Source organism: Malania oleifera, chromosome 6 (genome assembly GCF_029873635.1).
Source record: "Malania oleifera isolate guangnan ecotype guangnan chromosome 6, ASM2987363v1, whole genome shotgun sequence".
Classification (NCBI taxonomy): Eukaryota; Viridiplantae; Streptophyta; class Magnoliopsida; order Santalales; family Ximeniaceae; genus Malania; species Malania oleifera.
The window spans coordinates 77,406,250-77,478,338 of NC_080422.1; the positions used below are offsets into that span (position 1 = coordinate 77,406,250).

The window sequence follows — 72,089 nt, forward strand, 5'->3', positions numbered from 1 at the left end:
TTAAATTAATTATTTAATTAATTAATAGGAATTATTAATTAAATAATATAATATAATATAATAATATATCAATATAATATAATATAATATAATATTATAATATATATATATATATTCCAAGAAATCTCGTGAGAACCCCCCTTCTAAAGACATTTAACCCCCCTTAACGTCTCTCTCTCACCGTCTCTCTTATCTCTCTCTCTCTCTCTCCTTGATTTTATTGGCGAAAACTGCGCCGATTGAAGAACGAAAAATATCCCTAGGTTCCATTTTCGGCCACCAATGTTTTAATCAAGGAGATTTCGTGGTTTGGGCTTCGTAGGCAGCACTCATGGGATAAGGTAAGGGGAATAAATTATGTCAGCCTTTTTTTAGATTTTGAACCAATTAAACTTGAGTATATGATACGTATATGTCATATATGATTTTTATGAACGATTCGGGCGTAAGAAATGATATTTTTGAATATTAAACATATTTGTGAAAAACGAGACGAGTAGGTTGGGCGTCTTCACTTTTCGAAAATTGCGTGTTTTAAATTAAATAAAATTTCGAAGGTGATCGAACTGGATTTTAGAAAAACGTATTTTTCGTTCCCATATTATTTAATTATGATTTAATGTAAAACTTGTGGCATGAGATAAATTAATAATAGGTTTTTTTTAAATGGATCTGTTGAACTGTTACAGTATCATACTGCGAGTATTTGCTGCTATGTTGATTTATGGATATATATATATATATATCAGGATACTGTGAAATTATGAAACGACCGATTTGATATGGGTATGTGAATATGACAGTTTAATTCCATTAATTCTAGAATGATCGGTTTGATATGGATATGTGAATATGACGGTTTAACTCCATTAATTATGAAATGACAGGTTTGATATTAATATGTGAATATGATAGTTTAATTCCGTTTTATAGTAAGTTAGACTTTGCATCAAATTGGGAAATATGAAGTGATTAAATATAAATCTGTGTAGAAGGCCTGTGTGGCTTATAAATCGGGGTAGAAGGCCTATATGGTATTTGTACTGATACTGATGGGGAGGTATGCTCAGTACAAAAAATTTGTGTGTATATAGAAGTGCTATAGAAGTGTGAATTAAATTATCTATGATATGTTGTAAAACCTATGTTAGTAAATTTACTATGAACTGCTTTATATTATCTGAGATATGTCATAAAACCTATGTTAGTAGATTTATCTAAACTGCATCATATTACTTATACCGATGACAAATTTATTTAGGGACAATATAATAAATGTATATAAATGATTGTACAATAAAGCTCATCTGCCACACATTGATAATAACGTATTCTGTCTTAATGAGAGGCGTCTCACCCCATCAAAATATCAACTTTTCAAGGCCTTCAGGGAGTCGAGCCTAGGAGCTCCAAGGCAGGACTTAGACGATCTCGCCGAGGGTGAATGTGGGCAGGATACTATTTTGTTTAGGTTAGATGTTTTTGGACATTCTGGGGTGGACACATATTTATTTTGGGACTTGTTGATGCCAAGGTTGGGTTAGCTCTCTGGAAGTTATGGTTGTAGAAAAATATTTTTCTTTCGTTGTTTATTAATTAAAGTATGGACAGTGATATTTTGGACTCCACTAGGTCCTTGATAATTTTACAAATGATTTTTAAGGGCATGTATTTTTGAATGATGTGGATATGATATGAGATTTTATGTATTTTATGTATATATTTTTGGGGTGTTACAATTGTGGTATCAGAGCTTAGGTTGCTAGGTTCTAGAGACTATAATAGAACATACTACCAGAGTATAGGAATGAGTTAAGGAAATGGGTATTGCATTTTGGGAATTTGGAGGGTTATTAGTTTATTGTGTAGAGAAAGTTTAAGTATTTTAGAATAAGAGTGCAATGAATTTTATGATTTTAGTGAATTGATGGTACATGCCGTGTTCTGGCAGTAGGGTTCTAAAAAAAGTATTTATTTTCCAATTATCAGGATGGATCACCGAGATAAAAACGTGGACCCTGGAGGGGATAATGACTTAGCAGCTTCTGGCAAGGATGACATCAATACCTCCACATTACTGCAAGGTTTAGCCCAACAGGTTAGGGCAAAGATTAGGCGAGACTCCAGAGGTCAGGATGGGCCACCCGCAGACCAGGGCTACTCTATCGAGTAGTTTATCCAGATGAATCCCTCAATGTTTGCGGGAGGAGTTGACTCGATCACTGCAGAGGATAGGGTGCAGGAGATGGAGGAGATATTGACTGTCTTACACTGCATAGAGGAATAGAGAGTATAGTACACCACTTTTAAGTTAGTCGGAGAGGCTAAGTGATGGTGGCGAGTCGTAAAGCTGGTCAAGGAACAAAGGCCAGAACCTGTAGCTCTAACCTTGGGCCATTTTAAAGAAATCTTCTTCGACAGATACTTCCCTATTTCCATCAAGGAAGCAAAGGTGGAGGAAATCATGAATCTGACTCAGAGACACTTGACCATACAATCATACATAGCCAAGTTCATGGAGTTGTCTCACTTTGCCCCCTATATTGTCCTAGATGAGCCAAAGAAAGCGCGTAAATTCGAGAAAGGTCTGAGACAAGGGATCTACAAGCAGATAATGGCATTCCACGTTTAGGTTTTCCCATAACTGGTGGATAAAGCCACGGTTGTGGAGACTAGTCTGTAGGGGAGTTCGGGGATGGAAAATTGGAGGAAGAGGCCGACGCCTCCGAGTTTTCAAGTCGGTCCAAGTCAGGGTTTGTGGAGGAAGAACAATAACAGTGTGGGCTAGAGACTAGCAGTGGGGAATCGAGTGGGACCAGGTGATCTGTCACGCCCTCCATGCCCCAAGTGTAAGAGAAGGCATAAGAGAAGATGCCGAAAGGAAACGAGGACCTGTTATCGGTGCGGTAGACCCAACCACCTTGCACGGGAATGTCGGGCACCACCGATCAATGCTACCCCCATCAGCCAATTTTGGGGAGATAGTCAGGCATCTCGAGGCAGATAGCAGAGGAACACCACCCCGACACGAGTCTATTTTTTGATGCTGGGAGAGGCAGAAAAGGCAAATGACGTGGTGACAGGTAATATTTCATTTCTGTAAAATAAAGTTGTTGTTTTGTTTGATTCAGGGGTGATACATTCCTTCATAACATGGGAGTTTATCAGAGTATGTGGGATGAAAACTCAGCCTCTAGATGTTAATCTATCAGTGGCCACACCAACAGGGACCGTGGTAGTGTGTAGAGGGACCCTTAAAGGTTATCTAATCAATATACATGGGAGAACATTGTTGGCCGATCTAGTGGTTTTTGACATGCACACTTTTGATATAATTCTGGGGGTGGGCTTGCTAGCATTTAGCTATGCCTGTATTGATTGTTATAAGAAAGAAGTAGTGTTCAGACCTCCTGGGTAACTGGAGTACAAATTTGTGGTGATGTACGTGCGTGTTTCGCGACCAATTCTATCAGCGATACAGGCTAAGAGGCTACTCCTGAATGGATGTCAGGGGTACCTAGCTTGTGTAAAGGAAGTGCTAGATAGAGAATTAAGAATTAAGGATATCTCGATGGTAAGGAAATTTCCTGATGTGTTTTTGGAGGATTTTTCGGGGTTACCTCTCGAACGTGAGGTGAAGTTTTCTATCGACCCATCTCTGGGGACGACGCCGATTTCTAGGGCTCCGTATAGAATGGCTCTAGTAGAGTTGAAAGAATTTAAAGAGCAATAACAGGAGTTATTTGACAAGGGGTTTATCAGGCCAAGTGTATCACCGTGGGGCACACCAGTGTTGTTCGTTAAAAAAAAGGACGGTTCGATGAAGATGTGCATTGACTACCAAAAAATAAATAAAGTAACGGTTAAGAACCAGTTTCCACATCCTCGTATAGACGATTTGTTTGGACAACTTCAGGGAATTCGAGTATTCTTTAAGATTGATCTTCAATCTAAGTACCATCAGGTGAGACTTAAGGCAAAGGATGTACCTAAAACTGCGTTTCGAACTCGGTATGGCCATTAAGAATTTGTGGTTAAGCCCTTTGGATTGACTATTTCCCCTACTACATTTACGGACCTCATGAATAGAGTATTTCATAAATATTTGGATTCGTTCATAGTGGTGTTTATTGATGATATTCTGGTATATTTAAAGAGTCATGAGGAGCACGAGGATCATTTGAGGATGGTACTCCAAGTGTTAAAAGAAAGGAGGTTGTATGCTAAATTCAAGAAGTGTGAGTTTTGGTTAGAACAAGTTGCATTCCTTGGACACAAGATATCTAGGGGTGGTATTTCTGTGGACCAGAGTAAGATAAAGGCAACGATGGATAGGGCAACACCGAAGAATGTCCATGAGGTTAGGAGTTTCTTGGGATTGGCAGGATATTACCACCGATTTGTAGAGGGTTTTTCCAAGTTTTCAAACCCTCTGACAAAGTTTACCAGGAAGAATATAAGATATGAGTGGATAGAAGAATACGAGCAAATTTTTTAGGAATTAAAGCAACGACTCATCATTGCGCCAGTATTGACCATTCTTTCAGGAGAAGGGGGTTTTGTTATTTATAGTAATGTGTCCAAGAAAGGGATTGGGTGCGTGCTAATGCAATGAGGGAAAGTAATTGCATATGCTTCTCAGTAACTCAAGGAGTACGAGCATAACTACGTGATGCACAATCTGGAGTTAGCAGCGGTGGTTTTTGTGTTAAAAATTTGGAGGCATTATTTATATTGTGAAATATTCACAGACCAAAAAAGCCTGAAATACTTCTTCACCCAATAGGAATTGAATACGAGACAAAGGAGATGACTTGAATTAATTAAAGACTACGATTGCACCATCAATTACCACCTAGGGAAAGCTAATGTGGTAGCTGATGCTTTGAGTCGGAAGGTAGGGAATGTGTCAAAATCGGCAATAGTAGCTCAACATCAAATCAGAATGGATCTGGAAAGATTTGGTGTGGAGATAGTGGAAGGAAATCACCAGGCAATCATTGCTAGTTTGGTAATCCAACCAACCCTACTGGAGCAGATTAAAACGGCACAGATGGCAGATGAGGAACTAGTGAAAATTAAGGGTAAGGTACAGAGAGGATTGGAAACATATTTTAATATCTCATATGATGGGATTCCTAGATTTCATTCTAGGCTTTGTGTACCATATGACGCTGGGATAAAAAAGGCAACTCTGGAAGAGACTCATCACTCTTTCTATACAGTGCATCCAGGAAGCACTAAGATGTATCAGGATTTGCATGAGTCTTTTTGGTGGAATAATATGAAGAGGGAGATTGTCTGATTCGTGGACTAGTGCCTTATGTATCAGCGGGTGAAAATTGAACACCAGAGACCAACAAGGCCATTGCAGCCACTCCACATTCCTGAGTGGAAGTGGGAGCATCTCTCCATGGATTTTGTTACACGGTTACCCCTAGTACTACACGGGCAAAATGCCATTTCGGTAGTTGTCGATCGTCTGATGAAGACTACACATTTCACTCCAATTAGAGTCAATTATTCTGTGAATAGGTTGACAGAGTTGTATGTGTAGGAGATAGTTATACTCCATGGCATACTAGTGTCCATTGTGTTAGATTGAGACCCAACGGTTCACCTCCTAGTTTTGGAAAATCCTACAGAGTGCCTTGAGATCTCAGCTAATATTTAGTACGCCATTTCACCCCTAGATTGATGGACAGTCAGAAAGAATGATCCAGATATTGGAGGGCATGTTGCGGGTGTGTCTGCTGGATTTTGGTGGTAGTTGGATTTAGTATTTGCCGTTAGTTGACTTCGCTTATAACAATAGCTACCAAGCTAGCATTGGCATGGCACCATATGAAGGGTTGTGTGAGCGAAAATTCCAATCTCCACTGTATTGGGATGAGGTTGGCGAATGGTAGATTTTGGGGCTAGAATTAATTCAATAAACATTGAGAAAATCAAGCTGATTCGGGACTGAATCAAGGCAGCTAAGAATCGGAAAAAGAGTTATACTAATACTCGTTGGCGGGAGCTAGAGTTTGATGTGGGGGCTATGATTTTCCTGAGGATTGCTCCGATGAAGGGAGTTATGAGATTTCGGAAGAGAGGTAAATTGAGCCTTAAATATATTGGGTCATTTGAGATTCAGGAAAGGATTGGTCCAGTTGCCTACAGGGTAGTTTTACCCCCAACATTATCTAGGATCCATGATATATTTCACGTATCTATGTTGAGAAAATACGTCTCAGATCCTTTGTATATGATAAGCTACGAGTCATTGGAGGTGAGTGATACCTTATTATATGAAGAGGTGCTGATTCGGATCCTAAACTAGAAAGAGCAGGAACTACACACAAAAAAAATCTCATTGGTGAAAGTACTTTAGCGTAATCATGCAGTTGAAGAAGTTTTACGAGAACTAGAGGAGGAAATACGCCAGAGGTACCCACACCTTTTTCTGTGAGGCCTAACACTAATCAAATAATTGTGACGGTTCAAGTGAATATTTAGTTAGTGTAGGTTGTATAGTTAATTTATATAGTTGTAACCTTTTTGTTTTTGGTTTAAATCTTGGCTGGTTTTGAGAGAGTTTTGATTTAGCTATTTGTAATCTCTTAGAGCCGTTAATGTACTCACAGTATTTCTCCGTCATAAGTAAGGATAATTAATAAATTTGGGATGGGGACCCAATGTGGGTGGCGCCGACTCTTTCTAAAGTCAGGTAAGTATTTCAATAAATTCCAAAGTTGGACTGAATGTTGGTTAGCAAATTTCGAGGACGAAATTTTTATAAGAAGGGGAGAATGTAGTCATCCAAAAAATAAATAAATAAAATTAAATTAAATTAATAATTAATTAATATGAATTATTAATTATATAATATAATATAATATAATATATATGTTCCTAAAGCTTGAAATCTCCTGAGAACTCCCCCTTCCCGAGACATTTAACCCCCCTTAACATCTCTCTCTCTCACCATCTCTCTTGTCTCTCTCTCTCCTCAATTTTCTCCGTGAAACCTGCGTCGATTGAAGAATGAAAAATTTACCTGAGTTCTATTTTTGGCCACCAATGTCTTTTGTGGAGATTTCATGGTTTGGACGTCGTAGGCACCACTCCAGAGATAAGGTAAGGGGAATAGATTATATTAGTCTTTTTCTAGATTTTGAACCGATTAAACTTGAGTATATGACGTGTATATGTCGTATATGATTTTTCTAAATGATTTGGGCGTAAGAAATGGTAGTTTGAGAATATTAAGCTTATTTGGAAAAAACCAAGAGAGTAGGTTGGGCGTATTCACTGATTACACGTCAAAGTTGCATATTTAGGCGTTTAAAATTGTATATTAGAGATTATATTTTTAATAAAATGTCTAAGTATGTTCAATATTTTAGCATTGTGCCAATTTTGTAATATTTAATCTTATTTCAAATAATTTATGGATTTTTGTATTTTATTATTGCAGAAAAAATTTTGAAAATTAAATCCGATATTACAATGTACGCGGATCGTGAGCATGAAGAACCGTCGTGTACGTGAGCATTAAATGAAATTACATGTCAAAGATAATTTTCAGAAGCCGGACTATGTTTGTGGAGAGCCATGTATGTGAGGCAGAGTCTAAATGAAAGACGTGAGCTGGGCCTGCTATAAGCTGGGTCTTGTTGAGCTAGCTTGGAGGCTTTTGGGGGCATTAAATTGAATAGGGGTTCTTAATTCTCACAAGGGTTGTGTATGTGCTGGGGCTACAGTCATACCTGGCCAAGTTCATGGAGTTGTCTCGCTTTGCCCCCTACATTGTCCTAGAAGATCCAAAGAAAGTGTGTAAGTTCGAGAAAGGTCTAAGACAAGGGATCTACGAGCAGATAGTGGCATTCCAAGTTTAGGTTTTCCCATAACTGGTGGATAAAGCCACGATTATGGAGACCAGTTTGTAGGGGAGTGCGAGGATGGAGGAAGAGGCCCATGCCTCCGGGTTTTCAAGCCGGTCCAAGTCAGGGTCTGTGGAGGAAGAACAATAACAGTGTGGGCCAAAGACTAGCGATGGGGAATCAAGTGGAAGCAGGTGATCTGTCACGCCCTCCATGCCCCAAGTGTAAGAGGAGGCATGAGGGAAGATGCCGAAAGGAAACGAGGACCTGATATCGGTGCGGTAGACCCAGCCGGGCACCACCGATCAATGCTACCCCCATTAGCCAGTTTCGGAGAGATCGTTAGGCATCCCAAGGCGGACAACAGAGGAACACCGCCCCCACACGGGTCTATTTTTTTTATGTTGGGAGAGGCAGAAAAAGCAAATGACATGGTGACAGGTAATATTTCATTTCTGTAAAATAAAGTTGTTGTTTTGTTTGATTCAGGGGTGACACATTCCTTCATAGCACGGAAGTTTATCAAAGTATGTGGGATGAAAACTCGGCCTCTATATGTTGATCTATTGGTGGCCACACCAACGAGGACCATGGTAGTGTGTAGAGGAACCCTTAAAGGTTATCCAATCAGTATACATAGGAGAACACCGCCGGTCGATCTAGTGGTTTTCGACATGCACACATTTGATATAATTCTGGGGGTGGGCTTGCTAGCATCTAGCTATGCCTGTATTGATTGTTATAAGAAAAAAGTAGTGTTCAGACCTCCTGGGGAACTAGAGTACAAATTCGTGGGGATGTATATGCGTGTTTCGCAACCAATTCTATCAGCGATACAAGCTAAGAGGCCACTCCTGAATGGATGTCAGGGGCACCTAGCTTGTGTAAAGGAAGTGCCAGATAGAGAATTAAGAATTGAGGATATCTCGATAGTAAGGAAATTTCCTAATCTGTTTCTGGAGGATTTTTCGGGGTTACCTCCCGAACGTGAGGTGAAGTTTTCTATCGACCCATCTCTAGGGACGACGCCGATTTCTAAGGCTCCGTACAGAATGGCTCTAGTAGAGTTGAAAGAATTTAAAAAGCAGTTACAGGAGTTGTTTGACAAGGGTTTTATCAGGCCAAGTGTATCACCGTGGGGCAAACCGGTGTTGTTCGTTAAAAAAAAGGATGGTTCGATGAGGATGTGCATTGACTACTAGAAAATAAATAAAGTAACAGTTAAGAACCAGTTTCCACATCCTCATATAGACGATCTGTTTGAACAACTTCAAGGAATATGAGTAGTCTTTAAGATTGATCTTCAATCTAGGTACCACCAGGTGAGACTTAAGGCAAAGGATGTACCTAAAACTGCGTTTCGAACTCGGTATGGCCATTAAGAATTTGTGGTTAGGCCCTTTGGATTGACTATTTCCCCTGCTACATTTATGGACCTCATGAACAGATTATTTCATGAATATTTGGATTGGTTTATAGTAGTGTTTATTGATGATATTCTGGTATATTCAAAAAGTCATGAGGAGCACGAGGATCATTTGAGGATGGTACTCCAGGTGTTAAAAGAAAGGAGGTTGTATGCTAAGTTCAAGAAGTGTGAGTTTTGGTTAGAGCAAGTTGCATTCCTCGGACACATGATATCTAGGGGTGGTATTTCTATGGACCATAGTAAGATAAAGGCAGCGGTGGATAGGGCAAGACCGAAGAATGTCCATGAGGTCAGCAGTTTCTTGGAATTGGCAGGATATTACCACCAATTTGTAAAGGGTTTTTCCAAGTCGTCAGGCCCTCTGACAAAGTTTACTAGGAAGAATATAAGATATGAGTGGATAGAAGAATACGAGCAAATTTTTCAAGAATTAAAGTAGCGACTCATCATTGCGCTGGTATTGACCATTCTTTTAGGAGAAAGGAGTTTTTTTATTTATAGTGATGCGTCCAAGAAAGGGCTTGGGTGCGTGTTAATGCAATGAGGGAAAGTAATTGCATATGCTTCTCGACAACTCAAGGAGTACAAGCATAACTACGTGATGCACGATCTGGAGTTCGCAGCGGTGGTTTTTGCATTAAAAATTTGGAGGCATTATTTATATAGGGAAAGATGTGAAATATTCATAGACCACAAAAGCCTGAAATACTTCTTCACCCAATAGGAATTGAATACGAGACAAAGGAGATGACTTGAATTAATTAAAGACTATGACTGCACCATCAATTACCACCTAGGGAAAGCTAATGTGGTAGCTAATGTTTTGAGTTGGAAGGTAGGGAATGTGTCAAACTTGGAAATAGTAGCTTAACATCAAATCAGAATGGATCTGGAAAGATTTGGTGTGGAGATAGTGGAAGGAAATCATCAACCAATCATTGCTAGTTTGGTAATCCAACCGACCCTACTGGAGCAGATTAAAACGGCACAGATGGCAGATAAGGAACTAATGAAAATTAAGGGTAAGGTACAAAGAGGATTGGAAACATATTTTAATATCTCATATGATGGGATTCTAAGATTTCATTCCAGGCTTTGTGTACCAAATGATGCTAGGATAAAAAAAGGCAACTTTAGAAGAGGCTCATCGCTCTTTCTATACAGTGCATCCCGGAAGCACTAAGATGTATCGGGATTTGCATGAGTCTTTTTGGTGGAATAATATGAAGAGGGAGATTGTCTGATTCGTGGAACAGTGCCTTACGTATCAACGGGTGAAAACTGAACACCAGAGACCAACAGGGCCATTGCAGCCACTCCACATTCCTGAGTGGAAGTGGGACCATCTCTCCATGGATTTTGTTACACGGTTACCCTTAGTACTGCACGGGAAAAATGTCATTTCGGTAGTTGTCGATCATCTGACGAAGACTGCACATTTCATTCCAATTAGAGTCAGTTATTCTGTGAATAGGTTGACAGAGTTATATGTGTAGGAGATAGTTATACTCCATAGCGTACTAGTGTCCATTGTGTTAGATCAAGACCCAACGGTTCACCTCCCAGTTTTGGAAAATCCTACAGTGTGCCTTGGGATCTCAGCTAACATTTAGTACGCCATTTCACCCCTAGATTGATGGACAGTCAGAAAGAATGATCCAGATATTAGAGGGCATGTTGCGAGTGTGTCTGCTGGATCTTAGCGGTAGTTGGATTTAGTATTTGCAGTTAGTCGAGTTCGCTTATAATAATAGCTACCAGGCTAGCATTGTCATGACACCATATGAAGCGTTGTGTGCGTGAAAATGTCAATCTCCACTGTATTGGGACAAGGTTGGCGAATGGTAGATTTTGGGGTTAGAATTGATTCAACAAACATCTGAGAAAATAAAGCTGATTCGAGATAGAATCAAGGCAGCTTAGAGTTGGCAAAAGAGTTATGCTGATACTCGCTGACGGGAGTTAGAGTTTGATGTGGGGGCTATGATTTTCTTGAGGATTGCTCCGATAAAGGGAGTCATGAGATTTGGGAAGAAAGGTAAATTGAGCCTTAAGTATATTGGGTCATTTGAGATTCATGAGAGGATTGGTCCAGTTGCCTACTGGGTAGCTTTACCCCCAGCATTATCTAGAATCAATGATGTATTTCACATATCTATGCTGAGAAAATACGTCTCAGATCCTTCGTATGTGATAAGCTACGAGTCATTGGAGGTGAGTGATACCTTATCATATGAAGAGGTGCCGGTTCGGATCCTAAACCAGAAAGAGCAGGAACTATGCACCAAGAAAACCTCATTGGTGAAAGTACTCTAGCGTAATCATGTAGTTGAAGAAGTTTTACGCGAACTAGAGGAGGAAATACGCTAGAGGTACCCACACCTTTTTCAGTGAGGCCTAACACTAATCAAATAATTGTGACGGTTCAAGTGAACATTTAGTTAGTGTAGGTTGTATAGTTAATTTATTCAATTGTAACCTTTTTGTTTTTCGTTTAAATCTTGGGTGGTTTTGGGAGAGTTTTGATTTAGCTATTTGTAATCTCTCAGATCCGTTAATGTACCCACGATATTCTTCCACTATAAGTGAAAAAATTAATAAATTTGGGATGGGGCCCCTACGTGGGTGGCCGTCGGCTCTTTCTAAAGTTAGGTAAGTATTTCAGTAAATTCCAAAGTTGGATTGAATGTTGGTTAGCAAATTTCGAGAACGATATTTTTCTAAAGAGGTGAGAATGTTGTCACCCAAAAAATAAATAAATTAAATTAAATTTAAAATTAATTAATATGAATTATTAATTATATAATATAATATAATATATATGTTCCTAAAGCTTGAAATCTCCTGAGAACCCCCCCTTCCCGAGACATTTAACCCCCCCTTAACGTCTCTCTCTCTCACCATCTCTCTCGTCCCTCTCTCTCCTCAATTTTCTCCACGAAACCTGCATCGATTGAAGAATGGAAAATTTACGTGAGTTCTATTTTCGGCCACCAGTGTCTTTTGTGGAGATTTCATGGTTTGGACGTCGTAGGCACCACTCCAAAGATAAGGTCAAGGGAATAGATTATGTCAGTCTTTTTTTAGATTTTGAACCGATTAAACTTGAGTATATGACGTGTATATGCCGTATATGATTTTTCTGAATGATTCGGGCGTAAGAAATGGTAGTTTTTGAATATTAAACTTATTTGGAACAAAACAAGAGAGTAGGTTGGGCGTATTCACTGATTACACGTCAAAGTTGCATATTTATGTATTTAAAATTATATATTAGAAATTATATTTTTAATAAAATGTCTAAGTATGTTCAATATTTTAGCATTGTGCCAATTTTGAAATATTTAATCTTATTTCAAATAATTTATGGATTCTTATATTTTATTATTGCAGAAAAAATTTTAAAAATTAAATCCGATATTACAATATATGCAAAAGAACTCTCATGTACGTGAGCATTAAATGAAATTACGCGTCAAAGATAATTTTCGGAAGCGGGACTATGTTTGTGGAGAGCCATGTATGTGAGGCAGAGTCTAAATGAAAGACGTGAGCTGGGCCTGCTGTAAGCTGGGTCTTGTTGAGCTGGCCTGGAGGCTTTTGGGGGCATTAAATTGAATAGGGGTTCTTAATTCTCACAAGGGTTGTGTATGTGCTGGGGCTACGTTTGTAGGCTGGTGTTGACCATCCATGTTGCTGGGCTATGGGCGTGGACCAGCTGAGGTCACATGCGAGTGAGGGCGCTGGTATGTCGTGTGTCCCCGTGCGTGTGGAGTGAAGTTGGGTCGCGAGAATGCAAAAATTAAAAATAAAAAATAAAAAAAAATAAATAATAAATAAAAACTGGGCTTGACAAGACGTATGCATGCAGCCCATGCATGAACAAAGGTTTTCAAGAGGCTTTCTTTTAGGTTTTTAAAATTGAGGGTTTTGGGGGATCCCAGCGGCAGCTTCTTGGAGGGGAGTCGAATTGAAGAAGCTGCTTGGAGCAGCTTTGGAAGAAAAAGAACTCCTACTCTACGGCCATAATTCTCTCTCTCTCTCTCTCTCTCTCTCAAGAAAATACTTGTTTAATTAAAATTGTTACCTTTGTTTTATTTAAAAGTCTCCATTGTAATTTTTAATTTTTAATTGGGTTATTATTATTAAAGTTAGTTTGTCTTTTTTTTTATTCAAAGTCATTGTTGGAATTCCAAGTTGGTTGGGTTATTTTGGATTATTAAGTGTAGTTTGTTTTCTTCTTATTTTACTTAAAGTCTTTGGTTGAATTTAAATATTTCGTTGGGTTATTTTTCTCATCAAGTTTAGTTTATTTATTTATAATTATTGTTGGAATTAATTTTGATTTGGATTAATATTCATTGTTAAGTTTGGTGTGTTCTCTTTAGAATCTTTCCTTAGGATTTAAATATTTGTTGGGTTAATTTTAACTTTTTTAGTTGGTGTTTAATTGATGATTTGTGGTTGAATGCTTCACTTACGTAATAAAGTTTTCATTTTTAGGTTTTTATCTGAAATTTCAAACTTAGGTTTTATTTCCTGCCTGAATGGTTAGACATAGGATTATTTTCCGCACTTAATTTTGCTACCATCTATTTTATTGTGCTAATTTCCCATCTCTTGTCGTTAATTTTTTGCGTTGTGGGTTTATAGTTTAGTTTTTATGTCCTTTCAATTACATCACAAATATCTCAAAAATTCCAAAACAGAATCTGAGTCATATTCAGTAAACTCTTTTTTTTCTTAATTTCTTTTGGATTTGCACAAAATTTGGAATTAAAATGCATTCTATGAAAGACGATCTGACCCTTGGGTTAGTTATTACATGACTGAATTCCTATGCTTTGGATAGCTTCTGAACTGCTCATTTTTAGAGTGAATCAATTTTTTTGTGCTATTGCCATGGAATGCCAAATTTAGTTTCAAACTAGTGTTTTTCCCTTTTATTTTTCTTTTCTTCATGAAAAAAAAAGGTTTTTAAAAAAAAATATATATATATTGCGGCACCTGACGCACTACCACACCTTCTTAGATTGCTTTACCATGTGACGCACTAAATTTCACGATTGCCTGGGGTGTTGTTAATGATACCCCAATTCCATATGGTAGATTCTAAGAGTCTATATTAACATTTGACAGACTTTGAGTTGGCCTGCACCACCTTTATTGGAACTTATGAGTATATCAAGCTCCGCTTATTTCCTTTTTTTTTTTGAAGGACAAGGCGAAAATCTAGTTTAACTCGTTAAGGCCTAACTCTATTAATAGTTAAACAGATATGCAGTGTGAGTTCTTACACAAATTCTTTTCTTTTTAGAGAACCCAGTACCTGTAGGAGCATATCCAACTCTATTAATAGTTAAACAAATATGCAGTGTGAGTTTTTACACAAATTCTTTTCTTTTTAGAGAACCCAGTACCTGCAGGAGCATATCAGTCAATTTATGCAAAAGGGTAACGAGACCTTTCAAGCTTGTTGGGAAAGGTTCAAGGATCTGATAAAAATCTGTCCACATCATGGGTTCAAATCCTAAAGGTTAGCCAACTATTTCTATACTTGTACTACTTTTGAATGTAAATAGTTTGTCCAAAATATGTTCAATGGAGAATTCTTGAGAAAGGAACCAGATCAGCCACTGTCAGTCCTTGACTACCTAGCTAAAAATGCCAAACATTGGAATACACAATATGATTGGGCACCAATGGCAGTACAACCTCTCGGTGCAATCGGTGGTGGAGGTAAATATTAGGTCAAAGAGGAGAATGATCTCCAGGCTCTTGTTGCTACACTGGAAAGGAGGGTAGAAGAATTAGAAAATGAGATTAGTTATAATCAAATACAATCAGAAAATTCGGTTAACAAAGCTCCAAATCAACCATTCTCGAACACCTACAATCCGGAATGGAAGAATTGCCCGAATTTCTCATAGGGGAATGATCAATTTGATCCATCTTTTTCACAGTTTCAGCAGCCTCCTTAGTCTTATGCACCACCTTCGCAGCCAACATATTGTCCAGTTGCTCCTCCGCCTCAGTATCAACCACAACGGATCTATCAGAGCTATGCACTTCTAGGATTTCAATCTAATGAAGCTACTGTTCCATCGACGACGTCTTTTGAGGATACCATGGCATAAATGGCTAATATATTTCATGAATTTATGCATATTAATACTCGGGCCATAAATAAATTGTAGGGCACCATTAATGAGTTGAGCACGCAATAGAGTACCCTAAAACAAGGGGAATTTCCGACACAACCTCAATATGATCCTCAGGTATACAAAAACATCAACAAGTACATTTTGTCTTAGGGGATCCTCTTGAGATAGAGAAGGTCGTTAGTACTCTGAGAAGTGAAGAAGAAGTTCCTTGACCTGAGATACCCATCGACAAACAAACAGTTGCCCTGACACCTAAAGTTGCAACTGAGACAGATGAAGCTAAAGAAAAGTTAGAGGAAGCGAGCCCAGAATTGAAGGAGCCTTCATCCCATCCAGATACTCAAGTGCAAGTAACAACCATGGAACCGTCATTACCTCTTGTAGTACATGTCAAGGATTGCAATGTTGAAGCAAATCTATGGAATAGTAAGGTAATTGGTGCACCAGATGAAGAAGTTGAGCAGAATGGTGAGAGTTCAACTTTTAAGGAAGCAGGTAAAAATTTTAATGTTGATGCTTCTGAAGAACTAAAGGTAAATGTTCTGATAAATTTTCCTCAAAAACCAGTTCTTAAAGAAGTAGATTTCCTGGAAAGCATATTGAATAAATATCTTTTCTTGTTAAAACAAGAAAGTCAATCTGCACATGTATTGTCTGGTATTTTGAAGAGCATTAATTCATTTGAAGTTAACTGTTGTGCAGGTAATAAAATCGATTCATTGTGGCAGCTGAAATTTGGAGACCCTCGAGTTCAATTTATAAAACTGCACCCATCAGATGAAATTCCTCCCGAGCCTCCACCAAACAAAATATGATGTTTTTATTTCCCTTCTTTTCATTTTGTTTTATCCCGCTTTATCATTAGGTACATTTTTCCTTAGTTTCAGTTTTTCTTTTCCCTCACTTCTCAGCCCAGGTATGTCTCTACTTCCCTCCTTATCATCTCTCTCGTCTCTCTTATGCTTTCATATTAAGGACAATGTTTCACTTTAGTTGGGGGGGGGGGGGGATGAGAAAATACATTGAAAAAAAAAATTGAATATGGATAATTAGGCCATGATTAACACTGATTTATACCCTTTACATACTTGTATATAACCTAAAAGTTACACACTTGGGTTATTTATATGTAGTTTCTCCTTATATGGCTAATATAGGAATTGTAACTCCATGAAGGTTGACTGGTAGTTCATTTGTATTAATCAGGCTATATAAACTCTTGTATTTATATGATATCTTATGAGGTTAAAAATACACATTCACGTGATTTGTAATACTTAGGGTTCCTTGTGAGCACTAAGAGAGCACCCGTGGCAATTTTGACACCTCGTGAGGTACTATTGAGTCATTTATTATTCTTTTAAGTTTTTGACGTCAACTTAGAGTTCATAAAACTCAACTTTCCCTTTTTTTTTTTCCTAGATATTCTTTGTACACTAGTCTCAGTTTTTGACTTGCTAGCTTAGAGGTGACATCTAGTGGGGAGATAGAAACCTAGGTCTTGCAGCCTACTCAAGATGTGAAGGCTGAGCCACCCTTAGAAATAGATTTAGTTCATGGACTACCGTTCGAGCTCAATTCACATGGGTGGTCTGAAGACAGCAAAAGAAGTATAATGATTGTCCTAACTAACCATGTAAAGACAGAAATTGAAGAATGAGCAGAAGAAAGAAGAAAGAGAAATAGAAATGCACCAGAATGAAGAGAAAGATTAATAACAACTCCACACAATTATAATAAAAAGTCAGGGACACAACACATGTTTTCCACATATGAAAACTCTTCAACCGCCTAATGCCTCAGATGTATTCACACCTGATTTGTGAATAAGTTGATCTAGGGTGATCTTGGTTGGATATGATGAGTAGGTGAGAAGATGCTCGGATGAAGGACCTGACACCTCACAAATAGGCTAGATCCTTTTAAAACTAGTCCACTCTAGACATTTAGTGTTTGTTCCTTGCAATATGTGAGATGTTTGATCATGACACTCCTCCTCACATAAGACGAGTGAACCCATCCTTTTTGAGTATTTTTAAGGGTAGACCAGTTAGACCGAGTCAAAACAACCGTTATGTAGGTGTCCATTGTTAGCTTTGGTGTAATCCCAAGAGAGGGATGAATTGGAGATTTAAAAAATTCTTCCTAGGTTGATTTCAATCCAACAATCAGTAGTATGCAACCTAGGGGCAGTCTAAGCAATTTCAAGCCCAAAAATATATTTAACCAAATAAGTATAAACATATAGGTGCAGAAAATAAAGTGCGAAAAGTAAACTAACACTAGATATGTTATCGGGGTTCAACCAATAATGCCCATGTCCCCGCCTCGGCACACCAGCACAAGGATTACACTATGGCTCACTTAACAGGTGGAGTAACACCGGTTACAATCAGGTCAATTAGCGGGGCTGACCTCAACCTACACCTTACCAAGATGGTGCACCTAACTTTCCTAACCGTGTCTAAGCCAATCTGGGACTATTCAACAAGGCTAGTCTCCCTCTTCAGACCCACACCTGGAATACAAAAATATATGAAAATTTGCGTATACAGAAATATGCTTCTTCAACAAGAGAATATGTAGCACAATATAACTCAAATAAAAACGCGAGCATGAATGATAGTAAATATGCTCAGTGTTTAATGATGTGTGCTAAACACTCAATCTATTGTAGATAAGCAATCAAAATCTAGAGTGTATTTCTAAGCAAACTTTGAACCATAGTATGAAATATCACAATATCAGTTTAGTGTTTCAAAATATGCTAGCAAGATGATTCAAACAACCTCAACAATATGTTCTCAATATACTAAGCACAAGAGATGCTTGAATGCAAGCTTAAGAAAATATTTTGCACACAAAAATAACGGCTAAGGTATCTTGCAATATCAATGCAAGCACCCACAATCCACTAAGTTTTCCCACACAAGATTTATTAGATAAAACCAGTGGGAGAACTTGGGCTTAACTCTCAATATCAAAATCAATCAATAAACGACACAAATGAGAGTATTAAATAACATGGAATAAAGCCGAAGCACTCTTAGCACACTCACAACACTTGGATAATCAAAGAAGTTGAAGCTTTTGAGTGTATGGGAGTAGTATAAGCAATAATAAGATTTGGAATTTTGAGAGAATTTTTCCTTAATGATCTTGCCAATCCTTGCTAATTTTTTCAAATGAACTTGTATATATAGGCAAAGGCAATTTTATGACCATTGGAGACTTAATGGGCATTATTAAAAATATTTTAAACAAGTTTAATAATTTAACCTGATTTAACCCCTTTTATTTCAATTAAAAATAAAACCAAACCGAGAGTTTCGAGTACCCGAGCCTAAGTTCAGCCAACCGAATAGACATAGCAATAAAAAGCATTTTCATGGTTTGGGTGCCTGAAATAATGTTCTGTTTGCTGAATGAGACGATTCCTCAAAAAAACCGCATTACGGGTGCCTGATTTGAAGTTCGGTCACCCGAGGGTAAAATGAATGCGATGTTCGGGCTGCCGAGTTGGTGGGAAAGGTTGGAGTTATGGTTCGGTCTCCCAAGGACGATGCGGTCGTTTAAGTTCGGCCGCCGGAAACCAAGTCAACATTCTGACCAGTCATTGGTTTGGTCACCCAAAGTGTTTTTAACACTAAGGGTTCGGTCGCTCGACCTCTCACAATTTTGTCTATTAAGTACTATTCATTTTAATTGATTTCCCTGATAATGCAAATGATTATAAGGACTATTTTATGTGTTTGTGTGGGGACCTAAGGATTTTATAAGGTCTATGAGCTTACAATTACCTAAATGCATGACATGCAGAGATTATTACAAACCTTTTACTATATTTACTATTACAGACCCGAATTGGGCAATAATATAAATTATAACAAAAGAAAACCTTAGGGTCTTTATACTTTGAGTCTTTATATGTCATCAATTGATATGCTAATATATACCAACACACAAACTCGATAACCATCAAATACTTGACTATTTGTCATTATCAAAACCGGGTATGACCTATAAGGTCAACATTCTCCCCCTTTTTGATGATGACAAATACTTGCCTACTTCTCCCCATTTTGGCAACAACAAAAAGGACCTAAATAAATCATTTAAGTATATAATAAAATAAAATATAATTATCATTCAAATACAAATATGGTTTTGGGAAATCTTTAAATATTTCGGCAGCATGCCATTTCAAAATAAAACATTTCCCAAAAGCAATATGTATTCCAACGACCTGATTGAGTATGAGAATACAATTTTGCCATGATAAGCAACTCAATCAATCCAGTATGATCAAGACATAAAATAGAGATATAACTTTCAATCATTCAAGAGATAGAATAGTCATACAATGCAAAATGAATGACAAAGATAACCTTAGCAATTAAGCATACAAACGATAAACTGGTCATTTAAATGATTTAAATGACATGAAAACAAGACTAGACCATAAATATACATAAACCATTGCAATTGAAACATATCATAAGACCCGTGGAGGATTTGAGTTTAAAGCACACGACATATGATAGCAAATAGTTGGTTTGACCACAAACACAATCAAATAAGTTTGCATATATTTACATATGAAGTTATCAAACCAGTTGTGCAATTTAAATATATATAATAATAATAATAATAATAATAATAATAATAATAATAATAATAATAATAATAATAATAATAATAATAAGAGGAAAAGAATTTAGTTTTGAAATTAGTTCTTACCAAAAAAGTATATGTAAATAAATATATATCCCCCTTTGAAATGTTAAAAAAATAATAATACTAGGGGTCATTATATGGAAAATCAAATGACTATGGAAAATTAACATATTTCAACTTAAGATTTTCAATAAAACATTTCATTCAAACACATGTCACACTTGATTCAATAACAGATCTAAACTAAACATATGGGTGAGCAAAATAGGGTAGTAATTTAATTCTAGATGCTCCCCCTATCAATTTGAATTATTGCTTTGATGAGATAAACTGCTTATACCAGTTAAAGACTAATTTCATCTAACATGCCATGCAGTATAAGCCTTCATATTTAAGTCTTTTAAAAAAAGTATACTGGAAGATTTATTCATTTTACTACGTGTCCAGTATAATCATCCCTATAGGTCACAGAAGCATCTGAGAATATGTATTAAGGCATACAATAGAGTTCATGACCCAAGAACATTCCATATCAAATCATAAAGCTTCAAGCGCAAGATATAATATTAAGGGATTTCAGAATAGCCTCAATATTCAATAAGTGTAGTGATGCATATAAGTTTCTTATGCTCTTTTCAAGGGATGGAACTAAATTCCTCTGACTATTCAATGATTATGCTAGGACTAAATTTAATATATTTTGTTTTCACTCATCCTTTCAAAAAGATTTTAATATTAATTTTATCATAATCATCTATGTACAAGGTTTTACTCATAAAAATTCCTATTGAAATTTTGGCAGCATGTCGTTTGTAAATTGGACATCTTCCCAAAAAACCTATACCTGATAGGTTCAAATAAGCAATTTATAACTCAGTTGAAGACACACGAGAACCTATATCTACTACCAACATGCAATACACATCAATTGCATCCGTCATGTAGGAGACTTTCAGCATAAGCTTGCAATCCAGTAGTATAATAAACAATACATATAAAGTATATACCATGCATTAAGATAACATGAACAATAAATGACAATGGATAGTTAGCCACTGTTCAAATCTCATAAGGCATGTAGACACAAAATATAATTATGAGAACATTTAATTTGTTATGTCCATGAAAGTGAAATGCTCCCTCTGAGTTATGCACTAATCCGTTTTATGTCTTTTTCATTTTCAAGTCCAAAAACCAAGAGTTATAATATTTTCAATGATTTTAGCTTGGCTTTTTGATTATAGGCTTGACAGACCAAAAGTCACAATGAATATCTTTTTTGTGTGCTAAGCCTATCTTGTCTCTTTTCTTATGAATCTCAATACGTGTGAGAGGCACAAGATGGAATGGCTTTCAATTTAAACTGCATGTGCATAGGTGTAACGCCCCGAACCCTTATACTCGGGTCCAACGCGTTAATCATGATCCATAACATACGCAGCGGAAAATATAACCATAATCTTCATATAACATAATACCAGAGTTTCCTAATTCTAATTACCAACCATAATAAATTGATCATTCACCTGTATTCAAATATATACATATCTCCAAAACTTTATCCACTAATACCAGTATGTTTCACAACCATCCATATCTTATAAAACTTAAAACATAAATCATAAAACATAAAATATACATATCAAAATTACATAAAAATATACCATTTTCTCTTTCTATTTACCAAAAATGCTATAAAATCTCGAGCTCTCTAAGCTCGATCTCGAGGAACTCCTGAAAAAGATAATTTCATATTTGGGTAAGACACATCTCAGTAAGGGAATAAACAATATATTAAACTTAGCGTGTGGCCATCATGAGATTGTACATATCATTTTATAATATTTGCAAATCATTAACATAACACTGAAAGTCATTTTCTGAACCTAACAATTACATGCAAAGGTTTACCCACGAGATTACCCAAGGATAAGGGTGATTACCCGCCCATACAAGTAGCACCCCTCTGCTATGATACATTTAGCAATCTAAAGGTCACGATTTAAGCGTACTAGGGCACTCACCTTACTCAGTAAGCCCTCAAGTGTTAAATTGATCTCGTACTCATGCATTCAATAATAGTTTACCGACAAAGGCCCTAAGGATAGGGAATTCTACCCGCCTATACAAGTAGGTTCCTTCTACCCTAGTGCGTTATGCAGCTACAGCCACAGTCACATTTGAAACTACTAGTGCACTCGCCTTACTTAACAATCCCTCAGGCGAAGAGTGAGCCCCGCCCAAACGTAACATGTTCTATATACATAAACACTTCTAATATCATAATACATCATTCTTTCCATCATTATACAATCATTCACATTCTTTCATGTTCATAACTTAACATTTCGTTGTATTTCACTTTAAGTGACTCTTTCCCATTTGTATCATTCACATTTCACATTTCATTTCATTGCATCGTCATTCCTTGTCATTTCATTTCATAACATTTTCATTTCATTCATTTGTACTGCAGCCGCTCTTTAGCCATCATCAGTTAGTCCATATAGAAATGCGCTAGAATCTAACACAACTCCTTTTAACTATTATCAGTTAATCCACATAGAAATGAGCTAGATTTGCTAACATAGCTGTCTTTCAGCTGTCTTACATTTATACGGTTGCATTTAACATACACAGGCAACATTGTCCATATCGCATTTTATTCTCATTGCTTTACTTACTTAACCTGCATCTTGTACATTTAACATATATTTGCACAGAATCTCATGTCACACAATTTAGCAGTAAAATTCATACATTACTTGAAAAATAAGTCAACCAACATTTAACGTTTATATACTGAAAATACCTTTCATTCCTTACATAATTACACTGAAAATATTTTTCTACTTTCATCCGTTCATTTTCGCATATACATATCTAATAAACAGCTCTAAACTTAAAAAAAATAAATAATTTAAATGGCTAACATTTTACCCATACTGAAAAATTACACGTACATATAACACAATTTATTTTTCATTTAATTCATAAAAATTCTAATTTAATATATATTTTTTCCCTTACCTAGTTTCTTGAACTACACCAACAGGTACCTCGAAAATACTTGCGGTGCTCACCCGAACCCTGAATCAAAAATCCGAATTCCATTAAATTAATCCTAAATAAAATATTATTTTAATACTTCCTAGGCCCTTAAATACCCAATAAATAATTATACCCTTAAATTTAGCCAAATTACTAAATTTTCCAAATTAATTAATTCATTTCCCTAAAATACTACCCATCTAGCCTTCCTTAGGCTCCACACACCTCAAATTAACATTTAAACTAATATTTAACACCCCCACTTAATTTTCTAAATTATGCCTGCGGGGCCCAAAATTACACCCGCGGCGCTCACTCGAGCCCTAAGTTCCAAACATTCTACTTCAACTCCAGATGCTCAACATTGTAGCATTTCTAAAATAATCCTAATTAAGTAAAAATAAGCCTCTTAATAACCCCTGTACCCCAAATTTGGGGTTTTGCCCACGATGACCCCACGAGAATTCCATCCTGCTAGACTTGTAGAGAATCATCCCTAGAATCTCATGGTGGTCTCCATTCGTCAATCAAGCTTATAATTTGTAAAAAATTAAAGAAAAAGGAGAAATTGGCACTACAAAAAAACTGATTTTTAGTGACGAAAGTATTAGTGACGAATTCAATTTTGTCACTAAAAGTTAGTATTAGTGACGGTTTAAGCAGTCGTCACTAATACAACAATATTAGTGATGGTTTTTAAACCGTCACTAATACTTTCATCACTAAAAACAGCGTGGTAAACGATTTTCGCGGGAAAATTTTATCGAAAAAATATTAATGACGATTCTAGGGTATTAGTGACGGTTTTAAAACCGTCACTACTAGTGTTTTTATTAAAAAAATTATAAAAAAGAAATAGTTAAAACCGTCACTACTAGTGTTTTTATTTAAAAAATTATAAAAAAGAAATATTTAAGGGTATTAGTGATGGTTTTGGGGAACCGTCACTAATAAGGGGTATTAGTGACAGTTTTGAAACCGTCACTAATAGCGTTTTTATTTAAAAAATTATAAAAAAGAAATAGTTAAGGGTATTAGTAACGGTGTGAGAGAATCGTCACTAATAATAGGGTATTAGTGACGGTTTCAAAATCATCACTACTAGTGTTTTTAATTAAAAGATTATAAAAAAGAAATAGTTAAGGGTATTAGTGACGGTTTGGGATAACCGTCACTAATAATGGGGTATTGGTGATAGTTTCAAAACCGTCACTACTAGTATTTTTATTTAACACAAAAAAACCCTAAGTACCCACGCCCGCACGACCCACACGCCCCACTCGGCCCCTCCCACTCCAATCCCAAGCCAACTAGCCCAACCCTAAATCCCTAATCACCTAATGCCTGCAGCCCAATTCAATTGGAGCCCTAGCTGCCTGCTGCCCTATTCGATTCTTCATTTGAGCGTGACGAACGTCTCTGCTCAGAGAGCCAACACGAGAGGAGAGAGTGATTGAGTGAGAGACCCTTCATTCTGATCTTCTTCTTCGACCCTTTGAAGCCCTCTGGCCTTCGTGAGTTGGTCTTCCACACTGTGAACCAGCAGGAGCCCTTTGCGATTTCGTCACTTCGTCAGGAGCTTCGCGAGTTCATCGTGGACATTTTCAAACCAGAAGGAGCTCCTTGCAAGCTCATCTTTGAGCATTTGTGAGTTCGTGAATTCATTTGTGTCGAAGTTCGAATTTGTAAGTATTCTTCTTCTTCTTCTTCTACAAATCTGCTTTTTTCTTTCCATGTTCATCAGTTTTTTAGTATGTTTAGCAGCATTGTTTGGGATTTTCACTTTTTGTTTTAACCTTAATAATGGGGAGTTTGAGGAACTCTCTCATGTGGTTCTTGGATTCTTCTTGTTATTACCATTGTGGGGATTTTAGGATTGGTGTTTAGATAATTATGGTGTTTTCTCTTGTAAATGATTCTGTACTCACCTGAACACATCTTATCATTTTTTTCATCTTGCCAATAAATTGTGGAGAGCAAAAGTTCCTTCAAAGTAAAGATGTTGTGTAGATCACCATTCTTAATAGGGTTAGCACCAATGATTTGTTGTAGCCTTGCAGGTTGAGAGACCTTATTAGGCTTTATGTTCAAATGTTTGTGTCATGTGTAGCTATGGTAACAAGGACCGTGCTCATTTATTCTCTGTCTTGTGGCTTGGAGTCTTTGGAACAAGATTTTTGGCCTGTTGGGAAGTGTTATAGGTGCCCTTATTCTTTGGAGGATTTCTTGGTGGTTGAATTTAGAGATTTTGGAAGGCGTGGAATTCTACTTTCATTGTTATTTTGGTTATTTGGTGCCCAAATTTTTTGAGAGCATTGGTCATCTCTTGACTTGATTTGGGACTGGATGCTCAATAAAGGTCTTTTGGCATTACTAGTGTTGCTGAGAGTCACCACGATCGATTGGCTCAAACCTAGTTTGGGTTTCTGATAGTTAAATGAGTTTAATTATATTCTTCATCTGCCGATTCATTCAATTTCTGGCCAAAATGATACATCCTGACTCTCTGTGTATCCTATAGTCTAGGAGTTGAACTGCCTTTTGAAATCTTAAAACCAACTTTAACTTTAGTACTCAAACTTTCAACTTTAATTATATATTTTTAGAAATTGGAGAACATATATTTTTTGAGTATCAGAGAGCCAAAACCCAATCCCGAGGGAATGAACCCAAAAAGAAGCAAAAAAATAGCTTACCCCCAAAGGAGAATAAAAAAATCTCTCAAATCTTTGAAAATTCTTGCCTGCATTTCGAGCCAAAGAATCCATAAGATAGCAAATCTTGCGCAATTCAAAAAAATATTCCCTCTTTTACCCTTCCTAAAACCCCCAAAATTTACCCTTGTGCTGTTATTTTATTTCTTTCTATGTTATTTGCTTTTTATTGCATTCTGTTTTACCATGCTTTTGAATGGTTGTACGCGTTCTTCGATGTGTCTATCTACATTGTATTTCCTCTAAAAGTAATGAAAATATATGGAGCTTTTGATTTCTACCTGTCTTTTGGGAGATACCAGAACTGTATTACTTATGTTGTTAGGACTTGATTTATCTTAATTTTTTGCAATTTCATAAATGCATAGACATTAAGGTAAGAACAACAATTTGAAGTGTACAATGAAAGGTCAAGAAGTAAATGTCATATGAAGTAAAATGCCAAATTAATTACTACCATTTCATGTATTCATTGAAGCTTAGACCCGTCCAAGAACTGTTACTATACATTCATTCCTAATCGTACATGTGAGACAATTCAATTGTTATATTTCAATTGATTATTAGTCATACTATGTTGACTAATAATCACTTGAACATGTTAATTATTTATCTCACTTACGATTAGTAATGTGAGTATTTCAACCGTTCTTGGATTGTCCAACGTGGACAGTTCAAGAAGTTGTATTTAAATTGTTGTCATCGTTCACGCTTTGTCAATTGTCATTATATATTTCAAGCACGTCTCTACTTGTGTTCTCTAAGTGCATAGTGGGGTGTCGTGACAATTTGTTAGTGATGAAAGACTAGCCAAATTTTCACGTCCCCCATATTGTGTACTCGGAGAGCCATGGGGAGATGCTGCCGAAATTTATAACGACTACGACGAAGGAATTTGAGCGATTGATCGCAATGTAAATGCAACATTCCTAAATGGGATAGGAACCGTACCCTTTAGAGTATGATGGTTGATTATAGAATTCACGATGCATGCATGATAAACAGTATGAGAATATAATGAACACCACTTACTTGAACATATTATAGGGTAATTAACGAACATGGATAAGAGTTAGATGAACGCTTAGGGTAGGTTTTTGCCAGAATACGTGAAAGGGGTACATGATTTCATAGAGTTCACGCGTCCTTGTGCAGACAGAGCCAGTAGAATAAGGTGTCCTTGCAAGAAATGCCAAAACATAACATTCAAACACATTGAGCTGGTCCATTCACATTTGTTAGACTTTGGGATGGAGAAAAGTTACACAAGATGGGTGTTCCACGGTGAAGATTATGTAGTTCAGACCGATAATTTAAATGACGCTGAAGATGAGGGGGCAAATATAGTAGGTGGTGATACACGTTCTGAAGGGTTAATCAAAATGTTAGGCGAATTGCAAAAGGGATTGCAGTGGACAAGAGTGATGTCACTGTGTCGCGTACTAGTGATAAAACTACTTCAGCGAGTACCATACCTTGCGATCCTAGTACGTTGAATCGACTCGGTAAACCATTTTCTAATCTCATGAGGGATGCAAGGGTGCCCCTATATCCAAACTGTAAAAAGTTCTCAAAATTAGAGTTTCTGATAAAGTTGCTTCATGCAAAGACAATGCATGGGTTATCTCAGAGTGCATTCAACATGCATTTAAGCCTCATTAAGGCAGCACTGCCGGAGGGTGAAACACTTCCCAAGTCTTTTTATGAGGCGAAGACATGCCTGCGTGAATTGGATCTCGGTTACACTCTATTACATGCGTGTAGGTATGATTGTGCACTCTTTTATAGTGAACATGAAAATGCAAACGAGTGCCCAGAATGTGGTGAATCGAGGTATAGAACTAATCAGAAAAAGGGTAAAAAATTTCCAAAAAAGTTTTGCGATATTGTCCATTAATCCCTAGGCTGCAACAATTGTATATGTGCAAAAATACTGCTACAAATATGAGATGGCATCAAGAGAAACGTCTTCAAGATGGAGACACCCTTAGCCATCCAGCGGACTCCGAAGTTTGGGCTAAATTTGATAAAATGCATCCATGATTTGCTAGTGATCCTCGCAACATCAGACTTGGCCTTGCTTCAGATGGGTTCAATCGTTTCGGTAACATGACCAACCCATATAGCATGTGGCCAGCTATGATGATGCCATACAATATGTCGCCATGGCGATGTATGAAAGAACCTTTCATTTATATGTCTCTGCTGATTCCCGGAACGAGAGCACCTGGTAATGATATTGATGTTTACCTGCGTCTATTAATTGACGAGTTGAAAGAATTACGAGTTGAAGGAATGGAAACATTCGATGTGCAAACCGGGACAACATTTCGGATGCATGCTGTAGTCTTGTGGACAATTAATGATTTCCCCGCATATGGCAATCTGTCAGGTTGGAGCACAAAAGGTTACTTAGCATGCCCAGTATGTAATAAGGATGTTGGGTCCTTATCCTTGAAGCATGGACGCAAGTTATGCTTTATGTGTCATCACCGTTTTCTACGAACTGGACATCCTTGGAGGACTCGTGGCGTCAGAAACTTCAATCGAAAACCTGAATGAAAGTCGCTGCCAAAGCGGCTAAGTGGGGAAGAGATATTAAACTAGCTAAGGTTGATCAGAGATGTGAAATTTGGAAAACCACCGACCAGTAGAAAAAGAAAACGCGCTGAGTGGGAGTTGAATTGGACAAAAAGAAGCATCTTCTTTGAGTTGTCATATTGGAAAGATCTTCTACTACGCCACAACTTGGATGTCATGCACATTGAAAAGAACATTTTTGAGAATGTCATTGGTACATTGATTGATATAAATGGGAAGACAAAGGACACCGCAAATGCTTGCCGAGATATGGAAGACATGGGAATACGACCTGAGCTACACCTGTTTCATGATGGGGACAAAATTCTGATGCCATCAGCTTGTTACACATTCTCGAAGGATGAGACGAATAAATTCCTCGACTGGTTGAAATCAGTGAAGTTCCCAGATGGATATGCATCGAACATAGCTCGATGCATAAACACGAAGGAAGAGAAGATGCTAGGAATGAAAAGTCATGACCATCACGTCCTTCTACAATAGGTTCTACCCGTTTTCCTTCGTGGACACTTGATTAAAGATGTTCGCTTGGTGTTGATTGAGCTAGGAATCTTTTTTCGGTAGTTGTGCTCAAAAAAATTAAGCGTAAACGTACTTGAACGGTTAGAGAATGACATCGTGATCATACTATGCAAGCTGGAGAAAATTTTTCCGCCCGCATTCTTTGATGTGATGGTCCACGTAGCTGTCCATTTACCAAGGGAGGCCATAATTGGAGGACCGGTTCAATATCGTTGGATGTATCCTATTGAGAGGTAAAGTATAAAGTCCTTGTATAATGGTCACGTGATTTCCCTATTTGAATTTTCTTTTCTTCATTGTGTCTACAAGTCTATAATGCTACATAAAATGCACAGGTTCTTGTCGACTTTGAAAGGGTACGTGCGCAATAAGGCACGACCAGAAGGTTCAATCATTGAGGCGTACATTGACAGTGAATGTCTTGCATTTTGCTCAACGTATCTACATGATATTGACACAATGTTCACTCGTGATGAGCGAAATGCAGACGTTCATGCTATTAATGTTGAAGATGAAGAACCCAGGAGCTCTATATTTCGAGAAAATGTTCGCCCTCTCGGTGTACGAGTTTACAATTTCATTGACATGGACGACCTAGAAAAGGCTCATTTTTACGTCCTCAACAATTGTGATGAAACTGTTCCATATATCGAGTACGTTGTTCCAAACTCCTTACTTTGCATTGTATTTACATATGCATAATTATATACTTTCTTGACATTAACATGTACTACTGTTGCATATAGCGAACATAAAGTTGAACTCCTAACCCAAAATGAACGGAATGTTGATGAAAGACATAAGAAGGATTTTATCAATTGGTTTGGGAGTCGTGTAAGTAACAAAAATTGTTTCAGTTAGAAGCAATGTATGGTTTCACTATTGACGGTATTCTTCTAAACTCCTTTTTATTTTATAGATGAAAGTCATGTTTTACAATAAGGAACCAATGGCAAGTAAAGATTTGTATGCATTGGCATGTGGCCCCGATCAACGAGTTAACTGCTACAGCGGTTGCATTGTTAACGGGTTACGATTTCATACGAAGTCCCTCGAACTGCATAGAAGAACTCAAAATTATAGGGTTGCAATGCTAGGCACTGAAGGAGATGAAGATATTGACTACTTTGGTGTGTTGGATGACATTATAGAGCTTAGCTATGGAGTAAACAGAGTCGTCCACCTGTTCAAGTATACCTGGTGGGACATTGGCAATAAAAAGATTGGGATAAACACCGATGCCTACTTCACCAGTGTCAATTTTAGCAAGACCTAGTATCAAAATGACCCTTTCGTGCTTGCGATGCAGGTAGAACAAGTGTTTTACCTTAAAGACACCAAATTGAAGGGTGAATGGCATGTGGCCCAAAAGATTCCTCCTCGAAGTTTGTACGCAATTACAGAAGTAGCAGATAGTGAGATAAGTGCCAATAAGGCTGCATTCCAAGAAGATAAGCCATCTTTCCATGCAGCAGCGCAATCTAAAACAGATGTTGTCGAAGAAGGCGCTGATCCTATACCATTGCATAGGGATGGTGCTAGGGCAGAACACATAGGAGTTGCTGACATTACAATTGAATCTTTTGTAGACGTTCACTTCATCGACGATGAGGAAACTGATGGGGAAGATGAAACAGGGATCGAGTACTGTAGTGAAGAGGAAGACACTTCAGAAAGTGAGGATGATACGGATATTGAGGATGTATAGGGGGGTAAGCATGCTATTTTTGTCCCTATGTATCTGACATGCGTAAATAACTTAAGAATTCATGTCTGCTGCATCCATCTAGTATTCGTACTTCATATATGTACTTGTCTATTTTTTTCACTATGTATCTGACATGTGTAAATAACTTAAAAATTCGTTCTTCTTATATTGACTTGTATAATTATTTGTAGATATGGCACCAGGGGGTCGACATTGGAGACTTCCTTTCAGGCCTACTACTACATTGCATAAGGATGATCTGACATCCTCGAGACCGGCGGAACTCGTCGATACTGATACGGTGGCACCATTGTCTGAGCCATCGACACCTTGGCCAAACATGGATACCACTTATGCAACTGACACGCAGGGTGAGTTGCTGACCGTCATGAGCAGTGTTGGTATGGATACGATTCATTTATTTACATGTCAACTGTTGATGTTCGTACTTCATGTGTATGATTATAATGTTGTTTTTAAATTAACTCTACTTTCAGCATCTACGTCCACGGTCAGGTCAGGCCGTGGTGCAACAAAGAACATGTCGCTGAAGAAGCACCCGAATAGGACTATACAGCGGATTCTGATCGACATTCCTCCAGGATACACCGCCCCGCTAAACATTTGGTGCACTGCGTGGACGAGGGAGCTTGGCATTATATGTTGACAGTATTCTCCAGTCACCGCATTCGACTGGCCCCAGGTAACTCAGGAGCAACGCGTGGTCCTTTACATGTGCATTTTAGTAAGTTCCCTAACCCTATATAGCTGTTTTTAATTTCAATGTTTTTTTTACTTTTAATATACTAGCCAATTAACAACTGTCTAACATTGTAATTTTATTAGCTATATATGCAGGAGGAGTTTGATATGGACATCCTCTAGGATGACCATATGAGGAGGGCGGTCGACGTCCAATTGTGTAATAAATTTAAGAGCTATCACTCAAAAATGCGCTCCCATTTTCGAGCAATGGGAGATGAAGCAGAAGCGCGGCCATACGATAAGATATCCCAATTGGGACGTGGTCTGTCGCCATTTCCGCGACTCGCTCTATCAGGTGATGTGTTTGTATTCTAATCACTAATTTTTCAGAATGATGTCCCTAATATGTCGGCATGACATCTTCCTTGCAGGCCATATGTGAAACAAATGCTGCGAACCGTAGCAAACTCCGTACGACGCATTGCGGTGGATCGAGGCTATTTGTAAATCATCGCCAGGTAATTACTATATATAAAATTATCTGACCATTACATGACATAATAGTAATGATGACTTATATGATAATGTAGCGTGATCCCGAGACTGGCACAGAGGAGCCACTATCGAATCTGTATCAGAGAACACACCAACGGCGATCGGGGGAGTGGTGCGAGGGTGCGCAGGATCAACATGTAAGTGAAGCAAAAGATTTAGTTTATTACTTTATTCAAAACATCAAAGTTGCAGTCTTACTTATTCTTTTTTTATCATTTTCATGATTGAAATTAGGCACGGATGGTCGAGCTAAGGGATGCACCTGTTTCATAGGGGAGTCCGCATATAACAGATTTCAAGATCACTTCCTAGGTGCTTGGGCAATGAGGGTGGGGGGGGGGGTTGGTTGAAAGGTCTTAGAAGTGGATACATCGCCCCAACAGCATCATCATCCATGGGTGTAGCGGCTCGTGCAGAGATGGAACGACAGCATCGAGAGGCCGAGTGTGATAAGTAGGAGATGGCTCGACAGATGCAGAGGATCGCTTTGGAGAATGCGAAACTGAGATCGGGCCTCTCCACCGTTCGAGCCCAGATGCAAGCCATGATGGATAGGACCGCGCGATTAGAGGAAAGGATGCGCCGATTTGGACAAGATGATGCGAGTGGCTCCTCTGATTGATTATAAGGTATTATGATCACAAATTGAGTTTCATGTTAAATCATGCTAGTCTAGAATGCCTCTTGCATGGCAGATGCAGTTGATGTGTATTGCATGCTAGTAGTTGATATTGGTTCTCGTGTGCCTTCAACTTCTTATAAATGCTCTATTTGAACTAATCAACTCATTATATGCTATGCTCATTTGGCAGCCACTCAGGTGGGACAATTCATGAAGTTGGAACATGCTTAAGTTTCAATTTTTTGGACGAGGAGAAGATAAGGCAGTGTAATCAATGGGGAAGGAGAGAATGAAGTGGAATTGGACTTGTGGGTTAATGGGTATGTCTGAAATTGTGACATATTTGAACTTAGCTTATGTAAAAATGTCTGTTTTTGTCAACTCACGATATGCTATGGTCATTTGGCAGCCACTCAGGTGGGACATTTCAAGAAGTTTGAAGAAGCATCCGAAACATCTTCGAGACATGGTGGGATCACAACTGCAGGGGCAGTTCCTGTCCCTCGGTTGCCAAAATTACAAGAAAATGTGTGCAACTTCATGTTCTTTTGTTCAATGGCATGGACATACTTCTTTTTAGGCTTTGGGGGGGGGGGGTTAAACTAGCCGAGCACAGCTTGCATGGCTTCTATATAGTTACTGGATTTTGTTCCGTGTGTTGGACAACTTGAATCTTTAGAAGTAATAGTCGAGGTAGTAGTAGTGATAAGCAGTAAAATCTTAATTATGTTCAGTTTTTCCAAAACAACTGACTGTAACTAGGATTTTACTGCTTATCACCACTACTACCTCGACTATTACTTCTAAAGATTCAAGTTGTCCAACACACGGAACAAAATCCAGCAACTATACAGAAGCCATGCAGGCTGTGCTCAGACAGTTTAACCCCCCACCTCCCCCCCCCCCCCACACCCCCGGGAAAAAAGAAGAAGTTTGTCCAAGCCATTAAACAGAAGAACATGAAGTTGCACATATTTTCTTGTAATTTTGGCAACCGAGGGACAGAAACTGCCCCTGCAGTTGTCATCCCACCATGTCTCGAAGATGTTTCGGATGCTTCTTTACACTTCATGAATTGTCCCACTTGAGTGGTTGCCAAATGACCATAGCATATCTTGAGTTGACAAAAAAGACGTTTTTACATAAGTTGAGTTCAAACATGTCACATTTTCAGAAATACCCATTAACCCACAAGTCCAATTCCACTTCATTCTCTCCTTCCCCATTGATTACACTGCCTTATCTTCTCCTCGTCCAAAAAATGGAAACTATTCCACTTTTCTCTACTATTTATATTCTGAATTTAAGATATGGTTGGCATGTATTACTGTCGTGAATATGCTACATGGTTGCATGCTAGTCTAGAATGCCTCCTGCATGGCGGATGCAGTTGATGTGTATTGCATGCTCATAGTGGATATAGGTTCTCGTGTGCCTTCAACTTGTTATAAATGCTCTATTTGAACCTATCAGGTGCAGGTTTTATGGAAAAACGTCCAATTTACAGATGGCATGCTATCGAAATTGTGTTAAAATTTGACCAAACAAAAAGAAAAGATAGGCTTAGTCGTTTAATGTTAAAATATTTTTGAAAGGATGAGTGAATCTTAGGAATCATAATAAATAAGGCAATGTAGACTTAGTTAATTTAGAACGGACATTCATTAGAGATTCCAATACATATTGGTGGTTCACAAAAGCATTAGATAAACAGCCCCCTATCCAATTCCTCCACGTAACACCTGACCTCTTCCTCAAAGGCACTCTATCCAAGAACTCACAACTAGCTCAATCACACGCCTTCTCAAAATCATAAAATCTAATTTGAACACAAGCCCTTTTTCTCTGTATGACGAACATCCTACCACTTAAATGTCTACTAAAAATAACATACACAATATGCCTCTCTCCCACAAAAAAACACTTTGTGCAAAAGAAATAGTATTACTAAGGAGGAGGTTAGACTTCACATTCAGAGTCCAATACTCCAAACTTCAAGGTAATATGAACAATATAGGAATAATTGGGATTTGGATGAGATTTGGAAATAATATAGGAATAATTGGGAATTGTATCATAAAACTTGAAAGTAATATGAACTTTGCAATTTTATAAAGTATATTTATTTTTTACATTAGATTTATAATTATGTAGGTTTTTCCTTAGATTTTTCCGTCATTGAGAAGTGTTTGTTAATTAACTTTTAGGTCTACTTTTGATAATTTCTATTTTTGATAGTGGCCATATCATTTGCAGTGTATATACAATGAATGGAGGGGCTTCATTTAGTTTACCCGGAGTTTCTTTTCATAATTGATTTGAAATGCGATAAGCCTGCCCATGTAGACAAAATGAATTTTAGCCTTTCATCTGATAGGTTGTTGCTTATAGTTAAGGTATGATTTAAATATTAATTTTATTTTGCTTGAATCTTGATGCCCTTCTTGCAGTCATTGCATCCACAAGGCAAGATTCAAGAGAAATAAAATTAATATTTAAATCATACCTTAACTATAAGCGACAACCTATCAGATGAAAGGTTAAAATTCATTTTGTCTACATGGGCAGGCTTATTGCATTTCAAATCAATTGTGAAAAAAAACTCCGGGTAAACTAGATAAAGAACCATTGATGCAACCACCACCATCCACGGCCTCGTCGTTCTCTGTCATCCATAACCTCATTGCAGCTAGAGATGGGTATATATCTAACTTCAGTTTAATACATGATTTAACTTCTAGACTACATGCTTGGATTGGCATATCTTGTGAACTGCATGCTAGTAGTGGACATTAGGACTGCATGCTTGATTGGAATGCCACACATACCATGGCTGATGCAATGATGTGTATGGCCCGCTGGTAGATACTTTTAGGTTGTTGCATGTACGTATTAATCTAAACGACATCTGTATGATGCAAAAATATTGTGAATTGCATGTTTTTGTGACTTGCGGGTTTGGGAAATGTTCTATTTATAGACGACATGCTGCTGAAAATTTGTTGAAAATTTTAGGGAAAGGAAAGAAAATTTCATGAGACCAATTTTGGACTATATAATATAATTTTTCATTGATTTCTTGCTTGCTTGGTGGTTATGCAAATTTTGGTTGGAGTCTGTTATTTATGTTTCAAGGTTTAAGTTTAATTTATGTACAACCAAAAATTAATTTTTAATTGCCAAAAAAGGAGATTAAAAGTAATATAGGGTCCATCAGAATGGATGGAACACTAGAGGAAGTGGCATTGTTTCCCATGCAAGTCCATAGAAATTTATTTCCCATTTTGCTTGTTGGTTCCTTCCTCCCACTCATTTTAGTGTAGCTAATGGCAATAGGGTTTGTACATATATAATATCAATCTCAGCTGCTGTGGTTAATCTATCTTAATAGTTTTTAGCTAAGTAGTAAATACCATAGCTCAAATTTGGAAACATTGTGGGTATTCAATGCGATTTCTCTACTGATATTTGATTTCATTTATATGCAGTGTTGCCTGTTCCTAGGAGCCTGCCCACGGCAAAATTTCACCCTACTTTCCAGTTCCATGTGATTTTTTTTTTTCTAAAAAAATTTCTCTGATTTGATATACAACTTGTACTTTTAATTTGTAGTAGCTTGCAGAAAACTCCCCCTCATCTAGTAATCCATTGTGTTATTTGTTACAGAGTGCTCAGAAGGTTGGACGCAGATCGTCGGCACATAGGAAATCATTTCAGAAGAATGATATCTTATCTCTACTTGGATGGAATAAACAACTAGCATAGATTATTTACGAACTATGTATATAAATGCATGTTCCCTTATTCTCCTCGAGACTGAAAACTTTATGTGCATAGTATGATAAATGCTACAAGTTTATTGCAGGGTCATGTGAAATATTTGTTAAGAAAAAGGAATGTGAATTCCAATTGGGAAAAAGGGTTGGAGTAATTGAATTTCAGAGGATCTTATATTATGATTTTTTATTTAACATTTTTGTTGATGTTCATTTAAGTTGAACACAAACAGCAGAAGCACACAATCACACACGAATCAATCAACAATCTAATGCAAGCACTCAACAATGAAATATACACAAGAAGCAATCAAACAATAATAAGAAGAATAAAAAAATAAACAATTACAAGTTGACGATTCTAAAACTGATAGAGTAATAGTGACAGTTTTAAAACCGTCACTAATAATAGAGCAATAGTGACGGTTCTAAAACCGTCACTAATAATAGAGCAATAGTGACGGTTCTAAAACCGTCACTAATAATAGAGCATTAGTAACAGTTTCATGACCATCACTAATAATGCAGCAGTAGTGATCGTTTCATGACCGTCACTAATAATGTAGCAATAGTGACGGTTTCATGACCGTCACTAATAATGTAGCAATAGTAACGGTTTCATGACCGCACTAATAATAGAGCATTAGTAACGGTTTCATGACCATCACTAATAATGCAGCAGTAGTGATGGTTTCATGACCGTCACTAATAATGTAGCAATAGTGACGGTTTCATGACCGTCACTAATAATGCAGCAATAGTGACGGTTTCTTGACCGTCACTAATAATTCAGCAATAGTGACGGTTTCATGACCGTCACTAATAATGCAGCAATAGTGACGATTCTTGGTCGATCCGGTGTAGAAACTATAATGACGAGCTCAGGTTTTTAGTGACGATTTTAATCCGTCACTAATACTTTACTATTACTGAGAGTTTGAAATATTCGTCACTAATAATTATTAGTAACGACTGGTATAGCGACTACTATAAATTCTTCACTAATAATCGTAAAACCATCACTAATACTATTAGACACGATTTTTTGGGTATTAGTGATGGTTTAAATCCGTCACTAATAATTTTTTTTTTTTGTAGTGTGGCTTACCCCAGGAGATACTCCTACATCGCTCCAACCATCGATCCGCTTTGATAGAAATGACGATAGCAAAGAATGGAGTCCAGTGATATCTTCCGATTCTCGATCGGACAAGAATCCGCCACGTAACTAAGGAGAGAGGGAGAGAGAACAAGAGGAGAGAGAGAGAGAGAGAGAGAGAGAGAGAGAGAGAGAGAGAGAGAACTTGGGGGGGGGGTCTGACGCAAGAATCTTCCTACAGAAAGAAAAAAAAAATTTCTTTCCTTCTCTGTGCTAGAAGCTTCAAGCTTCTTCTTTTGTTTTTCTTTTTTTTTTCTTTTTTTTTTCTTTACTTTAACTTAACTTATACATATATGCATATATATATATATATATATATATATATATAATCAACATTTTACTTAAATTAATTAATTAAAGTTAATAATATTTAACTAATTAATTACTAATAAAAATTTTTAATTTAATTTTTTTTCTATTTCATTTATTTTTTTATTTAATACATTAATTTAATAATGTTTAACTATTTAATTGATTAATAATTGTAATTAATTAATTAATTAATTATTTTTTTTTCGGGCTATTACAATTGGTCCACTTGAGATTTCATTTTATTTTCTAGATTTGAAACTAGTGCAACTACTTTAGCCATTCAACATTATTTGAAGCTCTAAAAGATTTGACTTAACGTTTTGAGAGCTTATGAAGCTAGCAGGCATAAATACTCTTAAAGATTAAATTATTAATATGTTTAGAAGAGTATTTTCATAGTAGGAGGACATTATACAAGATAACCATTCTAAATAAAATGTCCTAACTGTTTAGATAAAGAGCATTTAGGAGTATATAGATATTTAAAGAACGATGCTTTTTGGAGAATGGAAAGTATCATTTAAATATGATCACAATCAAGAGCAAGGATACACATTAAGTGATAGGAAAAAAACTTTACCTGATGTGATCGTGGTTGGTAAAGAATTCCTAGGGAAGAGAAGAACCAAAATTAGAGTATTTTTATTTTGAACTCAAAGGAAGCAACCCCTTAGTGGATGCCTCTAATTTTGATTACAAGGAGAATGACTTTTTATTAATACTAGATAGATATGGAATTTATTATCAATGGTGCTTATACTTAGAGTAATGACTACAATTTGTTTAAGGCTTTTAAGTTCAAGGATGAGTTTAGGATTAAATGATATATAGTGTGATAAGGATTCCCTAAACCACAAGCTTGTGCAATGGACAATGTATGCTTAACTAAAAGTATTATATTTAAGCATGGGTTAAGCATTTGAAATTGTTTACCAAGCAAAAATACTTTGTCCATTTTGAAAGTGGATTTTATTCAATTTTTGTATTGGCTTGGTTTTCTTATGAGTCTTAGTATGGCAGTAGTGTTTAGTAAATACATATAGTAAGATTTGGAATTTTAAGCATGCACCACTTCCCGAGCCAATAGTCATCACTACCCATTAAACCTAGGAACTAAGGAAGATTAAAAATATTTATGTAATGTTAATTTAGATCCATTTCACTTTAGATCCTACGGGGTTTTCTTTCATAACAACCCACACCATCTCCTTATCTAAGCCTCTGACACTTCTAGATGGACAAGTAGATTGAATATGCCATTTCATTTTTCGAAATAAGCAGGCTTTGGATTTTCATGACGGGATATGCTTATTTATTCTGTTTTTACCTGATGAGGCATGACATTGGGTTTGATAAACAGAACATGAACCCTTTAGGAAAATATTTTTTCTTTTAACTTCCAAGGGTTTATCATTGTTATTCTTTTCACAAGAGGGTTTGAAAATTATTTCAGAATAGTCTTCAGTTTTTCTTTCTAAGCAGATGATTTTCAACACTTTCACAATCTTCTTCTTCTCTAAGGTGGCATAATATTTTCTTAGATCTTTTAAATGTTATTCCAACCTTCTATTTTCATTTTTCAAAAATATTTTCTATTTATATATTCTACCTAGAAGCTTATATAGTTTAGATGAAGCCTTTTCTAGTTTTCTATATATTGGCATGCTTTCATCATATAATTCAGCGCATGATTCATTATAGGAATTATTATAATCATTAATATATCATCAAAAACAACAGATGATTCATCATAAGTTATATCACAACATTTTCATATGAATCATCACATACATTATCAACAGAACTGTCATTATATTCAATAGATAATTCAGCATATGATATATTACAAAATTCAGCAATCGAATCATCTATAGAGGTTGAGATACAATCATATACCTCAACGTCTGATACAGCAATTACCCTATCATTTACCACTTCCTGAGTGGTGGTTTCATTCTCCCGAGATTCTCCATATTTCTTTTCCAATTCATCCCAAATTTTCTTAGCACTTGTACATGCCAAAAACTTCACAAAGAATATTAGAATCTAAAGCATGCAGTAAGGTGTTCATGGCATCAAAATTTATATACATTAAGTTTCTATCATTATCATTCAGCTCAATTTTGGACTTAGGAAGATCAACACAATCAATGACTTTTACTAGTATACTATCTCCCCAGGTAATGACATTCCAGAACCTCTAATTTAAAGCTTTAACAAATACAGTCATCCTAAATTTCCATACAGCGAAATTTTCACCACTAAATATTGGAGGGTTCGTGACTAACCTTCCCTCACATGAAGGGGATGCACCAACACGAGTCATCATGATTTTTTACTATTTAACTTTTAAGTATAAGTAACGAGGCTCTGCTACCAATTGTTAGCTTTGGTGCAATCCCAAGAGGGGGTGAATTAAAGATTTAAAAAATTCTTCCTAGGTTGATTTCAATCCAACAATCAATATTATGCAACGTAGTGGCAGTCTAAGCAATTTCAAGCCCAAACAGATATTTAACCAATAAGCATAAATATACAGGTGCATAAAATAAAGTGCGGAAAGTAAACTAAAACTAGATATGTTATCGGGGTTCGGCCAATACTGCCTACATTCCCACCTTGGCACATCAGCACAAGGATTCCATTATGGCTCACCTAACAGGTGGAGTGGCATCGGTTACAACTAGGTCAATTAGCGGGGCTGACCTCAACCTACACCTTACGAGGATGGTGCACCTAACTTTCTTAACCAGGTCTAAGTCAATCCGGAACTACTCAACAGGGCTAGTTTCCCTCTTCAAGCCCACGCCTAGAATACAAATATATGAAAATTTGCATACATGGAAATATGCTTCTTCAACAAGCGAATATGTACCACAGTATAGCTCAAATAATAACTCAAGCACAAATGATAGTAAATATGCTCAGTGCTTAATGATGTGTGCTAAACACTTAATCTAGTGTAGATAAGCAATCAAGATCTAGAATGTATTTATAAGCAAACTTTGAACCATAGTATGAAATATCACAATATCAGTTTAGAGTTTCAAAAGATACCAACAAGATGATTCAAACAACCTCAACAATATGTTCTCAATATAATAAGCACAAGAGATGTTTGAATGCAAGCTTAAGAAAATATTTTGCACAAAAAAATAAGGGCTAAGGTATCTTGCAATATCAATTCAAGCACCCACATGCCACGAAATTTTCCCACACAAGATTTATTAGATAAAATTAAAGGGATAACTTGAGCTTAACTCTCAATATCAAAATCAATCAATAAACCACACAAATTAGAGTATTAAGCAATATGAAATAAAGCTCAAGTACTCTTAGCACACTCACAACACTTTGATAATCAAAGAAGTTGAAGTTTTTGAGGTTATGGGAGCAATATAAGCAAAAATAAGATTTGGAATTTTGAGAGAATTTTTCCATAATAATCTTTCTAATCCTTACTATTTTTTGCAAATGAACTTGTATATATAGGCAAAGGCAACTTTGTGACTATTGGGAACTTAATGGGCATTATTGAAAAGATTTTAAACAAGTTTAATATTTTAACCTGGTTTAACCCCTTTTATCTCGATTAAAAATAAAACCAACCCGAGAGTTTCAAGTGTCTGAGCCTAAGTTCAGCCGACCGAATAGACATAGCAATAAAAGACATTTTCATGTTTCGAGTGCCTGAAATAATGTTTGGTTTGGTGAATGAGGCGATTCCTCAAAAAGACCGTGTTTCGGGTGCTCGATCTAAAGTTCAGTTTACCAAACTCAGAAGTTCTGTTGCTTAAGGGTAAAATGAACGTGATGTTCGGGCTGCCGAGTTGGTGGGAAAGGTCAGAGCTATGGTTCAGTCGCCTGAGGACGATGCAGTTATTTAAGTTCGGCTACTTGAAACCAAGTCAACATTCTGACCGGTTAATGGTTCGGTCACCTGAAGTGTTTTGAACACTAAGGGTTCGGTCGCCTGACCTCTCACAATTTTGCCTATTAAGTCCTATTCATTTTAGTTGATTCCCCTGATAATGCAAATGATTATGGGGACAATTTTATGTGTTTGTGTGGGGACCTAAGAACTTTCTAAGGTCTATGAACTTACAATTACCTACATGCATGACATGCAGAGATTATTACAGACCTTTTCCTATATTTACTATTACAGACCTAAATTGAGTAATAATATAAATTACAACAAAAGAAAACTTCAAGGTCTTTATACTTTGAGTCTTTATATGCCATCAATTGATATGCTAATATATACCCTGCATACAAACTCGATAACCATCAAATACTTAAGTATTTGTCATTATCAAAACTGGATATGAACTATGAGGTCAACATCCATGGATATCCTGAGTGTAAAGAGTCACACACATTATACATGTTTTGAAATTTTGCCTATTTATATTTTAATTTATTTGGCTACATTAACTCTAAATTGTAATTACTGGTTAACTTTATGTGAGTATACTATTCTTGATGGCTATATAAAGATGAAACTTGCATTAATGACTTGCTTCGGAATTGCGTGAATTGTGTATGAATGAACTTGTGTGTAATCTGATCATATTCCCATATGTGAAAAGGTATTTTTGGGTCGCATGTGCATTCATTTAATATTCATTGGAATTAGTGTTTGTGGGTACCGCCCTGTTTTCATTCACGTTATTTGCTAGAGACTTGAAAAGCGTTAGTTGGAGGTGTGATTACGCATTAAAGTTACATATTTAGGTGTTTAAAATTGTACAATAGAGATTATATTTTTAATAAAATGTCTAAGTTTGTTCAATATTTTAGCATTGCACCCTATTTGTAATATTTAATCTTATTTCAAATAATTTATGGATTTTTATATTTTATTATTGCAGGAAAAATTCTAGAAATTAAGTTTGAGATTAGAATGTACGCGAATCGTGAGCATGAAGAGGTGTCATGTGCATAAGCATTAAATGAGATTACGCATCAAAGATAATTTTCAGAAGCCGAGCCGTATTTATGGAGAGTCGTGTACGTGAGGCGGAATCCAAATTAAGGCTGTGAGCTAGGCCTGCCGTAAGCTGGGTCTCGTTGAGCTGGCCTAGAGGCTTTTGGGGGCATTATATTGAATAGGGGTTCTTAATTCTCACAAGGTCTGTGTATGTGCTGGGGCTACGTTCGTAGGCTAGTGTTGGCCATCCATGTTGCTGGGCTATGGGTGTGGACCAGCTGAGGTCGTATGCAAGTGAGGGAGCTAGTATGTGGTGTGTCTATGCCTGTGGAGTGAAGCTAGGCTGCGTAAATGCAAAAAAAAAAAAAAAAAAAAGTCTAGGCTTGTCAACACGTACGCATGCAACCTATGCGGGAACAAAGGTTTTCAGGAGGCTTTCTTTTAGGTTTTTAATATAGAGGGTTTTAGGGGACCCCTGCGGCAACTTCTTAGAGGGGAGCCGAATTGAAGAAGCTGCTTGGAGCAACTTAGAGTTGGCAAAAGAGTTATACTGATACTCGCTAACGGGAGCTAGAGTTTGATGTGGGGGTATGATTTTCTTGAGGATTGCTCCGATAAAGGGAGTTATGAGATTTGGGAAGAAAGGTAAATGGAGCCTTAAGTATATTAGGTCATTTGAAATTCATGAGAGGATTGGTCCAGCTGCCTACAGGGTAGCTTTACCCCCAACATTATCTAGAATCAATGATATATTTCACGTATCTATGCTGAGCAAATACGTCTCAAATCCTTCGTATGTGATAAGCTATGAGTCATTGGAGGTGAGTGATACCTTATCATATGAAGAGGTGCCGGTTCGGATCCTAAACCAGAAAGAGCAGGAACTACGCACCAAGAAAACCTCATTGGTGAAAGTACTCTAGCATAATCATGCAGTTGAAGAAGTTTTACGGGAACTAGAGGAGGAAATACGCTAGAGGTACCCACACCTTTTTCAGTGAGGGCTAACACTAATCAAATAATTGTGATGGTTCAAGTGAATATTTAGTTAGTGTAGGTTGTATAGTTAATTTATTCAGTTGTAACCTTTTTGTTTTTGGTTTAAATCTTGGGTGGTTTTGAGAGAGTTTTGATTTAGCTATTTGTAATCTCTCAAAGCCATTAATGTACCCACGATATTCTTCCGCCATAAGTGAGGATAATTAATAAATTTGAGATGGGGCCCCTACGTGGGTGGCCGTCGGCTCTTTCTAAAGTTAGGTAAGTATTTCAGTAAATTCCAAAGTTGGATTGAATGTTGGTTAACAAATTTCGAGAACGATATTTTTATAAGGAGGGGAGAATGTTGTCACCCAAAAAATAAATTAATTAAATTAAATTAAAAATTAATTAATATGAATTATTAATTATATAATATAATATATATGTTCCTAAAGCTTGAAATCTCCTGAGAACCCCCCCTTCCCGAGACATTTAACCCCCCCTTAACGTCTCTCTCTCTCACCATCTCTCTCGTCCCTCTCTCTCCTCAATTTTCTCCACGAAACCTGCATCGATTGAAGAATGGAAAATTTACGTGAGTTCTATTTTCGGCCACCAATGTCTTTTGTGGAGATTTCATGGTTTGGACGTCGTAGGCACCACTCCAGAGATAAGGTCAGGGGAATAGATTATGTCAGTGTTTTTCTAGATTTTGAACTGATTAAACTTGAGTATATGACGTGTATATGCCGTATATGATTTTTCTGAATGATTCGGGCCTAAGAAATGGTAGTTTTTGAATATTAAACTTATTTGGAAAAAACCAAGAGAGTAGGTTGGGCGTATTCACTGATTACACGTCAAAGTTGTTTATTTAAGCGTTTAAAATTGTACATTAGAGATTATATTTTTAATAAAATGCCTAAGTATGTTAAATATTTTAGCATTACCCCCATTTTGTAATATTTAATCTTATTTTAAATAATTTATGAATTTTTGTATTTTATTATTGCTGGAAAAATTCTAAAAATTAAATCTGATATTACAATGTACGCGAATCGTAAGCATGAAAAGGTGTTGTGTAAATGAGTATTAAATGAGATTACACGTCAAATATAATTTCCGGAAGCGGGACTGTGTTTGTGGAGAGCCATGTATGTGAAGCAGAGTCCAAATGAAAGACGTGAGCTGGGCCTGCTATAAGCTGGGTCTTGTTGAGCTGGCCTGGAGGCTTTTGGGGGCAGTAAATTGAATAGGGGTTCTTAATTCTCACAAGGGCTGTGTATGTGCTGGGGCTATGTTTGTTGGCTAGTGTTGACCAGCTGAAGTCACATGCGAGCCAGGGCGCTGGTATGTCGTGTGTCCCCGTGCGTGCGGAGTGAAGTTGGGCCGTGAGAATGCAAAAAAATAAATAATAAATAAAAAAAAAGGTCTGGGCTTGACAAGACGTATGCATGTAGCCCATGCGTGAACAAAGGTTTTCAGGAGGCTTTCTTTTAGGTTTTTAATATAGAGGGTTTTGGGGGATCCCCGCGGCAGCTTCTTGGAGGGGAGCCGAATTAAAGAAGCTGCTTGGAGCAGCTTTGGAAGAAAAAGAGCTCCTACTCTACAACCATTATTCTCTCTCTCTCTCTCTCTCTCTCTCTCTCTCTCTCTTAAGAAATTACTTGTTTAATTATTATTGTTACCTTTGTTTTATATAAAAGTCTCCATTGTAATCTTTAATTTTTGATTGGGTTATTATTATTAAAGTTAGTTTGTCTTTTTCTTTTTTATTCAAAGTCATTGTTGGAATTCCAAGTTGGTTGGGTTATTTTGGATTATTAAGTTTAGATTGTTTTCTTCTTATTTTACTTAAAGTCTTTGGTTGAATTTAAATATTTCGTTGGGTTATTTTTCTCATCAAGTTTAGTTTTTTTATTTATTATTATTATTGAAATTAATTTTGGTTTAGATTAATATTCATTGTTAAGTTCGGTGTGTTCTCTTTAGAATCTTTCCTTAGGATTTAAATATTTGCTGGGTTAAGTTTATCTTTTTAGTTGGTATTTAATTGATGAATTTGTGGTTGAATGCTTCACTTACATAATAAAGTTTTCGTTTTTACGTTTTTGTCCAAAATTTCAAATGTAAGTTTTATTTCCTATCTAAATGGTTAGACGTAGGATTATTTTCCGCAGTTAATTTTGTTACCATCTATTTTATTGTGCTTGTTTCCCATCTCTTGTCGTTAATTTTATGCGTGTTAGGTTTATAGTTTAGCTTTTATGTCGTTTCAATTGCATCACATTTATCTCAAAAATCCCAAAAACAAAATTTAAACCATGTTCAGTAAACTTTTCTTTTTCTAATTTCTTTTGGATTTGTATAAAATTTGGAATTAAACTGCATTCCTAGAGGAAACGATCTGACACTTGGACTAATTATTACATGACTGAACTCCTATACTTGAGATAGCTTCCGAACTGCTCATTTTTAGAGTGAGTCCTTCACTTTTCGAAAATTGCATGTTTTAAATTAAATAAAATTTCGGAGATGATCGGATCAGATTTTAGAAAAACATACTTTTTCCAGCCATATTATTTAATTATGATTTAATGTAAAACGTATGGCATGAGATAAATTAATAATAGGTTTCTTTTTTAAATGGATCTGTTGAACTGTTACAGTATCATACTGTGAGTATGTGTTGCTATGCTAATTTATGGATATATATATATCGAGATAACTATGAAATTATGAAACGATCGATTCGATATGGGTATGTGAATATGACAGTTTAATTTCATTAAATCTGGAATGACAAGTTTGATATGGATATGTGAATATGATGGTTTAACTCCATTAATTATGAAATGACAAGTTTGATATGAATATGTGAGTATGATAGTTTAATTCCATTTTATGGTAAGTTAGACTTTGCATTGAATTGGGAAATATGAAGTGACTATATAAAAATCTGTGTAGAAGGCCAATGTGGCGTATAAGTCGAAGTAGAAGGCATGTGTGGCATATAAATCAGAGTAGAAGGCTTGTGTGGCGTATAAATCGGAGTAGAAGACCTGTGTGACATATAAATCGGAGTAAAAGGCCTGTGTGGCATATAAATTGGAGTAGAAGGCTTGTGTGGCATATAAATCATGGTAGAAAGCATGTGTGATGTTTGTACTAATGTCGATGGGGAGGTATGCTCAGTATAGAAAATTTGTGTGTATGTAGAAGTGTGAATAAAATTATCTGTGATATGTTGTAAAATCTATGTTAGTAGATGTTAGCTTTGGTGTATTTCCAAAAGGGAGATGAATTGGAGATTTAAAATATTTCTTTTTAGGTTAAACTAGATCAGCAGTATTGCGCAACCTAAGGTCTGTCTATGCAATTATAAACCTAATCATTCACAATGAAACATACACGTGCAGTAAATAAATTACAGAAATATAAAGAACACGCACGATATGTTATCAGGGTTCAGCCAATACTACCTACATCCCTGCCTCTAACTTGCAAGGCTGAAGATTCCACTAAAGTTCATTTAACGGGTGGAGCAGCACCGGTTACAATTAGGTCAATTCACGGTGTTGACCTCAACCTACACCTTACTAGGATGGTGCACCTAGCTTCCCTAACTAGGTCCAAGCCAATCCGGGACTATTCCACAGGGCTAGTCTCCCTCTTCAGGTCCGCGCCTGGATTACAACAAATATGAATTTACATACACGAAAATGTGCTTCTCAACTAAGCAGGTATGTACTACAATACGTACAGTATGCTCAATCAACCACACATCAACAATATAGGAAATTGTAGGCTTAATGATGTGTATCTTTGTGCAAGCAACACTCAACAAGATGTGATAACAAGTATGCTCAAGAGTATTCTAATTAAACTATATCTTTGAAACAAGTTATATCAAATCTCAATAAAAATTCAAAGTTTCAAAGATGCTAATCAAATATTCAAACTAACTCAAACATTTTCCTTCAATGAAATAAGCACAAGATTAGTTTGAAAATACTATAGCTTGGAAAAATATTTGCACAATAAAATCAAAGCTATAGGAATCTTGCAATGACAATACAAAGATCCTTAAGCTTGTTAGTTTATCCCAACACAAGATTTATAATGTTCAAATTTGTGGGATAAACTTAATTAAACTCCCCCAAAATCAATATCAATAAACAATCAAGGCAATGGGAGTATTAGTAATATTTAACAATCAATAACACAATATAACACTTTCACAATACTAAGATGTATCAAGGGAATGAAGAAATGAGAGTATTTAGGCAAAATAGGATTTTGAAAATAAAGAGGAATTTTTCTAATGAATTACTAATCCTCACAAATGAACCCATATATATAGACCAAGGTCAAATTATTGAGTATTATTAGGAAAGTTTTAAAACACATTAGAATTTTTAACCTAGTTTAACCTATTTAACTTGGTAAATAATTAAGTAACCCAAGAAGATTCGAGTGGCTGAACTTTAGTTTGGTTGCCCTAATAGACCTAGTACAAAAAGGCTTTTTAAATGGTTCGAGTGCTCGAATTAAAATTCGGTTGGTTGAACAAAAGTCAAAAAAATTTGGTGCGCGGTTCAAGTACCCGAGAATATGTTCAGTTAACCGAATAAAGGGATCTGGTCGCCCGAGGCTTGTTTTGAACTAAAAAGTTCAGCAGCCCGAGTTGGTGAAAAGTCACTTTCTAAGGGTTCAGTTGCCTCGGGAAGACATGGTCATTTTAGGTTCGGTTGCTCGAAACCTAGTCAAACCATTGACATCCCAACGGTTTGGGTGCCCGAGGTGATTTGAACACCTGGGGTTCAGTCACCCGACCTCTCACAAACATGCCAATTATGTTCAATTTCATTTCAAGTTGATCACCTGTAGGGACATAAGGTACTTTCTAAGGCCATTTTGAGCTAGTCCCAAAAATCTGGCGTCGGTCAACCGAAGGGTGCCCTAAGGTCCTTTGGCTCCCTATGGTCAAACTACGGTCTTGTTGAGCTTACAATTCCTTACATGCATGATATGCAAAGATTATTACAGACCGATATAGATTATTACAGACCAAATTTAAAACATAAATGCATTTACAATAAGAATCTTCTTCTTCTTTCTTCTGCTCTTCAGATTCTCCATGGAGTATGCCAGGAGTTTGATCTTTAAGTCTTTCAGGCTTCCAACAATCATTTCTCATGTGCGTGTATTGAATTAATGACCTGTTCAAGTATTAGGCACACACATTAGTAATGTGCAGTTTGTCATAATCAAAACCAGAGATAGGACTCAAAAAGTCAACAATAGATTTATTATGAATTGTTTTATATTATTTGAGATATGTCATAAAACCTACGCTAGTAGATTTATCTGAACTGTATCATATTATTTATATCGATGACATATTTATTTAGGGACAATATAAGAAATGTATATAAATTATTGTACAATAAAACTCATCTGCCACACACTGATAATAATGTATTCCATCTTACTGAGAGGTGTCCCACCCCATCGAATTATCAACTTTTCAGGGACTTGAGCCTAGGAGCTCCAAGGCGGGACATAGACAATCTCGCTGAGGGTGAGTATGGGCAGAATGTTGTTTTGTTTAGGTTAGATGTTTTTGGACATTCTGGGGTGGACACATATTTATTTTGGGACTTATTGATGCCAAGGCATATTTATTTTGGGACTTATTGATGCCAAGGTTGGGTTAGCTCTCTAGTAGTTATGGTTGTTGAAAAATATTTTGCTTCCGTTGTTTATTAAGTAAATTACGGACAGTGATATTGTGTAACCACTGGGTCCTTGATAATTTAACAAATGAGCTTTGAGGGCATGTGTTTGTGAATGATGTGGATATGATATGGGATTTTACGTATTTTATGTATGTGTTTTTAAGGCGTTACAATTGTGGTATCAGAGCTTAGGTTGCTAGGTTCTGTAGACTATAGTAGAATATACTACCAGAGTATAGGAATGAGTTAAGGAAAGGATAGGAAAGGAGTATTGGGTTTTGTCTTACAGTCTAGAGGCAAGAATTTCGTGATGGTTTTTAGTGATTTTCCCGAGGCGACGGTTTTTGGAAAATTATGGCATACCATCAATGGTTCTATTTCTGAGCAGTAAGAATGAAACGTGAGATTGGGAATTTGAAGGGTTATTAGTTTATTGTGTGGAGAAAGTCTAAGTATTTTAGTATGAGAGTGTAGTGAATTTTATGATTTTATGAATTGATGGTACGAGTCATGTTCCGGCAGTAGGGTTTTAAGAAAAGTATTTATTGTCCTATTTTAATGATGGATCACCGAGATAAGAACGTGGACGCTGGAGGGTTATTGACTTAACATCTTCTAGCGAGGATGACATCGATACCTCCACATTATTGCGAGGTTTAGCCCGACAAGTTAGGACAGAGATGAGGTGGGACTCTAAAGGTCAGGATGGGCTACCCGTAGACCAGGGCTGCTCTATCGAGCAGTTTATCCAGATGAATCCCCCAACATTTGCAGGAGGAGCTAACTCGAACGCTGCGGAGGACTAAGTGAATGAAATGGAAGAGATATTGATTGTCCTATGCTGCACAAAGGAACAGAGGGTGTAGTATACCACTTTTAAGTTAGTCAGAGAGGCTAAGCAATTGTGGCGAACCGTAAAGCTGGTCGAGGAACAAAGGCCAGGACTTGTAGCTCTAACCTGGGGCCATTTTAAAGAAATTTTCTTCGACATATTCTTCCCCACTTCTACCAGGGACGCAAAGGCAAAAGAGTTCATGAATCTATGTAACGCCTCAAACCTGCCAAGTGAGGGTTGGGGTGTTATGTGTTCCATTCACCTATATTTGATATCATAAATATTATCCAAGCAACGGAATATAATTAAACATCCTCAAATAAAATACAAGAGTACTATAATACACGACCAAAAAGGAATTTCCATTTGTCCATATTACATAACCATAATTTTAAAACAACATAAACTTAATGACTTTAAAGTTCTTACAAACACACATTACACTACGCTAACCAACCCTACCTAGAGCTCGATCACACAAAGGTCCTGAAAAATGAGTTGTATATTGGGGTGAGACACTTCTCAGTAAGGATGGAAAAATTATTATTAGTGTGTGGCAACATGAGTTTTAGTGTATACAAAATATACTCGTTTATTAATTAACGGCAACAATAAGGAAACTTGTAGTTATACTCACACACATTCAACATCAATCATACCACAAAATCTGCATACACATACACCACAACATATCCACATTTACCATACATTCAATCCACATTCATGCACTCGCACCCATAATTGAAAATGCACATTAACTTCACAACCTATGGTTCTCAAGGCATCCCTCCCTATCATTCCCCCCACGTTCTTACTTCACGCACTTCCACAGTCACAACACACATAGCCCTATTCATAGTAAAATAGTAAGATGGCCTCCTCATGCCAATCAACGCCTTACCTCGTCCATATAAATGGCAATATAACGACCTCCTTAAATCCTGTCAACCTTATATTGCGATTTATAATAGGCAAAATATAACGAACTCCTCACTCTAGCCAACGTTACATTACAATTTAGATGAATAACAACACAACACCATAACATATCAGTTAAATACACCGCATCAATCACAACTAGTTTATTAAAAAAAATATTAATCTCATGCCACACGATTTAAATAATAATTTAGGAATACCGTAAACTACTAGGAAAAAATACATTTTTAACAAAAATCATGTCTGATCACCTCCATAAATTTATTTAACCACAAATATATTTTTCAAAAACAATGATGATCAACCAACACATTTTAAGTTTTTCCCAAATTCATATAATAATCATAAACACCCATTTCATATGCCTGAATCATCGTTTCCATATGCCTAAATAATTCAGAAAAATCATATATAGTATTTCGGTATCCAAATTCTCAATTTAATCGATTAATCTTTGAAATAACAATTATTATAAAATCCCTAGGCTCACAAACACCAGTTTAATCAACTCATAATAATAATAATAATAATAATAATAATAATAATAATAATAATAATAATCCAAAATCCAATTTCCATATATCTGAATAGCCAAAAAACATATATATCAATTTCTATAATCATATATTAAAATTTAATCGGTTAATTTATAAAAATTACTGACATAATTTATTCCCCTTACCTTAGCCTTGGAGGGGTGTCTAGGATCCCCAAATGATGATTCCACTCTAGTTAAAATGGCGAGGATCGAAACTAGGACCCCATAGTGGTGTTCGTTTTTCGATTTGGCTTACGGATGGAGAAAAAATCTAGAAAGGGAGTGAGAGTGCTTGAGGAGAGAGAAGCAGAGAGAGAGTATGCTTCACAGCCAGGGGGGTGGGGAATTAGGATTGAAGATGAAATCTTCCTCAGGAAGATTCATTACCTATACACATATATAAGATTATTACATTATATTAATATTATATACATATATATATATATATATATATGCATATTACTTTTATCCTTTATATAATATATATATATGTATATCATATTATTCATTTAATTAATTCAATTTAATAATAATTAATTAATTAATAATAATAATAATTTTTTCTGGGTTACTACAATCTAACTCTGGGACACTTGACCGTACTATAGTACGCAGCCAAGTTCCTGGAATTGTCTCACTTTGGCCCCTATATGGTCCTAGATGAGCCAAAGAAAATGCGGACTTTCAAGAAAGGTTTGAGACAAGGGATTTATGAGCAGATAGTGGCATTCCAAGTTCAGGTTTTCTTAGAGGTGGTGGATAAAGCCACAGTTGTGGAGACTAGTCTGTAAGGGAGCGCGAGATGGCAAATCAGAGGAAGAGGCCTATGCCTCTAGGTTTTCAAGTCAGTCCAAGTCAGGGGCCATGGAGGAAGAACAACAACAGTGTGGGCCAGAGACCAGTGGTGGGGAATCTGTGGGACTAGGTGATTTGTCACTCCCTCCATGCCCCAAGTGTAACAAGAGGCATAAGGGGAGATGTCGAAGGGAAACGAGGACCTGCTATCGGTGCGGCAAACCCGGCCACCTTGCATGGGAATGTCAGGCACTTCCAATCAATGCTATCCACATTAGCCAGTTTTGGGGAGATGGTCAAGCATCCCGAGGCGGACAGCAGAGGAACGCCGCCTCAACACGAGTCTATTCTCTAACACTGGGAGAGGATAAAGCTATTGATTTGTTTGATTTAGGGGCGACACATTCCTTCATAGCACAGGAATTTATCAAAGTGTGTGGGATGGAAACTCAGCCTCTGGATGTTGATCTATTGGTGGCCACACCGATGGGGATCGTGGTAGTGTGTAAAGGGACTCTTAAAGGTTATCCAATCTGTATACAGGGGAGAACACTGTCAACTGATCTAGCGGCTTTTGACATGCACAATTTTGATAAAATTCTGGGGATGGACTGGCTAACATCTAGCTATGCCAGTATTGATTGTTATAAGAAAGAAGTAGTGTTCAGACCTCTTGGGGAGCTACAATACAGATTCGTGGGGATGTACGTGCATGCTTCACCACCAATTCTACCAGCCATACAGACAAAGAGGCTACTCTTGGATGGATGTCATGCGTACCTAGCTTGTGTAAAGGAAGCGCCAGAGAGAGAATTAAGATTTGAGGATATCTTGATAGTGAGGGAATTTCCTGATATGTTTCTGGAGGATTTTCCGTGGATACCTGTCGAATGTGAGGTGGAGTTTGCTATCGAAATAATCTCCGGGGACATTGCCGATTTCTAAGGTTCCATACAGAATGGCTCTAGCAGAGTTAAAATAATTAAAAGGAGAGTTATAGGAGTTGTTGGATAAGGGTTTTATCAGGTCGAGTGTATCACCATGGGGCACACCAGTGTTGTTCGTTAAAAAGAAGGAAAGGTCGATGAGGATGTGCATTAACTATGGTGAAATAAATAAAGTAACGGTTAAAAACAAGTATCCACTTCCTTTTATAGACAATCTGTTTGACCAACTTTAGGGAACACAGCCACACGGGTGTTCTTTAAGATTGATCTTCAATCAGGGTACCATCATGTGAGAGTTAAGGCAGAGGATGCCTAAAATTGCATTTCAAACTCGATATGGCCATTATGAATTTTTGCTTTTGCCCTTTGGATTGACTAATTCCCCTGCTGCATTTATGGACCTCATAAACAAAGTATTTCATAAATATTTGGATTGGTTGGTAGTGGTGTTTATTGACAATATTTTGGTATATTCAAAGAGTCATGAGGAGCACGAGGACCATGTCAGGATGGTACTCCAGGTGTTGAGAGAAAGGAGGTTGTATGATATATTCAAGAAGTGTGAGGTCTGGTTAGAGCAAGTTGCATTCCTTAGGAACATAATATCCAAAGGTGGTATTTCTATGGACCCAAGTAAGATAAAGGTAGTGGTGAACTAGGTAAGACCAAAGAATGTCCATGAGGTTAGAAGTTTATTGGGATTGGCAGGATATTACCGCCGATTCCTAGAGGGTTTTTCCAAGTTTTCAGACCCTCTGACAAAGTTGACCAGGAAAAATATAAGATATGAGTGGATAGATGAATGCGAGTAAAGTTTTCAGGAATTAAAGCAGCGACTCATCACTACACCAGTATTAACCATTGCTTTAGGCGAAGGGGGTTTTGTTATTTACAGTGATGCATCCAGGAAAGGGATTGGGTGCGTGCTAATACAATGAGGGAAAGATATTGCGTATGCTTCTCAGCAACTCAAGGAGTATAAGTAGAACTACCCAACGCACGATCTTGAGTTAGCAACGGTGGGTTTTGCATTAAAAATTTTGAGGCATTATTTATATGGGGAAAGATGTGAAATATTCATAGACTACAAAATCCTGAAACACTTCTTCACCCAAAAGAAAATGAATATGAGACAAAGGAGATGACTTGAATTAATTAAATACTATGACTGCATCATCAATTACTACCCAGGAAAATCTAATGTGGTAGCTGATGCTTTGAGTCGAAAGTCAGGGAACATGTCAATCTCAATGGTAGTAGCTCAACATCAAATCAGAATGAATCTAGAAATATTTGTTGTGGAGATAGTGGAAGGAAATCACCATACGATCATTGCTAGTTTGGTAATCCAACCAACCCTATTAAAGCAAATTAAAGCGACACAGATGGCAGATGAGGAACTATTGAAAATTAAGGGTAAGGTAAAGAGAGGATCAGAAAAAGATTTTAATATCTCAGATGATAAGGTTCTCAGATTTCACACCAAGCTTTCTGTACCAAATGACACCAGGATAAAAAGGGCAATTCTGGAAGAGGCTCTTCGCTCTCTCTATATAGTGCGTCTAGGAAGCACTAAGATGTATCGATATTTGCAAAAGTCTTTTTGGTGGAATAATAAGAAGAGGGAGATTGCCCGATTCGTGGAGCAGTGCCTTATGTGTTAGCAGGTGAAAGCTGAACACTAGAGACAAACAGAACCATTGTAGCCACTCTACATTACTAAGTGGAAATGGGAGCATATCTCAATGGAATTTGTTACAAGGTTACCCTTAGTACTGCACAGACAAAATGCCATTTGGGTAGTTGTTGATCATCTGACGAAGACTACACATTTCATTCTAATTAGAGTCAGCTATTCTTTGAATAGTTTGGCAGAGTTGTATGTGCAGGAGATAGTTAGACTCCATGGCGTACCAGTGTCCATCATGTCAAAGCAAGACCCATGGTTCACCTCCCAGTTTTGGAAAAGCTTACAGAGACCCTAGGGATCTCATCTTACATCCAGTACTACTTTTCACCCCTAGACTAATGGACAATCAGAAAGAACGATCCAGATATTGGAGGACATGTTGTGGGCGTGTGTGCTGGATCTTGGCGGTAGTTAAATTCAATATTTGCCGTTAGTCGAGTTCACTTATAACAATAGCTACCAGGCCAGCATTTTCATAACACCATATGAAGCGTTGTATGGGCAAAGATTCCAATCTCCACTGTATTGGGACGAGGTTAGCGAATGGCACATTTTGGGGTTAGAATTGATTTAACAAACATCTGAGAAAATCAAACTGATTCGGGACAGAATCAAGGCAGCTTAGAGTTGGTAGAAGAGTTATACTGATACTCACCAACGGGAGCTAAATTTTTATGTGGGGGCTATGATTTTCCTGAAGATTGCTCCGATGAAGGGAGTTATGAGATTTAGGAAGAAAGGTAAACTGAGCCCTAGGTATATTGGGCCATTTGAGATTCATGAAAGGATTGATCCAGTAGCCTACAGGGCATCTTTAGCCCCAGCATTATTTAGGATCCATGATGTATTTAACGTATCTATGCCAAGAAAATAAGTCCCAAATCCTTTGCATGTGATAAGCTATTAGTCATTGGAGGTGAGTGATACCTTATCATATGAAGAGGTGTCGATTCGGATCCTAGACCAGAAAGAGCAAGAACTACACACCAAGAAAATCCCATTGGTTAAAGTACTTTGGCATAATCATGCAATTGAGGAAACTTCATGGGAACTAGAGAAGGAAATATGCCAAAGGTACCCACACCTTTTTAGTGAGGCCCAACATTAATCAAATAATTGTGAAGGTTTAAGTGAATATTTACTAAGTGTAGGTTATATAGTTAACTTGTTCAGTTGTAACCTTTCTGTTTTTGGTTTAAATCTTGGGTGGTTTTGGGAGAGTTTTGATTTAGCTATTTGTAATCTCTCAAAGTCGTTAATGTAACCACGGTATTCTTCCACCACAAGTGAGGGTTAATAAATTTAGGAAGGGACTGCTATATAGGTGGTCGCCGGCTCTTTCTAAAGTCGGGAAAGTATTTCAGTAAATTCTAGAGTTGAATTGAATGTTGGTTAGCAAATTTCAAGGACGAAATTTTTATAAGAAGGGTAGGATGTAGTGATAAAAAAAATTAAATTAAATTAAATAAATAAATAATTAATTAATTAATATGAATTATTAATTAAATAATATAATATAATATAATAATATTTTAACATAATATAATATTATATTATAATATTATAATATATATATATATATATATATATATATATATATATATATATATATGTGTGTGTGTTCCTAAAGCTTGAAGCTTCAAGAAATCTCTTGAGAACCCCCGCCCCCCTTTTAGAGAGATTTACCCCCCCTAAATGTCTCTCTCACCATCTCTCTCATCTCTCTCTCTCTCTCTCCTCAATTTTCTTAGTGAAACCTGCGCCAATTAAAGAATGAAAATATCTCTAGATTCCATTTTCGGCCACTAATATTTTAATCGGGGAGATTTCGTGGTTTGGGCGTCGTAGGCACCACTCTTGGGTATGTGTATATGACAGTTTAATTCCGTTAATTCTGGAATGACAGGTTTGATATGGATATACAAAAATGACAGTTTAACTCCGTTAATTATGAAATGACAGGTTTGATATGAATATGTAAATATGACAGTTTAATTCCATTTTATGGTAAGTTAAACTTTGCATTGAATTAGGAAATATGAAGTAACTAAATATAAATCTTTGTAGAAGGCCTGTGTGGCGTATAAATCGGAGTAAAAGGCCTGTGTGGCGTATAAATCGGAGTAGAAGGCAAGTGTGGCATATAAATCGGAGTAGAAGGCCTATATGGCATATAAATTAGAGTAGAAGGCCTATGTGGTATATAAATTCAAGTAGGAGGCCTGTGTGACATCTATACTAATGCTAATGGGGAGGTATGCTCAGTACAAAAAATTTGTGTATATATAGAAGTGCTATAGAAGTGTGAATTAAATTATCTATGATATGTTGTAAAACCTATGTTAGTAGATTTATTATGAATTGCTTTATATTATCTGAGATATTTCACAAAACCTACGTTAGTAGATTTATCTAAACTACATCATATTATTTGTACCGATGATGTATTTGTTTAGGGACAATATAAGAAATGTATACAAATGATTGTACAATAAAACTCATCTGCTACACACTGATAATAATGTATTTCGTCTTACTGAGAGGTGTCTCACCCCATCAAAATATCAACTTTCCAGGGCCTTTAGGGAGTCGAGCATAGAAGCTCCAAGGCAAGACGTAGACAATCTTGCCGAGGGTGAGTGTGGGCAGGATACTGTTTTTTTTAAGTTAGATGTTTTTTGGACATTCTGGGCAAACACATGTTTATTTTGGAACTTTAGATGCCAAGGTTGGGTTGGCTCTCTGGTAGTTATGGTTGTAAAAAAATATTTTGTTTCCATTGTTTATTAATTAAATTATGAGCAGTGATATTTTGAACCCCACTGGGCCCTTGATAATTTTACAAATGAGTTCTAAGGGCATGTGTTTGTGAATGATGTGGATATGATATGCGATTTTATGTATTTTATGTTTGTGTTTTTGGTGTGTTACACTATTAATTACACAATATCAACTACAATCAACCTACTAATCACAAAATATCTATAGCAATAATATAAAATCATGTCATAATTAGAGAGACTAATTATAACACCGTATCTAACTGACATCCCCCCTCAAATTGATGTCGGCCAATCAAGAAGCATCAATTTGACCATAGGGAACCAATGGTGCTATCGTGTCATAGCCTTCATGGAGGGCTGGAAAAAACGGGTCATGACCCGTCGGGTCACGACCCGTCGGGTCACCTGGACCCACCCATTTAAAACAGGTTTGGGTTTAGAGAATTCAACCCGTTTAATAAATGGGTGGGTCACAGGTTGACCATTTACAAACGGGTTCAACCAAGTTTAGGCGGGTCACCTGGCAGGTGACCTCTTTATTTGGATTATTTATATACATCATAACGCACACGGGCACACGGCCAATCCACCCACGCAAAAAAACCCTAAATCTCTAATCCATCCGCAATGCTCCTCTCAGGCTTTTAGCTTTCACCTCTCACTCTTTCACTCTCTTAGTCCCATCCTCTCGAGCGCTGCTGCCTCAGTGCTTGTTGCCTACTGCATGTTGCAAACGATCCACTCGGCCCACGCCTAATCCTCATCGCGGCTACCTTCTCTAGGCTCCAAACTCCCCTCCTCAATCTCTCACTCCGTGAGTGAGAACCATGACAAAAGATTACTTCAAGTGTGCCTACGAGTGCTTGGATAGGAGGCTTTGGCAGGAAGAGCTGCGCCACTTGCCGGTCGCCATCGCCATCGCCATCGCCAGAAGAGGCATGAAGCAAGTCCTAGATATGGCACGAAATCAAATCGTGAGGTAGAAGAAAGGTAGGGGTTACGAGTAGAATGGTTGAAGAGAACAGAGATGACTTTAAACAAAAAAAGGAGAACAGAGCATGGTGGATGGATCAAAGGTCTGGGGAGAACCAGTTCGGTTTCGAACCACGGAGCGGAGATCCAGCGAGTTCTTCTTTTAATGTTTTAAACCCAAGATTTAAAAATTTGATTTCTTGTTGCCTATTTCTCCTCCCCTTTCTCACTCTCAAAGTTCAGAAATTACCCAAGCCAGACTTTCTTCTTCAATTTCTTTTCCTCCTTGCATAAAAAGAACCACTTCTTCCAAGATAACCAACCTAGTTGAATATTCCTATATTCATGATTTTGTTCAAATTCAGGAAACCACTCTTCCTCTTGTAAATCCTTATAATATCTTTAGACGGAAAAAGTCTTTAGCTAGTTAAGTCTGAACTATTCTTGCCTCTCACAATAGACCTCATGTGAAAGAATATGTCCAGACTACAGCCCTTGATAAATGTCTCATCCCAGCATCCTCCAAAGAATAGTACGTTGATATTGAGCTTGACCAAGATCTGATCAATCAATGGATCAAAGAAGGTTATACTCACCTTCACATTGGAGTTGTTCATCTTGTCCTCACTCTTCATGGCAGAAAAGGACTTCCTGTTACAGCCAGGATTACTCTTCTCAACACCACATACACCCAATATGAGCATGCTGCTATTGGGACTTCTCTCACTACACTTCAAGTTGGAAGTGTCTGTCTTACCTTCGTTCCAAACTTCAATATTCCTTTACGAGATAAAAATTTGAAGAATTGCATAAAGGTTCAACTTCAGATTACTGGTGCTTCGCAGATCTCCTCAGCCTATATGGTCACTCTTCATCATCAACTAATCTACAGACTTAGAGATCATGCAATTGATTTTCCCTTTCTAGGACAATCTGAAGACACAATCCTGATCACCACTAAAAGAGAAGATGAAGTTCCCACTATTGTTCAAATCCCACGAAAAATTCCCAGAGAAGAATTAAAGCAACTTATTCCTCTGGAGTGGATTACCACTTATAAACAACTTCATCAGCAATTGACACCCATCCATCTTTTAGATCCTAAGTTTCAAAGGCTTCCAAATGGAACTGTAAAGACGGTGTTCAATCTAAAAGATGCAGCTTCATAAAGTACTCCCCTAATTTTCCAATCTCTTATGATAAAGCTTGTCACTTTTGAAGATGACATTCCCATTAACAGTGTTAATATAGATGGATCTCCCATCTACACTGACAAAGTTGAAGGACACTTTATCTGTGACGACCTGCTTAATTTCCACATTTTTTTCCATAACATAATAAAACCAATATCACAAAGCTCATCAGACCATAATCCACCTGGATCCATGGGTACCAGGGATATATCAGAACATATAACAAAAGCCAAAGCAGCATGAAACATACAATCATATACATCTCACTATACCATACATCTCAATACCAGAGTTACTACATTCACTACATATATATATATATATATATATATATATATATATATATATACTCAATACACAACCCAAAAACTTACCCTTCTGAAAAGGCAAATCAACAGTACTAGATTAGGGGGGCTTTACCCGCTCTCCTATCAGGGGCTCTTGAAATGTTTATAAAATTCGGGGTGAGACACCTCTCAGTAAAGGAAATAAACTAATACTAGTGTGTGGCAACATGAGTATTCCATGTTGTACATATACCATATAAAACATATTTAATAAATTGTTATGTCATATCTGGGAAGAACATATATATCATCACAGCATGGCAAAACATACTGCATTTTCATAAACATCTATCATTTCATATAATAATAATACAAAACATTCCCGGTAGGTTAGCTGGTTGTTGTCATGTATTACCCCCACATGACTGGGTTGTGTGGCCCAAAGGCGGAACCTTACAATGGTTGGCTGACCACTACCAAGTCAAAAGTACTGTTTGTAAGTCTGAGGGGTCTGCCAGACCTGGTCCGTACACCAGGGGTGCTCACACTCTTCTTAAAAACCACATTAACCATCCAATCTCACACCACTCCGTACAGCGGTGTTAACACAAATATCATGATCATTATGATCATGGACACATAGCTACGATAACATGTAAGTGCTAGCCTAAACCAAACCAACCAGGTTCTGATATCATATAATATATACTGAAACTGTGATACATGGATATTTTATATCATTAATTATCAAATCAATCATATCATTTTGCATATATACGTATATCATGAAAATCATCGGCCCGTACGCCGGTATTTCACATTTTACCATAGCTCGGCCCATACGCCGGCAAATCGTATCCATAGCACAGCCCGTACAATAGCAAATCATTTCCATAACTCAGCCCGTACGCTGGCAAATCATACACATAGCACAACCCATACGCTAACAAATCATTTCCATCGCTCGGCCCGTACGCTGGCAAATCATACACATAGCTCGGCCCGTATGCCGGCCAACAAATATAAAAATCTCGGCCCGTATGCCAATTTTCCATTATAAAAATCCATATCATTAATACATTCCCAGAAAACAGTATTTCATATTAATATCAATTCATGCCACACTAAACAGGTTTTTTGCATATTTAGCATACCATCATTTTTAACAGTATTTTCCTAAATATAAATCATATACAAATATATTTATTTTCCTGAAATCAAATGCTATAATATTGTACAAACTTTTCATAAAAATACTAACTTAGTTTATTCCTTTACCTGATTTCTGAAAAGCCCCTAAGAAAATATGTCCCGCACCCGTAGGGTTCCCAACTCAACACCCTAGAATAAACATTCCCCAGAACTAAAGTTTAGTATTTTTATGCGTACTACACTTTCTACAACTGTCAAAAATCCAAATATTGAGTAGAAAGCCTTATCCTAAATTTGGGATGATTTCCAACTCAGCCCCACCGACAATCCGCTTTGGCAGACTTGCAGTGAACTTTCCCAAGAGCGTCGTGGTTGCTTCAGATCGTCGAACCGGCAGAAAATTGGCCCGAGATCTTAGAGAGAAAGGTAGGGAATCGTATGAGGAGAGAGAGAGAGAGAGAGAGAGAGAGAGAGATTATGCGCAGAAAAATGAAGTGAAAATCACATTTAACCCTATTTATACTACGAGATTCGTCGATGAGCCACGTCACCTCATCGACGAGTCCTGTAGAAAGTTTAACGACGAACTTCAACCCTCGTCGACGAATTTCAAGTTTCCACAAATCCTCTCTCGGTATCTTCTCGTCGACGAATCCTGCCCTCGTCGACGAGCTGCTCTTATATCCTCATCGAAGAGGAGCTGAAAAATTCCTCAGGATTATCCCATCCAAAATGCAACGTCGTTGACGAACGCTTCTGACTTCTTTTGTTTCTATTTCCATTTCTCTTTATTTTTATTATTTAAATACCATTATCCTTCAGGTCGTTACATTCTCCGTCCTTATAAAATTTCGTCCTCGAAATTTACTGTTCACGTAACTCATCATCCCTTAACAGGAAAAAGGGTCTACTTATTTTATTACTTACCCTCACTTATGGCGGAGGAATACCGTGGTTACATTTCGAGTCCTGGGAGATTACATATACAAAAGAAAAAAATTCTCCCAAAACTACAATGCTACACTAATTGAACCATTACATATACCTGTAAAAGAAATATTACCTAACTACTTAAGCTTTTTGAAATAGTTGTGGGTACTTTTGCTTCATCGGCTCCTCGGGCTCTCAAGAAACCTCTTCTACCGCATGATTCCTCTACAAAACTTTTACCTGAGGAATCTTCTTGTTATGTAGCTCCTGTACTTTCCTATCCAGAAACTGTACTGGCACCTCCTCATAAACCAGTGAATCATTGAGTTCTAATTCATCATAACTGATGTTATGAGAAGGATCTGGAACGTATTTCCTCAACATAGCAACATGGATTACGTCGTGGATCTTGGACAATACAGGTGGCAAAGCTAGCATATAGGTTACTGGTCCCACTTTATCTAGAATTTCAAATGGACCAATAAACCTAGGACTAAGTTTATCCTTCTTCCCAAATTGCATAACCCTTTTCAACGAAGCTACCTTCAAAAACACATAATTACCCACATCGAATTCTAGATTCCTACGGCGATTATCGATATAAATTTTCTGTCGGCTCTGAGCTGCACTGATCTTATCTCTGAAAAGCCAAACCTTATCGCGCGCTTGCTAAACAAGTTCTGGCCCCACTACTCGTTGCTCACCCACTTCATCCCAAAATAAAGGAGAATGGCATCTCCTACCGTATAAAGCCTCAAACGGTGTCATGCCAATACTGGTCTGATAACTGTTATTATACGCAAATTCCACCAGCGATATAAACTGAGTCCAACTACCCTCAAAATCCAATACACACACTTGAAGCATATCCTCTAATGTCTATATCATCCTCTTAGTCTGCCCATCTGACTGATGATGGAATGTCGTGCTAAACAATAACTGAGACCCTAATGCTTCCTACAAGCTTTTCCAGAAACATGACGTAAATCGCGGGTCTCAGTTTGATACAATCGATACCGGCACCCTATAAGAACGAACTATCTCCCAATTGTAAATCTCCGCCAAACAATTAAGGGAGTAACTGATCTTGATAGGTAAAAAGTGGGCGGTCTTAGTCAAACGGTCAACAATCACCTAGATGGCATTCTGGCCATGTAACACCGTCGGTAGTCCTGACACAAAGTCCCTAGATATATGATCCCACTTCCACTCTAAGATAAATAACGGCTGCAACTGCCCTACCGGCCACTGGTGCTCAACTTTTACCTGCTGGCACATCAGACACTGGGCCACATACTCGGCGATCTCTCTCTTCATACCACTCCACCAGTATAACTCTCATGGATCTTTGTACACCTTTGTACTACCGGGATGAACAGTATACAAAGATCTGTGAGCCTCCCCTAAAATAGTCTTTCTGATCTCAGTATCGACAGGAACGCATAATTTGGAACGGAACCACAAAGCCCCATCATCTGCAATACTGAATTCCTCCCCCTGACCACTCTATACTCTATCCATCACCTCTGATAATTCTAGGTCGTCTTTCTGAGCAACTTTAATTCTCTCCTGCAGAATAGGCTGCACCGCTAAACTGGCAATGTGAGTCTGAGAACAACTTTCAACTAACTCAATGTCGAATCTCTCCATATCCATCATGATCAGATACTGGATCTCCATAATCGCCAACATTAATTCTCTAGACTTCCTGCTCAACGCATCAGCTACCACGTTTGCTTTCCTTGGGTGATAACTGATGGTACAATCAAAATCTTTAATTAGCTCCAACCACCTTCTCTGCCTCATATTCAGTTCCTTTTTAGTGAAAAATTACTTCAAACTTTTATGGTTGGAGAATATTTCACACTGCTCACCGTACAGATAATGCCTCCAAATCTTTAGTGCGTGTACAACAGCAGCCAATTCAAGATCATGGGTAGGGTAGTTCTTTTCATATTCTTTCAACTTCCTAGACGCATACGCCACCACTATGCCATGCTGCATCAATACACTTCCAAGTCCCTTCAAAGACGCATCACTGTAAATGACATACCCCTCACCCCCTGACGGGATGATCAGCACCAATGTTGTAACTAGCCTCTGCTTCAATCCTGAAAACTCTGCTCACAACTGTCATCCCATTCAAATCTAGCATTCTACCTAGTCATTCGTATCAAAGGACCTGAAAAATCTGAGAATCCCTCAACGAAATGACGGTAATACCCAGTTAGCCCCAAGAAACTCCTAATCTCCTGGACATTCCTCAGTCTAGCCCAATTCACTATGGCCTCAACCTTACTAGGATCCATAGAAATATTGTCTCTAGATACTACATGCCCCAAGAACACGACCTTCTCAAGCTAGAATTCACATTTACTGAACTTGGCATACAACTTCTTTTCTTGAAGCGTCTGCAGAACCTGCCTCGAGTGCGTCTCATGCTCCTCATAGCTCCTCGAATAGACCAGTACATCATCAATAAAAACAACAACAAACTAGTCTAGGTATTGGTGGAAGACTCTGTTCATCAATTCCATAAATACCGCAGGAGCATTCGTCAAACCAAACGTCATAACAAGAAACTCGTAATGCCCGTACTTGGTCCTGAAGGCCGTCTTTGAGACGTCTTCTGCTTTCACTTTCACTTGATGATAGCCGGATCTGAGGTCAATCTTCGAATACACCCATGTACCCTAGAGCTAGTCAAAAAAATCGTCGATACAGGGTAAATGATACTTATTCTTGATTGTCACTTTATTAATCTCCCTATAATCTATACACATTCTCATAGACCCATCCTTCTTCTTCACAAATAAAACTGGAGTTCCCCACGGAGATACACTGGGTCGTATGAAGTCCTTGTCAAGTAGATCTTGCAATTGATTCTTCAATTCTACTAACTCCGCTGGCGCCATCCGGCATGGTACTTTAGAAATCGGCGTTGTACTTGGAAGTAGATCAATAGGGAAATCTACCTCATGATCGGGTGGCAAGCCAAGTAACTCCTCTAGGAAAACAACTGCAAACTCCTTTACTACAGGCGTGCTAGCAAGTTTCAATTCATTCTCGGACATCTCCTTCACCACTACCACAAACTCCTAATAGCCACTCAACAGTAGTCTCCTAGCCTAGATAGCTGAAACTAGCTGAGGTAGGGATTGCAACTGCGACCCCACGAACCTGAATTCCGCTTTCCCCGAATGTCTGAATATCACTTCTCGTGCTTGACAATCTATGTTGTCAAAATTAGCTGCTAGTCAATCCATGCCAAATATAACATCAAACTTGTGCATGTCCAGTACTATCAAATCAGAAGATAAAGTCTTCCCTTGGATATCAACTGGATAACCCCGAAGTATTTTACTACATCTTACTACAGATCCAGTTGGTGTAGATACTAATAGTTTAGTATTCAATAACTGTGTTTCTGCCCCACATAGTTTAACATACCCCAAAGACAAGAACGAGTGTGTAGCTCCTAAATCAAACAATGCAGTAACTTTAAAAGAAAGCATAATAACCATACCTGTCACCATGTCACCTGCCATCTCAGCCTCACCCGGCATCAGAGTAAACACCCTGGCTGGAACTGTATTCCTCTACTAGCCCCCACGTGGTGCCTAGTAACCTCCCTGGTATGTGGTTGGAACTGCATCTGATGGTGTAGGGCAGTCTCGCACCATGTGCCTTGATCTACCGCAGCAATAGCAAACCATGCCACCAGCTCGACACTCTTCCCAGTGTCTCCTACCACAAGTCTGACAGACTGGAGGACCCTGCACTGTCTGAACCTCGCATCCTCCCATCTCCTGCCTCCACCCTCTACTATAATTACCTCTCCTCCACTGATTCAATCTAGGACCCTACTGGTAGCCCGTAGATGCAGATCTCTTCCTCTGTCTCTGCTTCTCTACATCGAGGCGCTCACCAGTCTTTGCCAAGGCCGCCCAGTCGACCAACTCAGCAAAGTCCTATATCCGCAGCACCACCACCTGCTTGATTATACTCCTCCTCAAGCCTCTCTCAAACTGCCTCGCCTTCTTCATTTCATCAGGAACAATATATGGGGTGAAACGAGAGAGCTCGATAAAATGCGCCGCATATTGCTGGACGGATAGCTGTCCCTGCTTCAGACTCAGGAACTCTTCTACTTTAGCCTCCCTGACAGTAGCTGGAAAATATCTATCAAAAAATAACTCTTTAAATCGGTCCCATGTCGAGGCTATCGGTGTCGCCCTCTGCTGCTCCAACAATCTCACCACAATCCACCACCTATTGGCCTCTCCTGTTAGTCTATAGATGGCGAAAAGGACCCTCTGTTCCTCTGTACACTGCAATACAGCCAAGACTTTCTTGGTCTTCTGCATCCAATTCTCAGAGGCTGCAGGATCGACTCCCCTTAAAAATGCTGGAGGATTCATCTTCATAAACTTCTTGATAGTGCACCCATGGCCAACTGACGGACCACCCTGCTCCCTCAAGCTCCTAGTGATCTCAGCCATAACCTGCTAAGCCACGCTACATAATATCGCGTCAGAGTCGGTCCCAGTTGCACCTAATGACCCCGTTCCATCACTACCACTCGCATGGGCACTATTTCCTCCTAGGTCCATCTTGAAAAATAACAGTTGCAACTCAGTATTCCTATCCTAATTTACCCGCTTAACCTAGCCTTTTATCTCAATACTCTCAACTTATTTCCAATCCCCAGTCTTACATTCTAGGAACACAACCCGACAATAGCTTACTATGATTTTTCTGAAATCATCACCCCAGGAAAAACACAAAAACTACCACGAAAGTCCTACCTTTATACTATTGAACAAAGCCTCAAATAATTTCCTATACTCTGGTATTATTTCTGCTGCATTCTAAAGTCTACAGAACCTAGCAAACTAGGCTCTAATACCAAACTGTGACGACCTGCTTAATTTTCACATTTTTTTCCATAACATAATAAAACCAATATCACAAAGCTCAACAGACCATAATCCACCTAGACTCGTGGGTATCAGGGATATATCAAAACATATAACAAAAGCCTAAGCAGCAGGAAACATGCAATCATATACATCTCACTATACCATAGATCACAATACCAGAGTTACTACATTCACTGTATATATATACTCAAAACACAACCCAAAAATGTCTTAGGGCCATCTCCACAAAATACATCTGACCCTATCAAAACACTTACCCTTCTAGAAGGGTAGATCAACAATACTAGATTAGCGGGGCTTTACTCGCTCTTCTATCAGGGGCTCCTAAAATGTTTATAAAATTTGGGGTGAGACACCTCTCAGTAAGGGAAATAAACTAATACTAGTGTGTGGCAACATGAGTATTCCGTGTTGTACATATACCATGCAGAACATATTTAATAAATTGTTATGTCATATCTAGGAAGAATATATATATCATCATAGCACGGCAGAACATACTGCATCTTCATAAACATATATCATCTCATATAATAATAATACAAAACATTCCTGGTAGGTTAGCTGGCTCTTGTCATGTATTACCCCCACATGACTGGGTTGTGTGGCCCGAAAGCGGGACCAGACAATGGTTGGCCGACCACAGCCAAGTCAAAAGTACAGTCTGTAAGTCTGAGGGGTCTTCCAGACCTGGTCTGTACATTAGGGGTGCTCACACTCTTCTTAAAAACTACATCAACCAACCAATCTCACACCACTTCATACAGCGGCGTTAACACCAATATCATGATCATGATGACCATGGACACATAGCTACGGTACCGTGCAAGTGCTAACCTAAACCAAGCTAACCAGATTCTGATATCATATTACATATACTGAAACTGTGATAAATGGATATTTCATATCATTAATTATCAAATCAATCATATCATTTTGCATATATATGTATATCATGAAAATCATTGGCCCGTACGCCAGCAAATCATATCCATAGCACAACCTGTACGTTAGAAAATCATTTCCATAGCTCGGTCCATACGCCAGAAAATCATACACATAGCACAGCCCGTATGCTAGAAAATCATTTTCATAACTCAGCCCATACGCCAGCAAATCATACACATAGCTCGGCCCGTATGCCGGCAAACAATATAAAAATCTTGGCCCATATGCCGGTTTTTCATTATAAAAATCCATATCATTAATACATTCCCAAAAAACATTATTTTATAACAATTTCTACTCATGCCACACTAAACAGGTTTTTCGCATATTTAACATACCATCATTTTTAACAGCATTTTCCCAAATATAAATCATATATAAATATATTTATTTTCCTAAAATCAAATGCTATAATATTGTACAAACTTTTCATAAAAATACTAACCTAGTTTATCCCCTTACCTAATTCCTAAAAAGCCCCCAAGAAAATCTATCCCGCATCCGCAGGGTTCCCTACTCAACACCCTGGAAACAACATTCCCCAGAACTAAAGTTTAGCATTTCTACACGTACTATACTTTCTACAATTGTCAAAAATCCAAATATTGAGTAAAGAGTCTTACCCTGGATTTGGGATGATTTCCAACTCAGCCCCACCGACGATCCGCTCCAGCAGACTTGCAGAAAACTTTTCCAGGAGTGTCGTGGTGGCTTCAGATCGTCGAACCGGCAGAAAATCAGCCCGAGATCTTAGAGAGAAAGGTAGGGAACCGTATGAGGAGAGATAGAAAGATTCTGCGCAGAAAAATGAAGTGAAAATCACTTTAACGCAATTTATACTGCGGGATTCATTGACGAGCCACGTCACCTCGTCGACAAGTCCTGTAGAAAGTTCATCGACGAACTTCAACCCTCGTCAATGAATTTCAGGTTACCACAAATCCTCTCTCGGTATCTTCTCGTCAACGAATCTTGTTCTCGTTAATGAGCTCCTCTTATACCCTCGTCGACGAGGAGCTAAAAATTTCCTCTGGATTATCCCATCCAAAATGCAACGTCGTCGACGAACACTTCTGATTTCTTTTATTTCGGTTTCCATTTCCCTTTCTTTTTATTATTTAAATACCATTATCCATCGGGTCGTTACATTATCAGGGATGTCGATCCTATGATGTGAGATCTTGATTGGGATTGTCACAAATCACACCAGAAAGAAACCAAACCACCCTTTAAACCCTTTTATCCTTACAAAAAGCCTGATGACCCAAGCAGCCCATGGATAGGAATCTAGCGTCCAGATCCTAAACCCAAGCCTTTATGGATCTATGATAGAGCTCTTGAAATTCTTCGTCAAGAAGGTTTACTTCCTCCAGAAGAACCTGATCCAGTCCTTTACTAGAATCCAGTACCTACCCAGATTCAAACCTAGCCTATTCCTTGTTTTATGGTTTCTCCATATGACAAACATTTTCCACCATTGGAACCCAGGTCACACACAGACTCTAATCTTCATTCCAGACCTTTTATCCAACCCTTTAAAGTCCTAGCAGATGGCTCCATAAAGCTTCCCTCACAAGCCGAACAAGTCCTGAATTGGCAAACCTAGAATGCCAAGTCCCAAAATACAACTTTATCTGCCATTGATCATAAGGTTGATACGCTTATACATCATGGCACTCAGATGGACCAACGATTTGGCCACCTTGATTCCAGAATTGATGCTATGTATTCAGATCTCAAGAGAAGAATTGATTATCTTGATACTGAGCTCAGGCAGTATATTTCTACAGGATATTATGGATCAATGTTTGATGAAAAAGAAGTAGAAATCAGAAGGTTTGAAGACCAAATATCTCAAATGGAAAGAAATCATCCTCCAATTCCACCAGCTACCTATATTCCTAAAGCTTTTCCTTATACTCCTTCTTACTCTTTGATTCCCCAATCACCACCAACTCCATCCTATCTACCAGATTACTCCAAACATTTCAAATCCACAGCTGAGATCCTTAGGAGACACTCTCTTATCCAACAGAAACCCATTCCTCCAAAATATTTGATCCCGACAAAACCCTTACCCTCTAAACCTATCGATCAAAAGCTTAAAAGCCTATTTTTACCATCTGATCAAACTCTATCTTTGCTTGTTGACTTTATCCCTGAGACACCTACTGATGATGATAATAGCAGTAATGTTTCCATTAAAACATTGTCTTCCTCAGATCAAGAGATTACTAATCTCACCAATATGTTGATGGCATCTCCTACTGATCCCGGATCATCCAAAACACAAGAGTTTCATGAAGAATCCGACACCACAGTCCCCATTGTGGAGGAACCCACTGAGGCTACTTCAACTGCTCATCATTTTGTTCCTCAACATTCAACTAATGGTTCTTGGTTCTCTTTTGATGGATTACCTCCGATTAAATGGAGAGACCGAATTGGTGAATTTGGTGCATGGATTGATCTCCAACTTTCTAAACCAGGAAATTTTTTAGAAACAGTTCTCATTGCATTCACATCCAGGCTCACTAGAATATTAAAAGACAGGTTTCAAAGTCTTGGTGAATATAGGCAGATAAAATTTATTAGATCCTAGACTCCCTTTTATGCCTTGGGAACTCTTTATCGAGAATTTATTGGAGACCTAGATACGCATGCTAATGAGGTCAGACAAGAGTATTTTGAAATAAGATGCTACTCCTTGAAAAGAAAAGATCTTGATTTCCACTATCAAAGAATGTCCAGGCAATATTATCTTCTTGGTGGATTTAATGATGATAATCTCAGACAAGTTTATATTAATTCTTTACCAGAAGACATTCAGCCAGATTTACAAAGAAAGATTGCATCTCTCTTATGGCCACTCAAAGATATCTCTATAGGAGAGATTCATCAGTTTGCCCTCTCTGCTCTTGGAAAAACTATGTGACACTCACCAGTTGTTCTCAAAAATGATGAAGCAGAATCATAAAATTGCAAAGCAATGCAAGAAGCCTTATTTGCAAATCAAATGCAAAGAAAAGGATTGCATCTATAGTCCTATAAAAAAGAAGCACTTCAAGGATTATGGTACTGACAAGCGTCTCAGGAAAAATTCCAGAAGAAAAAAGAAATTCAGATCCTTTAAGAAGAAGGATCGACGAGGACATGACAAATCTCCTCAGTGTTTCATTTGCAAAAAGAAAGGTCATTATGCTAAACAATGTCCTGAAAATAGAGCAAAATTTGCAAAGCTGGCTCAACAGCTGCAAACTAAAGACCTTGAGGCTAATATTGAATCAATTTTATCAGAACAAGAGGATATGACTGAAGAAACTGTCACTGATTCAGAAGCATGTGATTCTGAGGAACCTTATTCAGAAGAAATTTTCTAAGTTCATACTTTGCCTACTCCTGATCAATCACAGATAAGTCCCCATGTTCAGATTTAGCTTCTCCCTTAAAAGTATGGTAAACCCGTATCTGCTATTGCCTATATTGACACTGGCTTTTATAAAACCATGGTTGATCCAAAGGTCCTTCCTACAGACTACTGGTCTTCCCATACTTAATTTTTCAGAGCTGCCAATGATCAAATTGTCACCACAAACTTGATTTCAAAAAAGAAAATCGG

The 72,089-nt window shown here is 37.5% G+C and overlaps 1 protein-coding gene and 1 non-coding gene across 2 annotated transcripts; one reads left to right on the plus strand and one right to left on the minus strand.

The window, feature by feature from the left end:
- Positions 1-14,715: 14,715 nt before the first annotated feature.
- Positions 14,716-14,821, minus strand: LOC131159065 (small nucleolar RNA R71). Its single transcript, XR_009137679.1, has one exon. It is a non-coding gene; the product is annotated as a small nucleolar RNA R71 (small nucleolar RNA).
- Positions 14,822-52,694: 37,873 nt separating this feature from the next.
- Positions 52,695-53,888, plus strand: LOC131158655 (uncharacterized). Its single transcript, XM_058113524.1, has 2 exons — positions 52,695-53,259; positions 53,806-53,888. The coding sequence occupies exons 1-2, from the start codon at positions 52,695-52,697 to the stop codon at positions 53,886-53,888; spliced, it is 648 nt and encodes a 215-aa protein (XP_057969507.1).
- The last annotated feature ends 18,201 nt before the right edge of the window (positions 53,889-72,089 follow it).

Coding starts and splice junctions, on each gene's coding strand:
- LOC131158655 (XM_058113524.1), top strand. CDS start 52,695: ATGGAGGAAGAACAACAACAGTGTGGGCCAGAGACCAGTGGTGGGGAA. Junction 53,260..53,805: donor GCTAACATCTAGCTATGCCA/GTATTGATTGTT, acceptor GACCAACTTTAG/GGAACACAGCCACACGGGTG.